This window comes from Daktulosphaira vitifoliae, unplaced genomic scaffold (genome assembly GCF_025091365.1).
Source record: "Daktulosphaira vitifoliae isolate Bord-2020 unplaced genomic scaffold, ASM2509136v1 Scaffold_1, whole genome shotgun sequence".
NCBI lineage: Eukaryota > Metazoa > Arthropoda > Insecta > Hemiptera > Phylloxeridae > Daktulosphaira > Daktulosphaira vitifoliae.
This window is the reverse complement of record NW_026099572.1, coordinates 38,776,723-38,840,086: the sequence shown is the minus strand read 5'-3', so window position 1 is coordinate 38,840,086 and position 63,364 is coordinate 38,776,723. Positions and strand designations below refer to the sequence as shown.

The 63,364-nt window shown below is 27.6% G+C and overlaps 3 protein-coding genes across 11 annotated transcripts in view; 1 reads left to right on the top strand and 2 right to left on the bottom strand.

Moving 5' to 3' along the window:
* Positions 1-3,666: 3,666 nt before the first annotated feature.
* On the bottom strand, positions 3,667-26,117 carry LOC126903708 (polypeptide N-acetylgalactosaminyltransferase 35A-like). The gene is made up of 11 exons (XM_050682114.1): positions 25,649-26,117; positions 25,446-25,587; positions 22,500-22,666; positions 17,122-17,255; positions 12,462-12,706; positions 8,319-8,436; positions 8,048-8,200; positions 7,734-7,976; positions 6,148-6,249; positions 5,956-6,087; positions 3,667-3,949 (listed from the first exon to the last, which is right to left on the bottom strand). Exons 1-11 carry the CDS (start codon positions 25,836-25,838, stop codon positions 3,812-3,814), a joined length of 1,764 nt encoding a protein of 587 aa, XP_050538071.1. The 5' UTR covers positions 25,839-26,117; the 3' UTR covers positions 3,667-3,811.
* A 17,688-nt stretch (positions 26,118-43,805) lies between these two features.
* Positions 43,806-53,128, bottom strand: LOC126903714 (uncharacterized). The gene is made up of 12 exons (XM_050682124.1): positions 52,660-53,128; positions 52,263-52,435; positions 52,086-52,180; positions 51,582-51,716; positions 50,982-51,140; positions 49,805-49,936; positions 48,920-49,001; positions 47,637-47,737; positions 47,465-47,559; positions 45,518-45,614; positions 44,103-44,228; positions 43,806-44,024 (listed from the first exon to the last, which is right to left on the bottom strand). Exons 1-12 carry the CDS (start codon positions 52,921-52,923, stop codon positions 43,891-43,893), a joined length of 1,593 nt encoding a protein of 530 aa, XP_050538081.1. The 5' UTR covers positions 52,924-53,128; the 3' UTR covers positions 43,806-43,890.
* A 2,244-nt stretch (positions 53,129-55,372) lies between these two features.
* Positions 55,373-63,364, top strand: part of LOC126903737 (serine/arginine-rich splicing factor 4) — a 14,047-nt gene continuing 6,055 nt past the window's right edge. The window contains exons 1-9 of one of the 9 annotated variants that reach the window (XM_050682219.1): positions 55,700-55,964; positions 56,024-56,075; positions 57,220-57,291; positions 57,370-57,481; positions 57,732-58,173; positions 58,230-58,390; positions 59,378-59,555; positions 59,630-59,877; positions 59,935-60,377. In XM_050682219.1, coding sequence (XP_050538176.1) covers positions 57,228-57,291; positions 57,370-57,481; positions 57,732-58,173; positions 58,230-58,390; positions 59,378-59,555; positions 59,630-59,877; positions 59,935-60,154 — 1,425 coding nt within the window. In that variant the 5' untranslated portion in view covers positions 55,700-55,964; positions 56,024-56,075; positions 57,220-57,227 and the 3' untranslated portion in view covers positions 60,155-60,377. Of the gene's footprint in view, positions 55,490-55,699; positions 55,965-55,990; positions 56,201-56,954; positions 57,108-57,219; positions 57,292-57,369; positions 57,482-57,731; positions 58,174-58,229; positions 58,391-59,377; positions 59,556-59,629; positions 59,878-59,934; positions 60,378-60,406; positions 60,768-63,364 lie in introns of those variants that run through there. The other 8 variants (XM_050682210.1, XR_007703576.1, XM_050682236.1 and 5 more) reach the window with 8 other exon arrangements.

Below are 63,364 nucleotides of genomic sequence, written 5' to 3'. Positions count from 1 at the left end.
AACAATAATGTGTAACTAAAGATAATCGGAAATAAAAATGTTTAGTTTATTATTATTCTGTAAGTAATTGAGTGGGTAATGATAAAAAAATCACTCTGTATACAATGTATTTTATGGTTGCATTTTTCAAGTGAATTTTATTAAATAATGTGATTTTTGTTTATATTACTCAATTATCTCAAAAAAGGTCTCGCTGCATTTAATGAGATCGTAAACAAATATTATGTATCATTGATGCGCTGTAAGTTGCATTGAAATAATTTGGAAACTATTAGATAATAGTTCTATTTAAAACAATTTTTAATATTTAACTAAAAATTTTTGTTTGTAAATTTCAATCATTTTTTTCAACTAATTTATGTTTTGTAGAACAACATAATTAATTGAAATAATATTTATTATAATAAATATATTTTTATTAATAAAAATATATATTAAATATTTTTTTTATGTTCATAAGTTAATAAGGAAATCTCACTCAAACATGAAGGAGCCTTAGCTCCCTATTTCCGATTATAGCTACTTCTACGAATAATTGATTTGTTTAATGAATTTATTTAATTAAAACGATTTTAATTCAAAATTATATTTTAGGTAAATATGTTTGTCTAAAAGGCAAGTGTAAGGGTCAAACCTTTCTTTTGTTATTTATGACCATCCGTTCGATCGACCGTTCGACCCACCGTTCGCTAACGGATGGTTTCTATTATCCGTTGTGACGAACGTTTTTTAATGTTTTGAACGGTCGTCCGTTCGATGTTTCATACGTTCCGAACGTGTTCACGGACAACGTTCGCCATATAAACCTATATAAAATAAAATTTGAACGTATACGTTCGTGAACGGACGATTGAAAAATAGACCCCCAGGTCTTTTCGGCGAAGCATCCAGACCATCGGGTGGGTCTCTTCGGAGACCGGGTATCGTTTTTTTTTCTTATATATTGTATTTATGTAATGAGCTATATTTTATTAATTATTTTATCGTAAATTAACTTAATTTTGTTTATGTGCGGAGAGCACGTGTTTCCCTTTTCTTCTAGCCAACGCTAAGGAGCGAGTGTTCAGAACGTTTTTCATTAATATTCGATTAACATTAACGGATGTGTTCCAATACCGTCCGTGATGTTAGTAATATTATTTGTTTAAATATTTTATTTTATTTTTGTTGCCTTTATTTGTAGACATGGTTTTTGATGCATTCGCATTTTTGTCCATGTTTAACTTAATTTTCTTTTTTTAACAATTAAATTAAATTTCCTTATTAATTTCAACTGTAATATTTATTTTATTGCGCCAGTAACTTAATTACTCGCGTGTATTTTATCCCTATTCCTTAATCTAGACACGGTATGTTTTACATATCAACCACATACAACTTTGATTGTCATAATTGTGTTTAATAAACAAGGAGGTATTATAATAATTTATACATATAACGACATATTAACTTAGATTATACTTATAATTAACTTAAAATTAAATTCCACCTATGGTCCGGTAATCATATCTGATATATGTGACACCTCTCCTAGGTGGTGGCGACCCTTGTTACTATAGCTAGTCGTTATGCAAGTGGCAAACCATGTTGTTGTTACAGGTCAATATATAAAAAAGCCCACTTGCAACTTGTGTGTAATATTTGCTTTATTGAATCCTTACAGTGGTCTGATTTAGAGACTGATTTTCAAAAAATTTATATCAATTGAAAGAAAAATATCTGTTTTCAATATAAAAAAAAATTATTTTAATTTGTTGATTTTTTAAAAAGTTATGGCACTTTTAAGTATTAAAATATTTCATGTTAAACAGTGATTTTTACATAAAAATTACATTTTTCGTTAATTTGACGGCCATTTTGTCATAGAAGAAAAGGTGCCAGAACAAATATTTTTTTTTTAACTTATAGTATTTATTATAAGCTTTAATTTGACATATATTTAAAGCTCGAAGTATTTCCGGAACATTTTCAAAAGTTAAATTGAAAAAGTATTACTTTTTATATGTATGTTTCAAGTTTTGAACGCCTCCCTGTATAAGGGAATATTGTCCAATTTAAATAAAAAGTATGTCAAATAAAATACGTATATATAATGTATTTAGAAAAAAAATTTGTGTTGATACATACATTATTCGAAAGGTATAACAAGTTAAAGTTGAAAATTTCAAAGTGAATAGCATTTTTTTTAACTTCGGCAACCGTTTGCACGTAGAAGTCAATGGCTATTTTCTCATAGAAGAAAAGGTGTCAGGACAAAATTTTTTTTTTTAATTTATATTACGTAACATTAGCTTCAATTTGACATATAATTAAAGCTGGGAGTATTTTTGGAACATTTTCAAAAATTAAGTTGAAAAAGTTAGTTTTTGTAAAAAAGTTGCTATTTTCCAATCCCACCTGCTCACAGCTTAAGTGTTAGATTTTCAAAAAAAATGATATCAAATAAAAGAAAAATATCTAACGTTTCAATATAAATTATTTTGATTTGTTCATTTTTAAAAAAGTTATGGTAGTTTTAAGAAAAAAAAAAGTGAAAAAAAATGTCAAAAATTACTAATTTTTAAAATTGTAATTTTTTTTTGGAGATTTACCCCATTTGTGGGGAACGAGGGAAAATTTTTGAGGGTAATGTGTTCAACTAGATACGATTTGTGATCTTTTGACGTATTGTTGAAAGAAATCGATTTAGTGAGAGCTGAGAAAACAGACATAAAAAAAAAACACATCATGGTAAAATTAATACCTTCGCATCGAAGCTAAAATTGATGTAATTTATTTCTGATGACTGAAATCAATTTTACCACCAGTCCCATGAATGTCAATTTTTTTTTAATCGATTTCTTTTTTTCTGGTTTTGAATATATCTTTTTGTGGTAACAATTTGTTAAAAAGTTTTCAAAGTTTGCAATTTAGTCAAAATTAATCCACATGTATAATTTAATCTATTATAAGAAATTTTAATTAAAAATGGATCGGTCAACAGCTTATCAATATTGTTGTATCTTCTCTGACCTTTTATATTATAAGATTGAGTTTCTTTAAAGGGGTCGAAATTTATGTCACTGAATTTAACGTTTGCACGCTGTTAAGTTGGATGACTTAATCGCGATAACAAAATAGTTTCGTAACATCAGTAAACTAAATAAATCAATGATATATTTGAAGTACAATTAGTAATAATCCAAATCGTGTATTTTTTTGCTATAAATTGCCATACAGTTGTGTACTTAACGCTTATAAATTCAACATTGCACTATTATCGAAATGAAAATTAACTTCACCTCACTTTTCGCTGCAATTCTTAAACTTAGCACATTTTTGATACTATGTTAAATATTAGAAGTAATGCACCTTAAGTTTACCTTTCTTACTAATAATTTTATATAATTTAAAATGATGATCTGTTTTTGAGATAAAACTCAATAATTACTCAAATGTTGATACTTTTTTTAGAGCATAAACATAATTGATTTCAATCTACATACCCTAGCACCTCTATAATCAAATGCTTATGTTTAATATAAAAAAATTCGAAAACTTTTATTAAATAAAGACCTAATATTTAAAAATTATATTTTATTATAGCAAAAAATATATAATTTTTAGCAATACCGTAATATGAAATTGACGTTTTAAATACTTTATAATAAAAGGTATTCACTGTGATATAGTTCATGAGCAGCATTTATTAAAATAATTTATAGAAAGTAATTTGTTCAAATTTACACTTAATACTGGAACATTATATGCATACTATTAAATCAAAAAAATATCTTATAAAAAAATGTGTACAATATGTATAATATTATAATTAGAAAATTTCAATTAAATTCCACTTATTCAAAGAACTTTCATTGGTACAAATGTCCATAACAATTTCAGCATTAACTTTTTTAATGTTAACACTTAAGCATGTACCAGCTGCTAAATTATATAATGCCGTTTCTGTCTGTAAATTAAAGTAATAATAAGAATTACTATACATACATCTTTTACCTAATATAAATTAGTAGCTTCATGCAAAAATAAGTCAACTCTATTTTCAAAACTTATCAGTAAACTAATAAAACTAGAATTTTTTAACACATACTTGTTTTTCTTTTTAACTTTTTTCTTGGATAGATGCATCTATCATTTTTACTTTAATTAGAAACAGTTTAAATCTAATTTTGTAAAATTTGAGTCATTTTATTTTTGCATAGAGCTCTTGAAATTAAAATAAGTAATTAAACTGGATTACGAATAATTGATATTTCTTTAAAAATCCTAAATGACACTTTTAATCATAATTCTTTTTTATGATTAATTTCATTTAAGTGTAACGATTAAAATAAAAAAAAAAAACGTTCCGATAACTTGTCGTCTTTGAGTAACATGTAATGTTTGGTGAATATGATATTTTTTGATTAATTTGTTATATTACAATAAACAAGCTTTAAATTGAAATAATTAAGAATGATGCAAATATTCTAAAGTTATACAAAAAAATTCAAAGTCGTTAAATTTTAACATATTTGTATGATTTTTGATTTTAATGCTTGACACAACTTCTAAAAATCAAGATTTCGAAGTTTTTATTTATCGTTTTAATGTACATTGTATTAGCTTAAATTTAATGTAGGTTTAAAGATTTCAGGGTTCATAAAATATAATCAAAAAGAAAATTGGTGATATGATTTTAAAATTAATTTTTTTGATTTTTAGTTAATGATTAGATTATCAAAAAAAAATAAAATGCAATCGGCAAGGCAAGTCCTATTATGATTACTCCTATTATCAACATAAAATAGCCATCACCTATAATTAATGTGTATACATATTATTTTTATTTCTAACCTGACCATATGATCCTAAAGAGAGGATGTAGGGCCGTCTTATAGGGGCATCACGCCCACTCACTTAGTAGAACTTAATAGTACTAGTCGATAATTTTAGTTAAAACTTAGGACATTAAGAACTTAATGTCTAAAATATTTTAGCGTTAGAAAGTATTTTTCTCTAATGCAGTCGTAATTTTAAGAGGTTTACGAATTTTTTTTTTTTTTTTAATTACTCTACGGTACTTTTTATTGAGACGATCATACATCTTAATCAATACAATTAAATGATTATCAAAATTATAAATATACAGTTTTACTAATTAATATATATACACTAATACAACATTAATGAGATTTACACTTCCAGTGAAGTGGTCCCCCTAACTTAGTCTTATAATAATGAATAATATTTAAAGTGTAAAATAAATATTTATAAATTTAAACCAAGTCATATGGCTTGACGCATTTTAAACGTCTTAAATATTTCTTAAGTGCTCTTTAAACCTGACCCCTATAATTCTTTTTGTTAGGACAAACCAAAAGAAATATAGGGGTCAGGTTTAAAGAGCACTTAAGAAATATTAAAAATCAAGAAGTTGAGAAATCTCCAGTGACTGAACATTTATTGACACATAATCACTCCATTAAAACCATAAAATTAATTAAAAACGTAAATACAAAGAACTCAATATTAGGGAGGCAATAGAAATGTTTAAAAATATAAACAATTTAATTAATTGGGATCTTGGTCAACTGAATATTTCATTATTAAACTTGTGTAAACTGACAAAATGTGATAATATTACTTAGTGATGACGTCACTAAGTGATAAGGTCACTAGGTATATAAGGGAGTTTTTTCTAGTCGGGATGTCAGTATGTGTTTAGCGTTGATAATGGTAACATTGTTTCCAAAATACGTATCCGCGACTTTTCAGTAATTTTTTGTGGCTTTTAAGTTTAATATTTTTTAGTTTTTTAATTAATAATATTTTTAATATAGTTTTAATATTACTTAATTATTAATATAATTTAAATTATAAAAAGTTATAATGAGTAAAAAAAATCAAGAATAACAGATTTTAATTAAATTTAAATAGAAAAGGGTTTAACATTAATAGTGTACATGAACTTACATTATCAGAATATTTCCATCGTTGTGTACTTCCAATTTCATTACACTTGCTTATTACAGGTTTTCCAGATGAACTATCCAAACATAAAAGTTTAGCTAATACTAATTCTTCTTTATCAGTTTTATACCATATCTACAAAAAAAATTATAAAAAAATATTTTATTGGCCAATATTTAACAGTGTATGATTTACCTGCTCCATGTTTTGGATACATGGCCTTAGTACAAGTTTGCTATTTTTAGTTTGGTAACCATTTAGAGGATGAACACACAGTTTTGAATTGCTCAAATTAATCTAAATTATAGTAATACAATTTAGATTTATTTTGAAAAAAAATTGATGTTAAATAATTAACCCACCACAGATCAAGAAAAAGCAAGCCTGTCATATTTCTTACTCACACATACAATTCAATGCGCCTTTGGCTATCCTATTCCCCCCCTACATGAAAATATTTAGTTATAATTATGATTTTAAAACCAAACAAACCTAGACATCTTGTAAATTCCTATCGTCCAATAAATTTGCTGCCTACATTTGGTACACTTTTTAAAAAAATCATATTATTTAAAATTATTTCAATTACAAATATTTACAATATAATATCAAAATCGAAGTTTGGTTTTTGATCTAAACATAATACAATCCATCAAATTCATAAAATAATATACAAATTTCATCCACTTTTAAGATTAATGAATTTAGCTGTAATTTTTTGGGTTTTTCTCAGGCTTTTGGCACTTTAAACTTTTATTTAAAATAAAGAATTTTCTTCCAACCTTTATTGCCTAAATATCACATCATTTCTTAAAACCCAAATAGTTCAATTAGTTCAATAAAAAAGTTTTAATTATACTATTTTTAAAGTTAAAATCTCTCAAGTGACCTTTTGCTTTTACTTTACAACATAAATACTTCTGATATACCAATCTCCAACAGCGCTGTGTTAGAAATATTTGCGATTTACTACCTTCAAACAAAGATCCATTCGTTGTTTTAAGTCATATCCAATAACATTTAAATCTAATTAAGTCCTGAGTATCCCAATAAAAAATTAAAATTAACGATCAAAGTCTGTATAGGTTAATTTCATTCTAAAACTTAAACCAAGTAATAAGTAAATTTCTCTTCAATCAGCAGTATAATACTAGGTATTGTGCATGATAAATAACTAACTTGGAATCATCATACAAGTCAAAAATATAAGCAACTAAATACTCGTCTTTATTAATTTCGACTAATATTAAAATACAATTTAAGACTAAAAAATAAAATTCTTATACATAAAACAATAATTGGACCAAACAGTGTGGTTCTATAGAACAGAAACTTGAGCATCTGCTAAATTAACAAGTATACGTTCTATTCCAATTCCAATCAATAACTTTAAAATTTATAACAGATACATAACAAATATTACTCTTCACAGTGATTTAAAAATACCATTTTTAAAGAATTCGCTAAAAACTACAACAAAAGATTAAATATTAACTTTTATATTATATTAAAAAGAAACTGGTATATAGTATAGATTTAATTTAGATCAAAGTTAAAATATTTATATATTAATTCTGAGTTTCCATTACTAGACGGTTTACTTATTTCAATATTCGTATCCTTATTATTAAATTTGTAATTATCATCATAATTTATTAACAGAATGCAATATTCTTTTATAATTAAAAACAACAATAATAATTTGAATCAATAATTGATTATTTTAAAATTAAAATAATTATTTTAGTAAAATATTAGACATAATAATTAATATACATTACCAAGAATTTTGCTGTGTAGTTACGAATTCGTTTGTTCCAAGGTTGAAAAGCAGGTCTATCTACAATTTTTAGTTTTTTATTTACATTTTCAATATTATCTGTAGGCAATAATATTTCTGGATAAACGTTTTCAAGATACCATTCAAAATTTTTACATCCTAATTTTTTTCGTAACTCTTTCCTTTCAGTTATGTCACCATATTTTATATTAATAAGATCTAAACGTTTACTTATAAAAAATTTCTGTAATGATTAATATATTTTAGTTTAAAATTGTCTCGCATATAATGCTAAATTTTAAGTTTGTTAATCACTTTAAAATCATCCAACCAAACATGAGCTAAACGTAAAGAATTTCTGGCCATGGTATCTTCATTATTAGGAGCCGAGTATGGTCTATGTTTTCGGAATACATGTCCAACTCTAGAACAAGGCTCAATGAAAAGAGAGCCACCACACATCCATACCTTTTTCATTTAAACCAAAAATAAAATTTAATTATTTTCGGGAATAAATACAAAATACAACTTTCTAATGTGTATTTTAAAAATGAAAAGATTCTTAGGGGTTTATATAATTTTTTACTCGAAATGATAGTTCCAAATTTTCACCACCCCAAATGTTCATTCCTGGATCATATTCTCCAATCTCACTAAAATATTCTCGATCCACAGCAAAAAGACCCCCAGCAATTGTAGGTGTTCTATAAAAATAAAGTCTTATAAAAATACTTTTTTCTTGTATTCAAAATAATAATTCGAATACATTTTTAAAAAGATATTTAGAATACATATTTGAATATTTAAATATACAGTGTTCCACCGTAATTTTCTTATTTGACTATATAAATAAATGTTGAAATTAGTAAATCAATGTGGGGCATCTATATGATATAGACTATATCTACAGACTGATTCTTTAACACTAGTCACTCAATTTTCAAAAAAAAAAAAAAGGTTCAAAAAGTATATCAGAAATCGTATGAAAAAAGAGGCATGGTACGGAATTAGTACCTGCAACCTAAGGCGTTGTAGAGACCAACCTTACCACTAGGTTACCGTGCACTTATGATTCAGATCCTGGTACACTTTCATATAGGTTGATAACGTAATGTATGGCTGAGGAAAACACTGTATCGTGACAATATTCATCCCTTATTTCTTATAGGTGTGTCAACTTATTTTTATTAAATGACGACATAAATATGTCATGCTTCACTCTACTTCACCCAAACTATAAGACTGTTATGGGACCAGCTATGGTTATATTATGTATAGTTTAGAGTGACAAGAGAATAGAGCAGAGATGAGAATACTTAGTTTAGTTTTAGTTATTATAAAGGTGGGGAAGAACTGCCCGTGCATTCAGACCTGTAGGTCTATTGTGCGCACCTCCTACCAAGTTATATTAATTCGGTTTCTTCACATAAATGTTTTCATCGAAGTGTTGTTGCCATTGTTGAATATCTAAGACTAAATATAAGCGTCCTACAAGGATGCTCCATATATATTCAAAGAGTCCTGTTTCTTTAGCGAATATAAATATCTCTTTAGGTTTTATGTTTTTCATATTTTCTTTTTCAGGAAGAGATTTCCTAAATGTTTAGGTCTTAATGTGGCCAGGGTATCACATTGAAACATAAGGTGAAATGAATCTTTCTTTTCTGTTCCACACTTCATGCATAGTGACGATTCTATCACTTCCATTATGTAATGTTTAAGCAAATGATCGTGTTCTGTCAGTAGTCCAGTTAAAGTACTTATTTGTTAACTAGTCATATTATTAAGATACCTCAGTAGTAGACTTTGGAGTCTTGATAAATTAAGTTCTTATGTAGAAGGATTTCTTTTAGAGGCACCTCTTTTATAACTTTTGTTTGAATTTTGGCTTTATAATCGGCTTACTGTTCAAATATACTTTTTTCGCTTTAAACTTTTTTTTATCTTATTAATCTCATATATGATATATAGTCCCCGCAGACTTAATTTTAAGTTACGATTTTGCATTTGCGCATAGTATTATATTTTGTACATTTTACCAAGGAATGTTAAATGTTATATAGATAAGTTATATATAAATTTCAGGACGGTCATATAAGTAAAGAAGTTTGTACATACATTATCAGAATAGTACAGTATTAATAATCCTATTAATTTATATATGATGTATTAGTCTATCGTAAAAATTGAGATTCATCAAAATTTAATTTTTAAATATTTCCAGGAATAACTTGCCCAATTGTTTTGTCGTTATTCTATAATATTAATACAACTATTATAACTAGAATATTAATAGTTATTGTGTATACTTAGGGTGTATTTAAGGGGGATATGGACGATTGCCTCCTTGAACCAGCACTATCAATATTTTTTAGGCGACATTATTAACAAACATCAACCTTATACCCAATACATTTTACTATTTCTTCTTTTTAAATTTTACTGATTTTAATAATTAAATTTTTAATATATTTTTGTTACACTTATTCTGATGTAATATTTTCTCAATAAACCACTTATAGTGGCAGGCGCAAACGTGTACTCCTACCGAATCAGTGGCCTACTTACTAGAAGAGGCTTACGCGAGCATGAGATATGCGGGTTTTCCAGCTAAACGAAACCTAGTTAATATAAAAATATTTAGCATTTTACATAAATATTATTTTTGTATATAAAAAAAAAACCCCCAGCACAGGGGGGTCGCGGCACAGTGGTGACGTGGTATAGATGGATCAAGTATAATGATATCTGACAGTGATTAAAATCACTATCAAAAATAAACGCTTCGATGCAAATCTTTAGATAGTGTTTAATTTTAAAAAAATTGGTGTTCTATTCCAAAAGCTACATTATCGGCTAGTTCATTATTAATAATAGCATTCGGTAGCCATTTTCACCGTGAAGATAAAATAAAGTCCGAAATTTTTTTTTCGCATAATAAAGTAAATTACATTAGCTTTAATTTAAGATATATATAAAAGTGTCAGACTTTCCGGAACACTTTCAAAATTTAAGTTGAAAAAGTTCTACTTTCTACATGCATTTTTTAGATTTGAACCCCCCTCGTATATAGGGAAATGGTCCGATTTAAAAAAACAGTATGTCAAATGAAAGATGTATATGAATACTACTCCTCATAAAAAAATTGTACTGATCCATACATTTTTCAAAAAGTTATAGCATAATAAAGTTAAAAATGTAAAATACAAAATCGAAAATTTTCATACAAAAATAGCATTTGGTAGCCATTTTCACCGTGAAGATAAAATAAAGTCCGAAATTTTTTTTTTGTATAATAAAGAACATTGCATTGGCTTCAATTTAAGATATATATAAAAGTGTCAGACCTTCCGGAACATTTTCAAAAGTTAATTTTTTTTGAAAAAGTTGTCATTTTAAACCCCCCCTTGTGGGCAGGTTAAGGGTTAAATTTATGAAAAAAATATACCAAACGAAAGGTAATGATATTACACATCTATATAAAAAAGAATTATATTGATATGTTCATTTTTGAAAAAGTTATGGCACTTTTNCGGATACGTTTATTTTTGAAAAAGTAATGGCACTTTTAAGTAAAAAATTTTTTAAAAATTTCAAAAATTAGCGATTTTTAAATTTGTAATTTTTTTGGAGGTTTCCCCCATTTACGGGGAACGAGGGCATTTTTTTCAATTTTTAAGGGTAATGTCTTCGACTAGATACAATTTGTGATCTTTTGACGTATCATTGAAAGAAATCGGTTCGGTGAGAGCTGAGAAAAAGTGGTAACAGACACAAAAAAAAAAAAAAAAAAACACATCTTAGTAAAACCAATACCTTCTCAGCTTCGCATCGAAGCTAAAAATTATTAATATTATATTATAATAAATTTATTAATATTATAGAACAATTACAAAAAAAAATTTCATATGAATATTGATTACTGTGATTTAACGTTGGACAACATAGTTGAATTAGATGGTTCCCAATTTTTACGATACACTCATAGATTTATACATCATATATGAGATTAATAAGATAATAAAAAAAAGTTCAAAGCGATAAAAGTACATTGGATCAGTAATCTGATTATAAAGCCAAAGTTCAAACAAAAATGTATATACAGGGTGTTCAGTAAGTTAGGAAACAGTTAAATTGTTACAAACAATGAGTACAATAGAAATTCGTTTCCTTATTTACTGAACACTCTGTATAACAATAAATTTTATTAAAATATCAACAACATTGTATTATAAATATATTTTTAAGAAATTGACAAAAATTACTTGAACACTTAAGAAAATAAACATAATATATAAAAATAACAAATATTTTAATATATAATGTTTTCACACTGTTTTTCTAAGTAAAAAAAAAATACAAATAATTGTGTAAACAAGAAGGTCGTTATTAATTTTTTCAATTCAATACAATTTGCTTTAATTTTATTTTTAATGGTAAAATGAAATTTTGAATATTTATATTATTTAATAATAACACAGGTTATTTTAAGGGATAGATTTTTATAATAACACCACGACCATTTATAAGTCCAATAAGTTGATTCGTCTTAAAATTATAGGTGGAACAAATCATTTTTTCTTAAGCACGCTTTTTAGCGTTTTATAATAGTAATTATAATTATTAATGGTCCCACTAAGCGGGATTTTTATTTTACTAAGTTATTTTTAAATACTCAGCTTAAAATTGAGATTTTTTTCAATTGTACCTATTTATAAAAACGATTTACTTGATTGGTTTGATAAAATCTTCATCTGTAATTAAAGAGCCTTTTGGTAAACTATCCCATTTGAAATGTAAACCCCAATTAAAACCACCTCTTACAAGTGGAGAAGATTTGTAATCAAATGTATCTGGCTGTATGATATCAATAATTGGAGCAATAATTTGAGTTCGATTATCTCTTACTCTTGTTAAAAGAGGTTGAATCCAGTCAATATTGACTTCTACATGACTGTCTAGAAATATCAATATCTAAAAAAATGTATATGATTATTTAAGGAAACAATAAATTTAAATTGATGTGATAACCAGGTCAGGATTTATTATTTGACTATAAGAAAATCACCAATGTAGTAAAAGTTATAAAATCGTCACACATCAGAACTATGCTTACTAGGGTGGATCAAAAAACTAATAAAAATTTATATAATAATAAAGTTAATATGGTTCTCATTAAAATTTTGAAAATCGACTTTTTTTGATCCACCTTAAAGCTTACTAACGATTCATACAAATTAATCAATCTTCAAAAACAGTCTCTATGGTAATTTCATAATAATATTTGTTTCAACTAATAATGTATTATCTCAGAAACTAGAAGCAACAAAAAAATCCAGTAAAATGCTTGAAATAGCGTAATAAATCCAAAAAGAGTTTTTTTAATACTTTATTCGATTTTTACGAGAAAAACCCGTGAAGTCAGGGCTCAGTATTATAGACACAAGTGTAGCTTAATATTTGACAGTAATTAACATCACTATCATAATACTCTGGCAAAAACAGTCGTTATTAATTCAAAAATTATAAAATATATAAATATACTTTATGATTTATTTATCAAAGACAACTAATTGTTTTTAAAATAATAAAAATCTTATGAATTTTTTTTTGTCTTGTTTAAGTAGTTTTTATTTCTTGAATTTTAAATCGTTAAATAATTTTTATGTCAACCCCTTGATCCTTATAAGTGTACCAACTTAATTTTTCTAAATGGTAACGTTCACATTTAAATAGTTTATAAAACAGAAAACTATCCAACTAAGAAAATAACTGATCGATAACAACTTTTGAAACAATAGTTCAATAGTTATGAAGATTTTTATATCCTAGTGGGAGAAGTAATATATTATAGAGGAATATTAATCTACATTTCACCTCCAGTTAACATTTAGAAGTGTTAATTACTTCCGGAATACTGGATTAAATGATGTTATTAACCAGTCATTTATATATATATATATATATATATATAAACAAATTTTTATTGTTTATTATTAGATATAAACATTTAAAGGTTCAATTTTTTTTGAGTTAATATACATGTATAATAAGGGAGTACAAATACAGGTAGCTAATTGGTTTTTTATGACTATATTCGCAGGTATATAGCCTTTATTATCAATGGTAGTAGGACTCATTGTTGTGAGTTTATAAATACACTAACTGTCAATATAGAAATTTTATCTATTGATAGTCATAACTTACAATAAACACTACGTGACTGTAACAGCAATGCAAAATAATATAAAAAATAAATATAGTTTAAAAAAACAGGCTTATTTATTTTAGTTGAATCATTTTTTATACTAAGAACTGAAAAAAATTAAGTTGGTACCCTTATAAGAGATAATAGATAGATCTAAAGAATATTTGAACACTTTAATCAAGAAATAAATAATACTTAACAAAATTAAAAATGTTTTTATATTAAGAGAAATTTTAAATAGGTCCATTAATTTTAGAAAAAGTTTAAAATAGTGAAAAAAAATAAAAATTGCCGTTTTCAACAAATGTAATTTGTTAAAATAATTTTGTAAAAAAAAAAAAAAAAAATTATGTACCCAGCTTACATGTATTTAAACAGTTTAAGATAAATTTATTTTAAAATATTAACTAGGAATAAGCGCAGGTAGACTATCACAATACTCAAACTCATTGTTCAATTCTGTCTACATATCTTCTTCTTCCTCGCCTTCATTCCAACTACATGGGGTCAGTCATCCTTTTTTTCCCCACGACTGGCATAAGTGTGGACCGCCCTGGAACTACCGTGAGGTATTACTTCAGGGCGGCCCACGCCGTCTCTAAAACTCACACCACCACGTTGTGAATCAGCTCTTGATTAATTTCGATCTGATTCAAAACGTGGTGTGGCCTCCCCCGTCTTAGGTCTTCCTGTACAGGGCGGCGCGGCTGCCTCTGCTTCAGGCGTTCCGCTTCCTCCTTCTTTTCTAAGATGGATTCGGCGAACGCGTGGACGACCTTCCACGCCTCCTCAACATCAGGTTCACCAAGGACCAGACTCGGATCGTGGACCCCAGAGAGTCCCGTTCCTGGGCCCACGCCTCGCACCGGAAGAGGGTGTGCAGAACGCTGTCAGCCTCTCCCAGGCGAACCGAACAGTGGTCACACGTCGGCGTGGCTGGTTTACGAATACGGTGTAAGTACTTGTCAAAGACATTATTTCCACTTGTCACGATCTCTGACATCATCTACGCTCACATCAGCTGTCCTCATTTCGCATTTAATAGCATCCCTTCATCTCTTTTTTGATCTTCCTCTACCTCTTTTTCCTTCAACATTAATTTCTATAACTGTTCTTACAGCTTCCAATTATCTTTCCTCATAACAAGACCAAACCCTCTAAATCTATTTTCTCTCATCTTATCCACGATTGACGCTACACCTATACTCGTTCTTTATCCTATCTTCTCTAGTCATTCTACTCCATCTAAGCATTCTCATCTCTGCTACACTCATTCTCTGCTCTACTTTCTTATCAACCGCCCAACACTCTGAACCATACATCATAGCTGGCCTCACTACAGTCTTGTAGAATCTACCTTTCAGCCTCATTGGAATTCTTTTATCGCATAACGCAACAGACGATTCTCTCTACTTTAACCACCCTCACTTAATCCTGTATCTAACATCCTCGTCAATACCATCGTTCTTTTACACAACTGATCCTAAATACTTAAAATTTTTAACCTCTCTTATTACGTCCTCGCCTATTGTCACTGACCTTCTCATTACACCTACCTTATGTTCTCCTTTGTCAACGTCGTACTCTATATACTCTGTCTTACTTCTACTTATTCTTAAACCCTTTTCTTCAAGAGCTGATCTCCACACCTCTAGCCTTTGATTAATTTCTTCCCTATTTTCTCCTATTAACACTATATCGTCAGCAAACAACATGCACCATGGCACCTCTCCTTGTATTTCTCTAGTAATTTCATCTATTACTATAGAGAATAAATAAGGGCTTAAAGCAGAACCATGGTGCACTCCTACTCTTATCCGAAAACCTTCTGTTTCTTCTCCTACACTTTTTACCCTGGTACAAGTGCCATCATACATACCTTCTATTATATTAATGTACTTTTTCGGGACTCCTTTTCTTATTAATGCCCACTTTAAAACCTCTCTCGATACTTTATCATACGCTTTCTCCAAATTTATAAATACCATACACAGCTTTTTCTTCTTTTCCCTAAACTTTTCTATTAGTTGCGTCACACAAAATACTGGCTCCATTGTTGACTTACCAGGCATAAATCCAAACTGGTTTTAGGTACCGATGTCTCATTTCTTATTCTCTTATCTATTACTTTTTCCCAAATTTTCATACATTCATGAGGCTTTATGCCTCAATAAAATTCCGCCTACATATAAAAATTTTAATTACTTTCAATGTATTAGTCCAAAAACTGTTATAAACTAATCATTTTTGGTTTTACAAATTAGTTAAATATGTATTTTGACATATAAAAAATTCAACTATAATTCTTTTTATATTACATATAAAAAGAATTATAGTTGAAACTATACAATCTTCTATCAATACAATTTAGGATATGTATAGAGGAAAAAATTGGAAAGGAGTAATAAGTTTTAGAATAAGAGTAGGAGTGCACCAAGGTTCTGCATTAAGCTCTTACTTATATTCTATAGTGATGGATGAAATAACTAGAGAAATACAAGGAGAGGTGCCGTGGTGCACGTTGCTCGCTGACGATACAATGTTAATAGGAGAAAATAGGGAGGAAATTAATCAAAAGCTAGAAGTGTGGAGATCATCTCTCGAAAGAAAGGGATTAAGAATAAGTAGGAGTAAGATAGAGTACGAGTTTGGCAAAGCAGAAAACGAAGTAGATGAATTGAGGAGATTAGTGACATTAAGCGAGGACATAATAAGAGAGGTTAAAAGTTTTAAGTATTTAGGAACAGTTGTGTAAAAGAATGATGGTATTGACGAGGATGTTAGAGACAGGATTAAGTGAGGGTGGGTAAAGTAGAGAGAAGCGTCTGTTGCGTTATGCGATAAAAGAATTCCAATGAGGCTGAAAGATAGAATCTACAAGACTGTAGTGAGGCCAGCTATGATGTATGGTTTAAAGTGTTGGATATTCGACAAGAGAATAGAGCAGAGAATGAGTGTAGTAGAGATGAGAATGTTGAGATGGATGTGTGGAGTGACTAGAGCAGATAGAATAAGGAATGAATATATAAGAGGGAGTATAGGTGTAGCGTCAATCGTGAGATTTAGAGGGTTTGGTCATGTTATGAAGAGAGAGGAATTGAAAGTTGCGAGAACAATAATAGAAATTAATGTTGAAGGAAGAAGTAAAGGAAGTATTACAAAATCATAATCATTGTAATACCTGGCTTGTAGCTAATTTAGCACCAAACAGCCTTGCTCGAATCAGTCCTTCTCTTTTATTTGTTTTTTTCAAATGAATTATATTTTGTAAATTCTGAGATACAATGTATGAATTAACAGTTTCATGTAAATTATCTGAACAACGAAGAAGCATTTCATATATATTTAAAAAAAAATTCTAACTAAAATCCTTGGTTTGTTGTAAAAACTCACTAACAGTTTTTTTTTCGAGTTTTTCATCATCACCGCAACTTTATATACTAATTAGCCTTGTAGCAAAGGGAGATAATGTAGTGTAATAGGAGGGTCCTGTTAGATTTCTATATAACATATTAAGTGAACTCCGCTATCCTAATTCTACGCCTATAAAGTCGTATTCGCAATATAAAATATTCCTTATTAATGATAAATTAAGTTTTATAATATTTATATGATAGGAGAATTAGAAATTTCTTTAAATTTGTCTTCTATAGGGAACGAACACTTTTACTTACTAAAATATTATCAAAACTTATTTCATATTGAGGACATGAATTTCATTTGAAGCATATTCCATTTGTTAATAGACCTATGCTATACGAGCTTTCTTATCTGTTTTCTGAGGACACTCCGCAGGAGCACAAAATTATTTGACAATCCTTTCTGGTTACCATTAAGGTTTTGAATAGAAGTCTTGAGAAAGACACCATAAAAATTCTACGGAATATCTAATAAATGATTAACATTTTATTTTATTTTCCATTTCAAATTTATTCTAAAAGAAATCATATGAGATCCAAGGGAGTACTTCAGCAAAAAACAGAATTCTGTTTTATATGTCTTCTGTTTTAAATTCAATATAATTTTTGAAACTTAAAAATTTATTGTCTACAAAAATAAATCAAATTACAACCAACCAGAATTAAATGTTTAAATTACTCTGTCATTTTTTAAGTAAGTAAGTATAATATAATTTATTTTTTGTGTTGGAAGCCAAAAAAATTATATTATTTTGTACAGGCGCCAAAAAACTCTGATTCAAATTGCAGACCTTGGTCGGCCGTTCAACTGTTCGGAATCCCAAAACGTGAGAATCATTGGTTGTCAAGGGCCAAGACGATGGTATGTGTAGACATGTTGTTAAACGGCTGTGCCTTTGGTCATTGAGTAAAATGGTCCACGCACGTTACTAAATATGTGTTATCGACTGTTAGAGGTAGAATATGAACGAATTTGCGTTTTTTTAATAGAAAGGTGTAATTTGCAATACGCTGTGTCTGAACAATTTCGAATGCTGCCATTTCAAACAGCATTTGGTCCATTTAACGATTTCATAATTCATATTCAACTAACAATAGCGTGCTTTGATTTGGCATAAAGTTGATTTTCGAACACCGTATAACGTGTCTCGCACAACGTATATCGAGGATATATAAGTATATTCTGTACCAGAAGTAAAATCTACAAAAAAGACCCGTCAGATATATCATGATTTTATAACCGTAAAACGGTTATATTGTCGCGCCTTGAAAAATACGACGGTATGAATAAATTACAATTAAAATGACACGTGATGCACCTGTCGATCAATATATTTTTCACTTTTATGTGTGAACAATGTATACGAGAAGGTTGTAGTTTGTATACAAAACCGTTGAGTACCCTTCGATTATCTAGATGAAGTAGCGGGTACAGAGGAATGCATCAAATAATTTTCTGGAGTGACCGAGAATTTTTTGGAAAAAAATTCGAATGGTTGCCATGTTTCTGTTTTAACACACCACTTATCGAGTCATTGCTAGCTTCCATGATGAGTTGTAACCGTGTGTTGGGCGCTATGTGAGATCGAGTTGTCGTAGCGGCGAGTGTTCCTCGGCACGCATTGAAGGCGATGCAGGCGTCATACATCTACAACAAAGGTCCGTCTTGTTTTTTATACTTGCAGATGATACAGTGAGGCTTGTAGTGCGCGTTGCGTTTGGTATGAATCTGTGATAAAAATTAACGGATCCTAATAAACGGTGAAGTTTGTTTTTTGTTGTGGGACATCCCATTGCTGAATAGTCATGACAAGTTCCGAATTAGAGTATTATACTTTTTCATCAAATACGTGACCGAAATTTATTGGTCACGTGGATGACTGAGGTTGATGTTTTCAATCGAAAAAACGTCTATTCAATTTTTAGACGTCATTAAAAACGGAACAATAATTTATTTTAATTCTACTAAATGTAGCAGCATAATTTTAAATAAAATACTTATTTTACCCAAAATAGCTTTGATTTTATAAAATGGACAATTTAATATTAAAATTATTTGTATATTACATATTACATAATACATAAGCTAAACTTATTTTAACTTTTATTAAATATTTATATTGTTAATTTTTTTTTAATAATTGAAAAGAACTAGTTAGTTTTTATAATTACTAGAGGTAACATTAATTTTCTTGGAAACAATTGAAAATGTTTAATTTTTGGAAAGAAGATTATTATTTGATTCAAAAAACTGTACAATAATGTATAATTAAATATTTAACTGAAAAAGTATATGCTTAACATTATTCCTGAAATACATATGCTCGATTTTTTAGTCATTTTATTGTGGTTTTTTGAGTTAATTATTTTTAATATTTTTTTAGTTTTAAATTAATATATTTAATCTTTCATAATATTATAGAAAAAGTTTTACACATAATTTCACATAAATCAACCATACATCTTTTTAAATTATTTATAGATTTGATTTAAAAATAGAATTTTATCATTAGAAATTTGGTTTTTGTAATACTGGACGCAACAATAATCTGTTTCAATGGACCATAAATTATTTTTATAGTAGTTATCAAAAATTTTTCCATACTGGTCATTCAACAATTTATGATATAAAATTTGTATTGAATATGATAGTATGTGTCTACTAGTCATCAATGACTTCTACATACAAAAAAGTAAAATAACAATAAAAATTTGGTTTGAAATCACTTAACTTTCAATAATTAACTAATTAACTTTCACAAGAGATAAACGGTGGATTGGATAAAAAAAATTCTAAAAACAAAATTTTTTGTAAATTTTTTTTCATCATATTATTAAGGTAAAATTAGGGGTTTTCATTAAAAAATAAATGTTAAGGTTGTTATTACGTCTGAAAAAAAGAAAAAAAATGATGTAACTACATATTATTGTAGAATTTTTTGAATCAAAAAATACTTTTCTTTACAAAAATTAAAAATTTTCAATAGTTTCTGAGAAAATGAGGGTTTATCCTTATTGAATCATTCTGTATATGATCTAAAACTAATGACAAAAACTTTAATATTTCAAATTGTAAAATACATAATTAAATAGATTATTTATTAAATAATGATATAATTAAGAAAATGACTGGTCAATAACAACTTTTAAAAACGTATAACAGTTGTTATCAACATTTTAATAATAGGTGTGAGGCAGATTGGTTGAGAAATGTCTCACAATAAAAATAGTAGCAACCGTGCCTTATTCCCAGTCTATAATTTAAAATTTTTAATAGTTATTATAAGTTATACTCATTGAGTAAAATATTCCTAATATTAATCCAAAAGTTTTTTAAATTAACAACATTTTTTATTTATTATGTGGTTTATAATTTAAAAAAATTACTCTGTATATAAATATGAAAGAAAAATTATTCAAACGATAAATAAATTTCTATTAAAATAGCTAATGGTTAATGTCACAGGCCATTTAATATATAATTACAAAATACACACACTTTTATGAACAATTGTAAATGAAAAACACAGCACAGGGGGATTGCGGCACAGTGGTAACACAGCATAGTTGGGTCAAGTATAATGATATCTTACAGTGATTAAAATCACTATCATAAAAAAACGCTTTGATGCAAAACTTTAGATAGTGTTTAATTTAAAAAAACTGGTGGATTATTCCAAAAGCTACATGATCTCCTATTTTCTTATTTATATCCTGATTACAAGTTTTATGATTTATAAGTATAATATATAAATAAATAAATAAATATCTATATATATTTATAATATATAAAGAGAAATGGTATTATTTCTCATAAAAAAAATTGAAAAAAATTCGAAAATTAGCGATTTTCAAATTTGTAATTTTTTTTAAAGATTTCTGCCATTTACGGGAAACGAGTGAAATGTTTTTTATTTTTGAGGGTAATGTCTTCAACTAGATACGATTTGTGATCTTTTGAGGTATCTTTGAAAGAAACCTGTTCTGTGAGAGCTGAGAAATGTAGTAACAGACACACACAAAAAAAAAAAACACATCATAGTAAAATTAATACTTTCTCAGCTTTGCATCAAAGCTAAAATTTAATAATTTAAGGTACAGATAGACAGATGTCGTATATAAGACATTTTAATTTAATGGACTACATAAAATATCAATGATAAAGGTTTTGGTAAGGCTGTTTAAGAAACTTATATATGTTATTGATATTTTTAACTCTATTGGTAATATACATAGAAGGCTATATTAGGAATTTTAAGGAACATATTAAGTTCTTTTTTTAATACTTTTTAAATTAATTGAGAAGTTACAATGAAATACTATTTTTAAATGTATAATTTTTCAGTAGATGCAATTTTCTAAAATCAAAAATATACATTTTTCACAAGATTGTTATTTTTAAATCAATTTTTTAATAGAAAAAAATGCAATTAAACTAAAAATAATCACAAAATTTGATGCCGCATTCAAATTACAATAAAAATTGATTTAAAAAATTTTAATTTAAGGTTACCCATCATAGATAATGATGCTTGAAATATCTGTCATTATTGTAAATTATCTATAAATTATAATGCTTGTAAAATCTATGGTATTCATTTGAACCATCTAAAGTTGGGTAAGTCAATGTCCATGCATATAAAAAACATTTAAAAAAAATAAAAATAAAATTGATTCTATCATGTTTTTTTGTAGGTTTAAACTAAGTAATTCTGAGTAAAAACAATATATTTTTAATTATCCGCTAACTACTCAATAAAACAAAACTGATTTTTTTTGTTTTTATCATTAACTATAAGTCATAAATTAAGTTTACAAAAAAATTGAAATTGATTAAATCTTATATTAAATAAGAATTTTTAATTTATTATAGATGTGTTTCTTTAACTTTTTTTAATTAAATTAATCATAATAAAATAGTAGACGTAAAAAAAAAAATTATATTTTATTTATTTAGGTCTAAGGAAAATGTCATAAAAATGCTGTCATTTTTTGAAGTTTTTGTGCAATTAAATATCGATGATATGGTATGAATTGACTCTATAGTAAAATTTACATAAATTCAGATTTGTATCAAAGCAAAAAAACTGTTAGTGAATTTTTACACTTAACTATTATAATTTTGATATATAATACTTACTGTGATCACTGTAATCATCTATTAATATAACTTCATGCAATAAATTATAAGGTGTTCGTCTAATTACAGATTGTATTGTTCTAAAAAGAGCTTGAGGGTGTTCATTATAAAAGCAAATAATTATGCTTGCTTCTGGTAAGTTTTGGTCATATTTTAAATAAGAGCATCTAAAATATAAAAAACAAATATAAAGAAATAATGCTACTTGTATCAAGATCAAGTTTTATAGCTCATATTGTATATTTATCATTTATTTATTTGAATATCAAACACCAAAAAAAGGCAATTTACAAAAATAATATACAGTAGAACCTCATTAATCCGGACTTCGCTTAATCCGGACAGCTGTCTAATATTATGAAAAATACACAGTTTATGCCGTAGACTAAAATAAACATAAAGGCAAGTTCCTCGAATTTCCCATAAGTACATATATTCTTATCTACCGTCATTAAAGTTATCATAAACTATGTATTAGTAATTTATATTTTGGTCATTATTATATATATATACATAATTCTATCCACATTAAATATATAATATTTTTGCTGGACCTAATATCATGTTTGCAATATATATAATATATATTATATCATATATAGTATTTAGTATAATATAATATTCTTAAATCTATAATACGGACATGTTTTTTGGTTATTTTGTTTAATCCGGACTTTCATTAAATCGGACAACCTAGAGCCCTTATTAGTCCGGATTAATGAGGTTCTACTGTACATGATAATCTATATCACAGAACAAAAAATAAAATATTAATATGTATTAAGTGTGAAGAAAAATGTACAACAGAATAATTTATAGAATCGGGTTTAAATATTTAAAAGAGAAATTATTATATAAAAAGTAGATGTGACTAAAACTATGAATTGTTAAGGAAGCGGAGCATTCTGTGTAGAAGAGTGATGAGAGGGAAAACATGAAAGAGAAAGTAATTTCTAGTAGGATAGAATGGAACACGAAAAAATATAGAGAACAAAAGTCTGGTACATCAATTAAACCATTAAGGAGAGCATTGATAAAATAATGGTTAGCATCAACTTGCCTGGAAGCAAGAGTAGGGATACTAAGGGTGGACCGAATAATCGAGTAATCAAGCGGGTGTGTGTAATTTTAAGGAAATAAGCAACATAAGATAGGAAATTTATTTATCTAATTATTATTACAGTTCATTAGCCACTAACAATGACTGGTTAGATATTTTTAAAAGACAAAAGCAAAACAAAAATATGAAATCAAAATAAATTTTTTTTTATTTATTTGGTGCAAGTATATTTTAAACTACTTTTTACTCCTTATATGAATATTTGCTTTTTCTCTTAATTAAAATACTTAAAATCTTAACTTTGCAATAGAATTCTTTGGAATATTAACTAAATATGTTCACTATATAATAATGATCAGTTTTATATCCTTCTAAATATCAAACTTAAAGTGCTACAGATGGTGATAGCTCTCTTTTTTTTGTTAGTGAGTCAAAGACGGTTCTTGGCTAGGCCAATGATGAACGGGATAGATACTATATCTGGCTTGCACAAGAGATACCACCATTGAGAAAATCACAAAAAAAATCTCATTGGCACCCAGGGAATCGAACCTATGACTCCGTGTGCCAAAACATATGATTCTACAAACTAGGCCAGGCCCTTTTAACTAGATATATCCATTATTTAATAAAAAAAGGTTGAAAATTATTTTATTCATTAGAAACAGCTTAATGCATATGTGCAAAATACAGACATGTTTAAAAATTTACTGCTGAGTTGGATTGGACTAAAACTGTCAAAGGAAACTTTAATGTAATGAAAAATTAAAAAAAAACCCAGGATAGGGGGTCGTGGCACAGTGGTGACGTGGCATAGTTGGATCAAGTATAATGATATTTGACAGTGATTAAAATCACTATCAAAAAAAAACATTTTGATGCAAATCTTTAGAGTGATTAATTTTAAAAAATTGGTGGATTATTCTAAAAGCTAGATGATCTGCTATTTCCTTATTAATATCCTGATTAAAATAAAGTATGTTGAATGAAAAAAACTTTTCAATAAGTTATAGCATTATAAAGTTAAAAATGTAAAAAATAAAATCGAGAATTTTCACACGAAAATAGCATTTGGTATTCATTTTCATTGTAAAGACAAAATGAAGTCCGAAATTTTTTTTTTTTATAATAAAGTACATTAGATTATTTTTAATTTAAGATATATATAAAAGTGTCAGACTTTCCGGAACACTTTCAAAAGTTAAGTGTAAAAGTAAACTTTTTGTGAAAAAGTTGTCATTTTAAATCCTATCCTGTGGTCAGATAAAGGTTTAAATTTATAAAAAAAATATACCAAATGATAAGTAAAGACATCAAGCATCTATAAAAAAAAAAAATTATATTGATTTGTTCATTATTGAAAAAGTTATGGCAGTTTTAAGAAAAAAAAATTGAACAATTTCGAATATTAGCAATTTTTAAATTTGTAACTTTTTTTTGGAAGTTTCCCTCATTTACGAGGAACGAGGGAAATTTTTGAGGGTAATGTCTTTGACTAGATATGAATTGTGATCTTTTGACGTATCGTGAGACGTATCAGTGAGAGCTGAGAAAAAGTGGTAACAGACTCAAAAAAACACATCATAGTAAAACCAATACCTTCTCAGCTTCGCTTCGAAGCTAAAATTAAATAGAAATAATAGTCATATTAAATTTAATAAGTACTTAACTGTAATCTTTACCAATAATATGGAAGTGGCTTATTAAACTTTTGACTAATAAGTTTCAGTTTAGTAATTACTGTTAAATAAAAATACTAGTCATATTGTAATAATGAAATCATTAAACCAACACTAATTCAATTTATTTATAATACTTAGTTACATAGGGTTCAAGTTAAAATTATTAAATTTTAAACATCAGTTTATCGATGCACTTTTACTTACAATTTATGTCTTGTATCAGGTAGATGTTCTCTGTAATCTCCAAGTCTCAGACTAATCAAAGCGTTAAAACCATGATCTTTGTAACCTTTATCCCTAATATAAATATCATTATCTGTTTTGATAACTCCTAATTCTTCTAACCCTAAAATATAATTTGAACATTATCAAACATAACTAAAGCTTAATTTATACAGCAATTTTACTAATATGGGATTTCAGATACTTCAGTTCTTGTTTATTTGTGTAATCATATGTACTTCTGGGATATAAAATCTGTTTTTGTGAATAGAGATCAATATGCTTAGAATTAAGTTTCCAATACATGAACAAGCTTATAGACCACGTTAACGAAGTAAATATACAACCAAAAATAAAAAACTTATAATTATGCATTTTCTGAATTATTTTTTCTTTAATGAAATATCATTAAAAATTGATAAAAAGATATGAATTAATTGTAAAAGAAATTAAAATGTACATAAATGTAACAACAAATTATAAACTAGAAAATTTAAAACGGTTTTATTAAAAGCACAATTGTTACAAAATAAATTATTTTTTTGTAAATAATAATAAATAATAATAGTAAATCTTATTAAATTCATTTTGATCTAATTATCCATCTACCTATGATACTTCATTGAAGAAAAAAGGCTTTTGATGTGATAAACTTATGAGTGTGAATCTGCCAATTTTTTATCCACCAACTTCTTATCATTATTATATTTCGGTTACCAATTAATTATACAGTATAACGCTTTTTCTTACCGCTAGATGTAACCACATAATACCAAGAAACATACGTTAAACCAATGCAGTGGTCGTATACACAACAAAGAATTGACGTATGGTGGGAGCATATTTACACTTACTATTAGAGATGGGATTTTTGACTCATTGATATGAATCAGTTCACTCAAATGAGTTAACACAGTGAGCCAACTCCAAATCCCAACTCCCAAATCGTCGAAACTAAAGGCGCGATTCTGACTCGTGAGTTGTAGAAGTTTGTGGAACGCGAATTACAACTCGCAAGGCATACTCGTTAAGTGCCTTCTAAATGCGCTTTAATAGTTATCTTAGCTAGATAAATATCAATGAACTATTGTTTTACACAAATGTGAATAATAATTCATTTTACTCATTGTAAATTATTATTATTTATTAACTATTATTGTAAAATGAAATGTAATATTGCTATCAATAATTTTTTATTCATTATTTGTTTATATATATTGAATTAAATAAAACCGCGAAAGAAATGAGAATCAAATTCAAATTGTATGTACATTATGGAAAAAGTAGTTGGTAATTACTAAATAGTAATTATATGAGATGATGTGCCTCAAACCCTGATTTTTACCTATAAGATGGTTGAGCTAATTTTAAGTTAAAACTTCTAATCATTCAATAGTTTGATTCCTTTTTTCTTCTGTTAAAATTTTAGATTCTTAATACATACCCACAATAGTTCCACAAAAAGTAATGTATTTTGTTATTTGATATTTATAAAATATTTTTCTATTAAATTGTTTAATATTTTTACTAATTATACTTAAATTTGTTAATTTTTATTGAAATAAAGAGTAAATTTAAAATCTAAAAAAAACAATTTTTTATTATTAACATCAACACATAGATTTACTTATGTGTTAAATTAAGTATAAAAATACAATGTAGGTATTATCAATGTTTAATGTTTAGTGCATGCTGGGAGAAAAATAGGTCTCTTCTCTCATATATTTCAAAATTTTCGTTCGTGCAATTACAGGTCTATTCTTGAACGAATATTCTTCTAAAAACTGACATATTATGTATAATCTAGTATCATTTATTTAAAAATTTTATCATTGTGTCAACGCTGTTTCCTGTGATCACAGTTAATCTCGTGCACAAAATCGAAAATTGTGAAACACTTTATTTAATTTACAAAGGTATTTTATTTCATTTTAAAATGAGTAAATGGGTTGCGGGGTGTTCACGTTTTGAACTAGAAATGCAGCAGCACTAATATCATAAAACATGTTTTCTATTTCAACGGTCACCGGCGAAACGATACTATCGAACTGTTCGACGCGATAGAGTTCTATTAACGCGCTTACAATAGCCTCTTGATGTTCGCGAAACTGTTTTTCAAAAAACGCTTAATTGACGAACGCGTACTTCAAGCTGTCCTTTAAGGTTAATGTCTGACTTAACCTTAATGACGAATTTATGAATTTCAGTAATTGACTTAAGGGAACCAGGGCCGCCTTTAAGGCAGGGACACCGGGCCCGGGCCCAGGGCCTCCTGCAAAAGGGGGGCCTCTTTGTAGACAATCGTTAAGTTTTTTTAATATATTTTTTTTAAAAAGAATACTTGAACAAAATGAAATCAATTTATTTTAAACATAAAACTTTATATTAAACATAATACACATATATATATAGATATTCCTTCTAAAATTGATTATATACTCCGATTAAACAGTTTTTTACGACATTTTTTAGTCGCAAAGTCGTTAATCAAATCATTAAAATCTATTTCATTTAATAAATTAGATTCCATGCACATGATAGATAAATAGTTTAGCCTGGACTGGGTCATCGAATTTCTTACATCGCTTTTTAAAAATTTCAAATAAGAGAATAAACGCTCGCCAGTACAATTAGTTATCATCAAACTTAAATATATGCGTAAACAAATTTCAATATTAGGAAAAGTAGAACTAATACAATCTTTTTTAATTGTATCAAACAAATCAGGAATTAGTAATACCTCATCATCGTTATAAGTTTCGTTTAAATAATGTTTAAAATGTAAACATTCAGAAATTAAATTTTCCGCTGTGATATCTTTATCATAGATATTTGCCAAGTTTTCACAAGCGTCCTCGATTTGTTTGCTATTGATTTTTTGGAGCGTCGTAAAAAATGTGATATTTTCATTTAATTTATCGTAAACTTCTTGTCTTTTCTTCAAATCAGAGTCAATAATAGGTAAAAAAATTTTGATTCTTAATTTATCATCGGAATTAAAAAGTTATTCATTGGAAGGTCCATCAAAATAAGTTAGTCTGGTATTAATTTTTTTTATTCTCTGATTGCACGAATCTCCACTTAATACCGTAATATTTTTAGCTTTTACTAAAAAATTATTAAACTTATCTCTAGTATCATTCAAATACGAATTTAAAGATGTTAATAGGTGAGTAGCTACTTGTAAATTCATGTTTTTTTTTTGAAAAGTTACATTAACATCGTTTATACGACTCAAAAGATCGTTCCACACAATAGTTAAAAATATATTTTCAATTTTTTTAAATTTTTTAAACAATGACTGCGCTTCGTATTTCGTATCTTTAGCTGTGTTTTGATCTTGTGTTATTTTTTCGAGAACTGTACATATTTTATCATAACCGTTATGCAAGGCAGTTATGGCATCGCAACGAGCTGACCATCGAGTAGTCGAAAGACTTTTTAAGGTTTTGTTTTCCGGTCCTAAAGCTGACAAAAGTTGTTGCCATCTATTAGTCGATAATGAAAAAAATGTATACAATTTTTGCACTAAATAAAAATAAGCTACGACTTCCGGAACACACTCAGCTGCTTTAGTTCTGACTAAATTTAAAGAATGCCCCGCAAGGAATGTAAATAGCATATTTATTAATTTCTCTGATTCTCGCTTGCAAGCCTGAGTATTGTCCTGACATATTCGAGGCATTATCATATGACTGTCCTCTGCAGTCTTGAATATCGACGTTATGTTCATGTAAAAAACTAATTACAACTTCACTTAAATATTCAGACTTGTGTTGCTCAATTGGGATAAATAATAAAAAGCGCTCGATGGGACCTTTATCAGTTGTATAGCGAACTACAAAAACTAACTGATCTGTGTGCGAAACATCGGGCGTAGAATCAACACAAATCGAGTAATATTTCGATTTTTTTAATTCTTTGATAATATAAAAAAATATTTGTTTCCCCATTAATTCAATAAATTCTTCGCAAATATTCACAGATAAATATGATGTCACTCCGTGCTCTTTATTTCCGTAAGTCTTAATATGATCTTTTAAAAAACTATCGTATTTGCTTAAAAGTTCTAAAATTCCTAAGTAATTTCCATTTTGTGTTGACCTAAATATTTGATTACTGCCTCGAAAAGCTAGACCTCTAGAAGCAAGAAACTTAATAACATCAGTGATTCTACGAAGAACTTGTGTCCAGTAATTTTTTATTATTTAATTGAAGCGTCATTTGTGTATTTATCAAATTTAAGTTTTTTCTTCTTTTAGAGTACGTTATCAAAGATGCCTTATGAGATCGACTCTCTTCGTGGTCTACAATTCGCTCTGGATGCTTCCAGTCACGAAATCCAAAAAACGCGAATTGATTTCGTTCATTTGAAAATAAGTGGCAAATAAAACAATAAATATTACCGGTCGATGGAGAATAAGAAAGCCAGTCTCGTTCTACTGTTTCTCCGTTGTGCAAATTGCGATAAAAAAGAGATCTTATTTTCTGTTTCTCATTTTTGTCATAAATTCTAGCTAATTTTGTATATTCATAATTCTTAATATGAAAAAAAGATGGATCTTTTTGCAAGCAATAGTTTCGTAAATCTTCGTTGATATCTTTCCAGGATGCTAAGTCTGTTGAATATTTTGTAATTGTACTGAGATTTTCAGACTCATCTATTGGTATGAAACAACAAATTTTTAATAATAAATAAATTAATAATAAACATTTTAATAAAAATTTAAATTTAAATAATAATATTATATATAATAGTCGAAAAGATGAAATAAATAATTTAAAAAATAAATACATATTGAGTAAGTTCAAAATTTTTTAACAAAAAGCTTTTTTTTATCCATTTTAATCAATGTTTAGTGTACGATCCTTACGATCCTCACTGCACGCGTGAAAATAAAAGAGAGAAGTCCGTGACACCTTTTTTCTTATTTATCTTTCTGTTGTGAAAATTTAATACGTTGAATGCACATAACAGTCAATTTGAACATGCGAGAGTCTGGACATGATTTGTTGTTCGGACCTCTTTTTATTACACTTACACGCTTGCATACCGCATGCATGTCAATTCATGCTTCACTCGAGCAATAAAACCCCGGTCGAATCGTCCTGATTCCATACCCTTATACGAGTACATTTTTTTTCTTCAATTTTTGTAAATAAAATAGATTTTTTATATTATCACTTAAAAATCTCATGTAAATAATAATTTAGTAAAAACAAAATGTACCTGTACACTTATGATTTAAAATCTCCGAATTCTCGGGCAAAGGAAGCAATGTTTTATCATTGGATTCCGAATGTTCTGTCTCGTCAATTGGCCCAAGCTCATTAGATAAGCTTGCAGCAATATCTATGAAGAAATTCCGGCAATAATTATATCAATATATTTAAAAAAACTTTCCACTTATCAGTTTTACCTGCTTCTTGAACACTTTGAACATTAATAAAATTAGTTATCTTCGGCAACTTTGAAATTTGAATTTTACCTTCTTTAGNGCCTCATCAAGAAATTGATTATGTATTTGACGAGCCACAAGAAGAAGGGTCAGAAAAACAAAAAAAAGTTGAAGCTGGTCATTAAGTTATTCATTTGTTAGTTACATTGTAATTTTACACAATTTTCAAAAAAAAATGTTGGAATAAATATTTATATAAAAGGAAAATATATTGTATTATTATTATTATAAATTGTTTAATTTCATAAAGTGTGATCACAGTAAATCTTGTGCACGGAATCGATTATTGTGAAACACTTTATTTAATTTACAGAGGTATTTTATTTCATTTTAAAATGAGTAAATGGGTTGCGGGGTGTTCACGTTTTGAATATAGTAATGCAGCAGCACTAATATCATAAAACATGTTTTCTATTTCAACGGTCACCGGCGAAACGATACTATCGAACTGTTCGACGCGATAGAGTTCTATTAACGCGCTTACAATAGCCTCTTGATGTTCGCGAAACTGTTTTTCAAAAAACGCTTAATTGACGAACGCGTACTTCAAGCTGTCCTTTAAGGTTAACGTCTGACTTAACCTTAATGACGAAATTATGAATTTCAGTAATTGACTTAAGGGAACTATCCCATAAAGTATGTACTCCAATGATAGTCTTTTCTTCCAGGTTTACTTTAAAATGCCTCTAATACATTATATTCTAATGATTAAGACAATTAAATATCCATGCTCGAAGGACCAACGAATGAACGCAGCGCCCGGTAGTATTCACGTGGGTTCCGTTAACGATCGTTGTTTTATTTTGTCTTAAGTCTGACTATGTCGAGTAAAAGGAATAGGGTGAGTGGACTGTATGAATAAATGTAGAATGAATTAACAATATATAATTATTAAATGTATAATACTTGAATCATAAAATCTTATATACACCANTACTTTAATCATAAAATCTTATATACACCAATGTGGATATGTAGGGCACTTAATACTAATGCCACAATGGCGATGATATGAACAAATAATAAATTATAAATGTGAGTAAGTCTTAAAAAGAAGATGAACAAGCATTATACTTATCGTCTAGTTGAAACGGTAGATGATAATGTTGTATATTGAGGGGATCAATTGAAATCAAATGTAAGTAGTTGACCAACGTGTACAATATGTTGTGAACAGTATTTTGATGTATCTCAGAAAATATATAGACCCAACGGCGATATACTGAGCGCACAATGGTGCGACGATCGCAAAGGTGATATTTTACTTTTACAACAAAACGAATAATATTGCAATTATATTTATCCCAAAAACTATTCTAAGGTGTTAAAAATGACTTTTTCAAACGACATATCAATATTGTTGTATTAAAATGTATTATTAAGAGCACAAGACTCTTAATCTCGGGGTCGTGGGTTCGAGCCTCCACGTTGGGCGCCACTTTGTTGTATTTAAATACGTAATAACCTTTTTGTTCTAACTTATAGTAATAATAGATCAATAATAACGCAAATGTAATTATTAAAGATATAATCAAACTATGTAAAACATACTGTAACGTCACAAATTCGAAGGTGGACCGTTTATGATTTTTTGTTATGTCTACTTATTTATTTTATCGCGTGAAAAAAACTTTTTCTGGGACAGCGGTGTCAACCACTCATTATTTTGCCGTTGACCGCTAGATAAGGCGATAAAAGAGAATATAATTAAAATCGAATTGTTTATCAGTATTGATCCCTTCCAAAAAGACTGGCCGTTATCGATTTGAAATTGCCGTTAGATCGGTGTTGACTCTTCTCTATTCTTTCTTCTGTCATTGACCGTGCTAGGGTGCACACATTTATTGTTTTATTAACATTTTTTTTTCAATGATGGAGTAGAGCCGCCAACGGCGAACGGCCAGGTCTTTTCGGCGAAGCATCCAGACCATCGGGTGGGTCTCTTCGGAGACTGGGTATCGTTTTTTTTTTCTTATATATTATATTTATGTAATGAGCTATATTTTATTAATTATTTTATCGTAAATTAACTTAATTTTGTTTATGTGCGGAGAGCACGTGTTTCCCTTTTCTTCTAGCCAACGCTAAGGAGCGAGTGTTCAGAACGTTTTTCATTAATATTCGATTAACATTAACGGATGTGTTCCAATACCGTCCGTGATGTTAGTAATATTATTTGTTTAAATATTTTATTTTATTTTTGTTGCCTTTATTTGTAGACATGGTTTTTGATGCATTCGCATTTTTGTCCATGTTTAACTTAATTTTCTTTTTTTAACAATTAAATTAAATTTCCTTATTAGTTTCAACTGTAATATTTATTTTATTGCGCGAGTAACTTAATTACTCGCGTGTATTTTATCCCTATTCCTTAATCTAGACACGGTATGTTTTACATATCAACCACATACAACTTTGATTGTCATAATTGTGTTTAATAAACAAGGAGGTATTATAATAATTTATACATATAACGACATATTAACTTAGATTATACTTTTAATTAACTTAAAATTAAATTCCACCTATGGTCCGGTAATCATATCTGATATATGTGACACCTCGCCTAGGTGGTGGCGACCCTTGTTACTATAGCTAGTCGTTATGCAAGTGGCAAACCATGTTGTTGTTACAGGCCAATATATAAAAAAGCCCACTTGCAATACAAAATAAAGATACACTTAAAACAGAATAAATAAGTAATTCACAAAATGAAAACTTAATGTCATAAACGTACTACGCGAAAAAAGATTACATCGGTACTCCCGAGGTCTTCTCTTTTTTCAATTCATTCCATTTCGTCTTGTATACTAAAATATTTTCTTTTTCTTTTTTTTACAATATTCATAATACAATCATTTTCAAAATTGTTTATATATATTTACTTCCTGGTCGTGTAACAATAATTTAGGGAATTACTTTTTTTTCTTGACATTGAGCCCAATCCTTCAATTACTGATATATATAAAATAACTTCATTGTGCTACACTAAAATCAAAATTGAACCCCCACATCCAAAAAAAGAAATTCCGCAGTGTCACCGATGTCAGGCTTATGGTCACACACGTAGCTATTGTAACCACACACCACGATGTGTTCGGTGCGGTGAGCAGCATGATACAACTCTTTGTATCAAAAGTCGCACTTCTCCTGCCAAATGTGCATTGTGTAATGGTGATCATCCGGCAAATTATAAAGGCTGTCAAATCCATCTAGACATGAAAAAATATTTAACCAAATCACAAAAAAACCCATGGAACAATAATCGCCCACTTCAAACCAATAATTTAACTAATCAGGACCAACCATTCTCCCCATCATCTCAAAACTTTCCTCCTTTAAATAAAGACTCTCAAACTCAAAATAAAATTACTGACTATAACCATGATCTAACAGCTCAACTAACAACATTTATAAATGACCTAAAAGCGCTAATTAACCCTCTTGTATCTCTTCTTACAACAGTCATTGATAAACTTCTTAAAAATGTCAATTAGTAGTAAAAAAACATTATCAATATTCTTGTGGAATGCAAATGGTGTTCTACAACACTTAAATGAGCTGACAGCTGTTCTTTATGAAAAAAATATATCAATTTCATTAATATGTGAAACTCATCTTACTGAAAAATCATCACTCAAAATATTTGGTTATGAAATTATCAGAGCTGATTACCCTGATGGCACAGCACATGGTGGAGCTGCACTCTTAATATCTAACAATATTGGGCACATACCTCATGCACCCTACCAAAGTACAAATTTGCAGGAAGCAAGTTCAACAATTACAATAGATTTAGTACCCATCTCTATATCTGCTTGTTATTTTCCACCTGGACGACCATTTCCTACCTCTGAGCTGTCACTTCAATTACAATCTCTTAACCACAATTTTATAATAGGTGCAGATTTTAATGCCAAGCACCATACTTGGAGTCGATCCACTAATACTAGGGGTCGTTCCCTCTATAATTTAATCACACTAAAAAATTACAGAGCAATTGTAACAGACTTGCCAACTTATTGGTTTTCTCATGTTAATCGTCATCCTGATACTATCAATTTTTTCGTTTTTCATATTCCCAATCGCTTTGTAACTGAAATTATTAATCTAAATGATCCAGCTTCTGACCATACACCAGCTCTATTACATATTGGAGGACAGCCGAGCCTAAAACATAGCAGGCCAACAATCGCTCAAGGTACAATGAATTGGTGCAAATTTAGGACCATACTTTCAAAAAAAACTGCATTAAATATTAAACTAAAAACTACTATGGATTTAGATAATGAAATTCACAAACTTACCATGAACATACAAGAAGCAGCAAAAGAGTCAGTGTTGGGAAAGTTCCTTTTTAAATGGAACTCGTTCCGTTCCCCGTTCATTTTCTAAAATATGAACTCGTTCCAGATCCTAGTTCTTTATATTAAGAAGGAACTTGTTCCAGATCCAGTTCCTCCAAAATAAGAACTCGTTCCACTCTTCGTTCCTTTTATGTAACCAAGTTATTTAAAAAATTGTGGCAATGAGATCATGATAACGGTCATCAATGATTTTCATCAGCAGTCGAATACAAAACAAATTTGTAGTATTCCTTATCTAAAAGTATTCGAAAATTATATTTATAAACAGGTAGTAAATGCTAACGACTTGTGTCAACGCGACCAATGTCTATTGTCTACATATAAGTTAGAAATAATAAATCAGAAAACCCAAAACCTTTAACATATATTAGTTAACAAGAAACGACGATAATATTCGGTGCATTATTTAATATATGTACACATATATTAAATATTTACTGTATACCTACATGTGATAATAACTCTATATATAGTCAATTGATTCATTTAAACAGCCTACGATCTCGGCTGGGTATATAGGGGACTTCCATTGTCAAAAGTCAACTAAAAATACCTTGATATTTTAATGTCTAGATACGAAGAAAACTACACTAAAACATGTTTATAAAAATTTTTAGGAACTGTAATTTCCGTTCACGTTCCTTAAAAAATGGAATTTGTTCATTTTCCTCGTTCCTTTATTTTAAAAGGAAGCAGTTCCTAGCTTCGTTCCTTCAAAAAGAACTCGTTCCAGGAATCCGTTCCTTTTGGAACCAGTTCCTTCTCAACACTGAAAAGAGTCTTCATCCCACATCTCTTATAAAAAACCAACATTAAACTTAACCCCTGAGTTAAAACAACTAATAGCTGAGAAACGTAGAGCTAGATCAAGATGGCAACATACGCGCTATCCAGATGACAAAAAACTATACAATTTTTTAACCAATAAACTCAAATTATTACTCAAGACTCACAAAAATAATTCTTATAAAACATACCTTCAAAATTTTTCAGTAAGGAACGGATCGTTATGGAGAAAAACAAAATCGATTCTTCGAATGAAAGAATCAACACCGCCCCTCCGGCGTAATGACAATACACTAGCTATAACAGATCAGGATAAAGCAGATACCCTCGCCGTAGAATTGTCCAATGTCTTTAAACCACATTCTATTTCTCCACCAGCGCATCATATCAAAACAGTAACAGATTTCATTCAGTCACCACTGCCTTTATCTTTACCAGCCAAACCAACTACTCATAATGAAGTTTATACTATTATAAAAAAACTTGTGAACGGAAAATCACCTGGAAATGATCTAATAACCAATAAAATAATAAAAAATCTTCCTAGGAAATCGGTCATTTTGTTAGTTTACATCTATAACGCAGCTCTTAGATTATCTTATTTTCCAGCATCCTGGAAATCATCGGTAGTTGTTACAATTCTCAAACCTGGGAAACCTCCCGAAGATCCCTCCTCGTACAGACCAATAAGTCTTCTACCTGTCTTAGGTAAAATATTAGAAAAAATTATATTAAAACGTCTTTTATTTATCACTCAAAAAAATAATAACATTCCTGAATTTCAATTCGGATTTAGAGCAAAACATTCAACTATTCATCAACTGCACCGTGTTGCTGATACAATTTCAACAGCACTAGAAACAAAGCAATACTGTGCTGGAGTCTTTCTAGATGTGGCAAAAGCCTTTGACTCTGTTTGGCATGAAGGACTTCTATTCAAATTAAAAAACATTTTCCCAGCTCCTTATTACCTCATACTCAAATCATACCTGCAAAACCGTTATTTTAAAGTCCGTCATAATCTCCAACACTCCCCATTATATCCAATATATGCTGGTGTGCCTCAAGGTAGCGATATTGCGCCATTCTTGTACACAATATATACATCTGATCTACCTTTATCGGATACAACAGTACTTGGTACCTATGCTGATGACACGGCCTTAATATCATCTTCATTAGATCATAAAGTTGCCAGTCAACAGTTACAAGTACATCTAAATATGCTTTCGCTTTGGTTCAAGACCTGGCGTGTCAAAATAAATGAGTCAAAATCTTCTTTCATTACATTCACTCTTAAAAAACATGACTGCCCATTAGTTACTATTAATAACATTATTATTCCTCATTCAACCGAGGTTAAATACCTAGGGTTAATTTTTGACCGAAGGTTAACCTGGGGTCCTCATTTAAAAGAAAAAAGGAAAAAACTGAACTCGAGACTTCATTTACTAAGACCTTTGCTTAAGTCAAATATTTCTTTGTCAAATAAAATTATATTGTACAAAACATTACTCCAACCACTATGGTCTTATGGCATAATAATTTGGGGACCAGCAAAAAGTTCTAACCAGAGAACAATCCAAAGTTTCCAAAACATCTGCTTAAGAATCATAACCGGGGCGCCCTGGTACGTCACAAACATGGCCCTACATTCAGACCTCCATCTCAACACAATTAAAGAAATGGCAAGATTATATTATAAAAGTTTCTGGATGAAACTTGAATCCAACCCCAACAGATTAATACAAATGCTGAGCGCAAACGCCTTGCCTGACAATCCAGTAAGGCGTCTTAAGAGAGAATGGTGCAGAGACCTATTATCTTTATAAATGGTTTAATCTTGTTAACATTACGTAATTAAAACTCCTAATTATTGTACAAACTACTATACCATTATATACTATTATTATTATTGTTAATATTATGTAATAAAACTAAATATAAATTTTCAATAGCAGGCGACTCCAATGGGAGCGACCTCACAGGCTACTAATGTTAAGTATTTTATATATTTATATTTTCTAAACTATTTACTTATTATAAAATTTTTTTTTTTACAGATTGTAAATTTTATAAATAAAAGAAAAAAAAAAAGGAAATTACACTTAATCCAAACATTATAAAAATATTTTACTTCTAGCTATACAAATAAAAGACAATATTATATTTAGTAACAATAGATCATGAAATTACAATTAAACCAAACATTACAAAAATGTTTTATTTCAGTTTTACAAAATAATGACCTATATTACAATATTTATGTTAATTTTATTGGAAGTTTAGGAGTAAAGTCCTTTTTTTTTTTTTTTTAGTATTAAACGAGCAAATGGGGAATATTTATTTAAAAAAATTATAAATGTGGAAGATGCGTTCAATTTCAGCGTTTTTTCCTTAGTCACTCAATACTGAGTAAAATAAAATCAAGTGTCACCTCAATTTATAAGATAATTCTGTGAATTATGTATGATTTGACTTATTTTTGTTTTTAATGAAATCCTAGGGTTAAATATTCGTAATTTTAGATTTAGAAAAAAAATATAAAAAATGCTTTTAAGTACATTACCACTTCGTATAGAATTACATACATAGTTAAAAACTATCAGTATAAAATAGATTTGTTTTGTTTTTAGTATTGGATTTATGAAATAACACTGTACTTATGAATAACAAAAATACATGTCGTAGAGAATTCATAATGTTAGTTAACTAAAAGGGTATATGTTGTGTTAAAAATAAACTAGTGAACAATAGAAGAATTTCCGTCCTTTTGGTTTCTTTCAGTTATTTTTCCTTCGAAAATGTTGATAATAAAATCATTGTCCGATTAACTTTATTTTTCTTGATTGAGTCACCTTCATCAGCTGTCTTTTTCTCGTACTTCTTCTAGCACTTGCTCATTTCTTTTCTTGTCTATACATTTTGTCTTTGTCATTTTTCTCCATATCCATAACTATAATGCTTCTGTCCTTCTTGTTAATTTTCCATGTTTCTCTATCATATGAAAGCACACTCCAGACATATGTTTTAACGAATCATTTACGTATGCCAATGCTCAGATGTTTATTGGTGAGAAACTGATACTTGTTTTGGAATGCTTGCTTTGCCAATGCTATTCTTCTTCTGATGTCTGAAGTTGATTTGTTATTGGAAACTATGATATTTCCAAGGTAGCAAAATTCTAGGACTTGTAATCTTAGATTGTTTATTTGTATATTAAGGTTTATATCTGAGTGCATTTTAATTATAAGCATTGTTTTCGTTTTCATGGAATTTATTTTCATTTTAAATTTATCAAGTGCATTTGATAGAATTTTTAGCATATTATTCATGTCATATTCAGAAAATGTTAAGATAACAATGTGTAGCGTTATGCTACAGCTTTATTGCCGTTATTCAGTTGCAAGATAGTCGTTGGACAGCGCTGTTTGCTAACTTTTATTCAAAAAAATATAATATAATGTACTTTTTATTTAATAAGATAGATAGTAATGCTTGTAAACCTTTTTTACATATCAGTCCAAACGGGATCTCGCAATTTAAATAAGATATAAAAATGCACATTTATTGATTACAAAATATTGAAAAATAAAACGATCAGTAAACGAATAATCTACATTATCCAAGTGGTGGCAGGCGGTATAAGGTATGCCCTCATTTATTAATTTTCTCTATCAAGTTCAAAATTAAGCAAACCATTGCGATTTTTATAGCCAACTAGATAAATTTTGCGTATACTCCGCTCCGCAGAGTAAGTGTCTTGTTAGTTCATTCCTAAAAATTTAATCTTATAATTTATAGAATTTTCAACAGTGCTCGTAACTACATTGATTTACCGTTAATAACCGAGATCAAAATTTTATATATTAAAATTCTTTTCTAAAAAAATTAGATAATCTTCAACAGTGATCATTACTTTCGTTATCAACAGTAAAAACTAGCTTCTCTTAAAATCCTTTTAATCCTTTGCAACGCTGGTAGTAACAAAGCGTTACCAACCGTGATCCAAAGAGTTATACTTCTCGCTTTACTTAAATTAATTAGTTCTTAAAGTAAGACTGATATAATAGGTAATTATTTAGTACAGAAATATTTGTTTCTTTTAACATAAACAAAAATAAGTTGAATATTTGAGCAAAATTGTGTTGTGATTTCGTATTTAAGTTAAGTAATATAAACTCAAAAGTGTACAAACGTAGAATCATTTCAAATGTCATCCGCAAAGCGAAAACGGTGTAGATGTTGATCATCTATTTTCACTCCATTGAACTTGGTTTTCATTATATCTAAGATCATTTCAATAAAAAGATTGTATTGAATGGGCGACAAGGGGCATCCTTGTCTCACTCCTCTCCTTGTTATTGCTTCTTTTACCAAACCATTTACATTTATTTCTGTTGTTTGATCTTTATATAAGTTTAAGATGAGCCGTCTATCTATCCAATCAATTCCTTTTTTCTCTTAATATCTTAAATAAGATTTTACAATCCACTTTATCGAAAGTCTTCTCTAGATCTATGAATGTTGCTATAGTATTTTTATTCAGTGCTAATATCGCTTCTCTTGTTGCTCGCCCTTTCCTAAATCCAAACTGATCTTCCGATATATTTTGATCTATGTTCTCTCTCAATGTGTTTTTGATATTGTTTAGAAGTATTTTAAAGTGTGAAAAAGTAGCGCTATAGTTTTATAGTTTCCACATTCTGTTGCATTACTTTTCTTCGGAACTGTTATAGTTCTACTTTTGACAAAATCCAGTGGTAGACTTCCACTATTATAGCTATCTTTAATGATTTTAAACAATTGATATTTTGTCTTTTCTCCTATATTTTTCAGTAGTTCAACCGGAATATCGTCAATTTCTGTTGCTTTTTTGTCACTTAGTTCTCCTAAAGACTTTTCGAATTCACTTATCAGTATTTCGAGTCCTTTTCTATGTTCATTTACATCTATTTCATTTTCTCTCCTCTTTCCCTTCATATAATTCTTCCCTATACATTTTCACCTCTCTACTATCTTTTCATTTTCAAACAGAATTTTGCTATGTTTATCTTTAACTATGTTTTTGGATGTCTTGGGTTTATATTGCAGTTTTTTAGTTTTATTATAGGCTTTCCCTGTATTATTGCCTGGTAGATCACGTTCTATTTTTTATATATTTAATTTAGCCAATATTATTTTGCTAGACGGCACTTTGCTGTCACTTCATTTTTCATCCGTTTATATAAATTGTAATCTCTGTTCCTTTTTTCAATTAATTCAAGAATTTGTTCTATTTTATTTTTACCAATTATTTTATCCGCAACTGTAATTATGTCCAATTTTATACTATACCAGATTTTTTCTCCAATTTCAGGTTCATCTAAATTTCTTTGAATTCTTCTGTTATATTTTGATATTTTAGTTTTCCAATGCATCATTTGTTTTTTTTTGTTACTTTAGTTCTTTTCTTAAATTTAATGTTCCGTATACCCATAGTCAATTTAAACTATGTACTCCCCTGAGGGATTATGATGATTGTAATTCATTATCTATGGAAAAATTAAAAGAAGAATAATTTACTCAAATAGGTATTTCTATTTTTATATAGTCTAATGATATTTCAAAATGGCCTACTTGAAATCTCGCACACCCAAAAAAAAAAAACGACATGACGCTCTTACTTTTAATGTTGATAAGAACTATTAAAGGTAAGCGAAATTTTTATTATTTAAATTTGAGTTTATCCAGTAAAATTTAATTGTGAGAAAACGATAGTTCTTTGGTTACTTTTAAAATAATTGTTGGTAATTTTTACTCTTGCCATTAAGTATGAAAAAAAAAAATCTATTTTATAAAGTCAAATGTTTCATTATTGTACATCAACATGATATTGTTAGTAATAATTTATATTACTTTAACTGATATCAAATATATTTTTAACTAATACTGTTTACAGTAATTTAAAAATAGTTTCTCTTAATCAAGATCCCATAAATATGAATAATTACCAGTGGCGGCTCGTGATTTAGACGACGGGACGATCGCACCCCCTACTAAATTTAATTGTATACTCTTAATTCTACTTTTTTATTAGAAATACAAATTTTTTAATAGTAAAATAGTTATTATAATAGTTATAATATATTTCTCGTGTGAAAACATATGTTGTTTCCTCAGTATATGTGGGTACGAATGCACACAAAAGCAATGTTTGGACGATCGGCACACAATGATCTGAAAGCGAATTTTGGACGCTCATAAATCCCATTTTAAATGTACTTATAATATAAAATAATTATGAAAACTCAATTCTAGTATATTCATTAGATAAAATATAAAATTTCAAGGTCACGGTTGTTATTTATAGCCATTTGAAGTTCAAATATTTAAAAGTCCATATGAAAGTTGAAATTTTACGGAATAATTTAAAAAGTTTACACAGATTATCATTATGATACTATAATTTGATATCATACATTTTTTTTTAGAGTCGATGTGAAGCTAAGAAGCTATTAATTTTACTATGGGTTTTTTTTATCTGTCGCCACTTTTTTCAGCTCTCACCGGAACGATTTCTTTCAACGATACGTTAAAAGATCACAAATTGTATCTAGTCAAAGACATTACCCTAAAAATTAAAAAAATTTCCCTCGTTCGTCATAAATGGGGGAAATATCCAAAAAAATTACGATTTTTAAAATCGGTAAATTACGACTTCTTTTAAACTTTTTGATGATGATATCACTGAACTAAAAAGGTATTGGGTTTGTGATACTGTGTTTTTTTTTATATCTGTCCATAAAAATTTTTAGCTCTCACTGGACCAATTTTTTATTGGTATTTATTCATTTTTTACAAATTAGTAATTAACTCAAAAATTAGATGATAGAAAAAATCTAATTGCAGATTTGGAATCGGCTCAAAAATGAGTTTAAAAAAGTTTATTATATTAGAAATAAATATATTCACAAGTAACTAACAATTTTTATTATATACGTTTACCATAAAATTAGTAACTACCTTCTAATTTTTTTTAAATTCTCCGTAAAAATTACAATACTGAAATATTAAATATCAATTTCATACTCTACTAAGTATAGTATATTAAGTACTATACTATATTATATTTTAATTATTATAATAATTTTTTTAATTTTATGCGACATACTTTTTTTTTAAATCGGACCATTTCTTTTTATACTCCCCCTATATAAAGAGAAATGGTTCAAAACTTAAAAATATATATAAAAAGTAGAACATTTTTAACTTAATTTTTGAAAAATTCTGTAAATACTAACACTCTTATATATATCTTAAATTAAAGCTTATGTAATATACTTTAATATCAAAAAAAAAAAAATGTCGGACTTTATTTTTGTTTTCATGGTGAAAACGGACATCAAAGTTAATAAAAAAATACGGTTTTTGTAAAAATTTACAATATTAAATATCTTTTTATATTAAATTACTATAATAAATATTTATTCATTTATTACACTTATAAATCATAAAACTTGTAATTAGCATATAATTAGGAAATAGAAGATCATGTTGCTTTTGGAATAATCCATCAAATTTTTTAAATTAAACACTATCTACAGATTTGCATCGAAGCGTTTTTTATGATAGTGATTTTAATCACCATCAGTTTAAATCTATACTGGACCCAAATATACCACGTCCCTACCATGTAAGGTTTTTTTTAAATAAATTTACTTTAAATTATGATTGTTATTAATAATTAATACTGACAAAATAATATTTTATTAATAAGTACAATTTTATTAAAAATAACAATTTTCAATCTACAGATCAATTAAATCAAATATATTATAAGTACATGCCATTAATCAAAAAATCCGCGTCATGTGCATAGGAATGTTTAATACCTTTCCTGGATCGGTTTCTGAGAAGTCGGAGACGACAAGTAACAACAATTATCATAATACTGGTAGCTGTAATACCTGGAATAACATTAATTACACATAAAAAATTATTGGCTTTTTCTTCAACATACCAAATTAATTTTACTATAGCATTACCAAGTATTAAAGAAATAAAAGCTCCATTGGGTATTATAGCATAACCATCATCATTGCTTTTAAAGTAAGTTTCATGTATATTGAAATTTGTTTTTAAAGATTCTATTTTTTCCTGTGAATTTGAAACTGTATAACAAATTAAAATTTGGGTAAAAATAAATAGTATTATTTATTTATAATATGATAATATAATATGGCACATGTAGACATGCTACAGATGCTAATAAGAGGAGCAAAAGAAACAATTTTAATTTAAATTAAAATTATTTTCTAAAATAACTTTCACTTTAACAGAAATAGTGAAATGCATCTCCAAAATGTTTTTTGGATCCATGTATGGTGTTCCCCTTAGCAGTATTTCGACCTATTCAGAAAGGCAATTATCAAGGGCTTAAAATTTTAGGGGACCATCTTGATAATATCGAGATATATTATTGACATACGAAAATTTGTTTCGATTAATAAAAGTGTTATAGTTAATAATTTAAGTGTTACAGTGGCGTATTTACAAGACCCCTCTCAATAGAAATAAAATTGTCAGAGGGGTGATAGATTTTATTATATATCGGTGAACTAAACCAATTGAAATTGATGGTATATATATTTTTGACTATCAAATGTAATTTAAGTTAAAAACCCAATGAACTAATTAATTATTTATTATTATTTATCAATTAATGAGTTTTTGAGTTATTATAGATTTGCCGTATACAGAGTGTTTATAAAGTAAGGAAACAGGTTAATTGTTATAAACAATGAGAATAATAGAAACCCCTTTCCTTACTTCTGAACAACCTGTACAGCAACTGAATATACTAATTATTGCCTAATTTTGACAATGTATGCAAAATGCAAATTTATTTTTATTTATCAAAATTAAATACTAACATTTTATTTTTAAAAGTAATCTCTTAAGTTTAACATTTATATATTAGTTATATATTTTAATAAGAAAAACTAAAATTTATCTAAAAAATATATCTTCATTATTTACCCTAAGGCAGAACTTAATACTTTCATTTGACATGTTCATCCATGACCATGAAAAAGGTTCATTTTATATCAATAATTTGTATTATAAAAGAAAGTGCTATATTATTAATACGAGACCCATTTGTCGGTGGTCGTAGTCCCGTCTATGTATACACCTGTATCGTACAATAGGAGGGTTCAATTAGAAATACAGACAGTTTAAATTAGTTAACCGGTTGCTTAATTTCGACTACTTTAAATAAATATTTTAATATTTTAGAATAATATTTTTCGAAGAGTGGGCTTAGCCCCCTAGAACCCCCCAAATGGCGTCTTTGATTTGATGTAAAACTAATATGAATGTTTACTGTAAGTTTATGATTTCAATATAATTAACAGTAATATGATAAATGCATAAAATCAGGACTTCAAAAACATCTCACCTATTTTTGATATCTTAGTAGTTGAACCATTGAAAAAAGAATTTGAACTCGCCGTAGATTTTTCTGTCACTTTATATTTCTTTTCATTGGTTTGATCCTAATAGAAATAATTTTTTTTTATAAAACAACATATAATATTAAAAAGATAAGGATGACCTCACATAGTAGTAGACCAGTATACATTGATTTCTAACAGTGATTAAAAAAACGATCACAAAATATTTCCATGTGAATGTACTTTAAGAAAGCTTAGTAAAAGAGAGGAATTTTTTTTTTACTAGAATAATAATCACGTCCTTATAGTATAGTGCCAACACTATAAACACTACTTATGAAAAAGATTACATAAAAAATATTTAATAACATAAAAACTAGCAAATTTTACCCAAAGTTGAAAAGAAAAAAGGATTTTTTTTACAAGCAATTTTTTATAGTAAATTATTCATCGAAATGTTTTTAAAAATCCTTTAATTTTTTAATAATAACGAAGTGACTATGGGAACAAGATGACAATTGCCCCTGAGAAAAATTTTGTTTTTATGACATTTTCTCAAAAAGTACTTTAGGTATACTGGGAATTCATTTATCGTTTACCATTTAATATATAGAAAAATAAAAATAGTGTAAAGAAATTTTTTTGGTTTCTTTTAGTAACACATTTTTTTAAATTTATCAATCATATAGTATTTTTCATATTTATTTCTTATAGCCTATAAGGATGTCAATTTATTTTTTCAAATAAAAACATGCATAATTAACTACATTATTTATTAATTAAGCTATATAGCTATATATATAGCTTCAATATTATTTGGTAACAGTAACGAACATGATGTTCTCTTAATTAAAATATTCCAAATATTAAGTAGTTACCCATTCGGATCTTTGTATAAGGACTACTAGAGAAAAAAAAATGGTTAAAGGAGATAGAAGAATAGCAACCTAGAATTTGCAAACCCAACTACAATGTGGTAGGACACATCTAGGAATAATGATAAATGTGTACAGAATAAACATACTGAGTTTTGTTGGCTACATAATGATAACAGCAGAGAATGAAAAGAATCTAAAAAAGATTTTAGGAACTATAAAATAGGCGATGGAAAAGGATTTAAATATGAAAATTAACACAAAGAAGATGAAAGCATGTAATTGTTCAAGCCGGGTAATGTGTTCACGTGTCAGCTGGCTCTGAGGCGAACGAATAGCAGGATGGATTGTGTCAATTGTTTTTGTATATTTGAATAGTTGTTTATACGAAGCCCAGCATAAGTACGCCTTCGCCCATAAGAATTTCTGTTGATTAATTATTATAGTTTGATATCAGTCTCAGTCGAATATTGGCTATGATTTGATTAATTTTGTTGTTCTTTAATAATATTTTGAAGAATGATTATCATCAGATCACCCCACTACATTTGACACAGAGGCTATGCAGATGATTAAGTCATATTTTCAATAAATGAAAACCTCCATGTTACCTCTACAAACTTGCAAGATCATCTAAACCGTATGTTTGAATGGTATAATAAATAGTATATTAAACTTTAACAGTAAAAATCGTTTCACACAACTTTTACTTTTACTTATAGGATTAATTTTCGAATTTTCTGCCAACAAATATGACAATTACAATAAAATTAATTATAATATAAACAATAAAATAACTAACCATATAAAAAGACTCTAACTAGTTTCATTATAAATAATTTTTTTACAGTAAAAATATAAAATTTATATTTTTAATTGTTAACGGAAAATTGTCATATTTATTAAAATATATTTATATAATACTAAGCAAACACATATATTTTTCAACCTGTTCATTGTACAATAAGTTATATTGATAATTTTTTTATATACATAACATATAATAATAAAGTTATAACATAATATTTTTTATGTATTACTTCCCAGTTGGAAATTTAGAATAAAATGGTAACTTACAATTGAATTAATGGGAATATTATTACTCTGCTCCAATTTTGTCTTCTGTTCTTCATAGTAATAATCTGGATTATTTTGAAATGTATTTTTTCTCCCTAAAAATTAAAATTTTTAATTTATCAAACAAATATTTATTAGAAAATGTTTCTATTTGAATAAAAATAGTTATTACCCATATTAAAATTATGAAATTCATGATTTACACTGTTCATTTGATTAAAGTTGGTATCCGGATTAGATATCATCTCAGAATTGTAAACTTTATTAGGTACACTGAAATAAAGAATGTTTTGGCTTTAATTTAGACTGTTTTGATTATATAATGTTATAAATTATAAATGAATTAAAAAAATGTTTACTTAGGATATCTTTTTTTTAAATTTAACAATTTTTATTGCTGTTATGAATATAATGAATATCAATTATTTATGAAATTTACAATAAATTTAATTATTAGATTAATGATTAAACTTGTTTTATAAACTGTTTGTTTAAAATACTCTAATGAAATAGGGTTCTAAACAGTGTTTGGAAAGAATGTTTTTCACGATCTCGCATTCATTTGTAGTGAACACCACACAATGTTATTGGTTTTTCAAATAGAGCATAAGTGTTCACCTATATTTTTTATAAATTTGAAATATTTCAAGAGTATTTAAGCAATTAACAATACTATGAATTTTAAAGCTCACATAAATTGATATAATGAAAATGAAAAAAAAATCTAATTAGCTAATAAAAATAAATTTGTAATTTGATAAGATAGTGTAAAAACTAAAGGATCTTGCTTGGTTTTGATTTAATAACTAAAAATTCCATAAATATGAGGATGGGTAGAACAACAATCACAGAATTAGTACATTGTTTACTTGCTATGACTTATAAAACTAAGTAGTGTAGGTTTTTTTTTAGTAATATTGCCCTTTGCTTGAACAAAACCTCAAGTAGACCATAATCTGAGTTGACCATGTCAATGGATAATTAAAAAACATAAGAAGAGGGAATAAATTAAAATTATCAATTTATAGAGATGCAAAAAAATCATTTTTTCTAATAAAGAACTCTACTAATAAAGAAGATTTTAATTTTTTCTGTAATTAAAACGGTTCAATTTACAACTTATAATAAAATTATTTAATCTTAGAAAATTATTTGATATTGTTCAATAAACAAAAAATCCTATTTTACATGTTAGAATAAATATTTTTTGTAATTTATCCCATTTTACACCATGTAATTTTAGGTTTTATAATCATAATAGACATATCTTTTTTAAACTATAGATATTTGACGTTTTGAAGATAAATTGACTTATCTACCATTTTAACACACAACCATAAATTATAAATACAATAATTGTATATAATTATAAGTAATTACTAAAATTATTTAGTAAATGTTTCAAATACTGATTCTTAAGTTATAATTGTCATCAATAATAGATATCTAACTTACTTGCTAGGAGGCATATTACTCTGTGGTCGATTATAATCAGATATAACTCCTCCATTAATATGAGAAAATATTCTACTGTTACCTGAAATGAAGATAATATTACAAATTTAAAATTTTTTAATTTTAAATAATGAAATTACTTTAAAATTTGAGAAAATAAAAAAAAGGCCTTCTCTCTTTATAAAGACTAACTAAAATAAAGTATAAGATTCCATTAATAAATTAAAATAATTCAATTTTTGTAGCTTGACAAATTAATCCATAACATTTTTAATAAATTAAGTTAAAAAATAATAACTTAACTTGTTCAATTAAAGCAAGTATCAAAATTTCTATATTTAAATATCACAGGAATAGTGGGAAAATTTTTGGGAAGCTAAATGTAATTTTCCCCTTTATAATTTGTTTTTAATATAAGAAAACAAATATTTTTGGAAATAATTTTTATAAAAAAAAGTTTTTATCTTATCTAGAATTTTATTTATAAAATGAGGTAATCAACAAAAAATGCCAAAAATATACATAAATTAATTAGTCCTTTAATGAACAAAAGAGAAATTAAATTAACATAAAATCTGAATACTTCTGTTAACTTAAAAAGTTTAATGTATATTAACTTATTAACTTGTTTATATTTGCCTTGGTTTACTAATTAACTAATAAAATTGTTTTAATAAAAATAATAAAAATTAACAATAATAATAAATTTAATAAATATAAAAATATTTGTGTACTCATTAAAATTTTTGGATATTTAAATGTTCAAATTAAAAACTTGATTTAGAAGTTCAAATCTATACTTAGATTTGACCTTCTCTAATAAGTAAAATCTTTAACTGCTCTAGTTCAAATAAAAAATTAGTAAAAATAATTTATTGTTTATACCATAGTTTTGGTTTGCTGATTCTTGACTTGACCATTTTAAGCCCTCTCCTTCTCTTCCGTATTGTGATGGAATAAAGTTGGTACTATAGGCTGTTTGATCCTTTCCATTATTATAATTAACAATATTCGAACCTTTATATAAGAATATTGGCTTTTAATATAAGAATTATATATAATAAGTCAAATATAAAAATTATATATTATAGGAATTTTTTTTTTTTTTTGTATATTAAAAAAAGTTAAAAAAACTCTTAATTTAATATAAATAAATTATAATTACAATAAAAATAATTAAATCACACACGATAAAAAATATTTAGATATTTAAAAAGTTTTTCATAACAATGATGTATTTTAACATCAGATAATATACAACAAACATAAACTTAAAAATAAATGTGTTTATTATAATAAAAAGAAACCATTTTTATAAAGGAAAATAAATTACATTGATTAGAAAGGTATTTTAACATGATTTTAAAATAAACAATTTAACAATGCTGCTTTCAAATCTGTAATTGGAACAATTTCAACACTACTTTTATTTTTAATAATTAATACTCGAGAAAAATGCAATGTTCTAGTAGCAATGAAGCTCTATGTGTAATAATTGTAAAATAATAATTGATATATAATTGTAAAATTTTATATTTTTTCTAATAGCGAAAAGACGTTGACAATAATTATTTTGAAAAAACATACAACACATAAAAAATGAACAAAATAGTTATTTATTAATCTCTCCTAAAATAATTATAATTTTGAATTTTTTTTTTTAGTTAGTTTAGTATTATTTATTTGTTGATTTTCTTGTGATTAAATATTTTTTTAACTGTAATATATATATTTAACTAGTTGATATAATAGAAAATGATCCAACTTATGATCATATTAATCTATTAGTTCTATATTTATTTATTTTTTAAATGTAACCTTATGTTAGCCTAGTGCTGAAACTAGTAATTGCCGTTATTAATTATTATATTGTAGGTACTTGTAAATTTTATTTAAAATTTTACAATATACATTTTATTTATAATAATTGAGTATTAAACTAAACTATATATATTTAAAGTAACTTAACTTTTGAATTTTTTATCACATTTAAGTCCAGTATTCAGTACAGATACTAAATTTTATTTTATTATAAAATGAAATCTTTGGTTTCAATTCTTACCATAAAGTGGTTGTTGATTTCTCCATTGGTTTTGCTGTTGTAAATTCATAGGTGAATTTAGTAGGTGGGCAGATGTTTCAACTGGTTTATTTGGAAATGATTGGACATAATTGTTATTTGATATAGCATAATTTGTTTCTTTTGGAACCATTTGTTTACCTAAAATATATTCTTTTCAATTTCAAAAATATATTCATATATTATATAAGGTTAAAAATACTTTTGTAATTTTAACTTGTTTTACTTAGTATTAAAATGTTCCGATTTTCATATTTGGTTAAACCCAAACTAGACCTCTATAATATCAGTGGCTCAGGAAGCACAATTTCTTCAGCTGATAATTTTAGGGTTGATTTTTCAGACAAAATTACCTTTTATATTAATGTGAAGCTAAGAAGCTATTAATTTTATTAATAATTAAGGAAACGGGTTTCTATTGTTCTCATTGTATGTAACAACTGACCTGTTTCCTTACTTACTGAATACCCCTTAATATCTTTACCATATATCTATTTTTGATATGGGATCTGTTTTATCACCCATATACATAACATTGAAAACAACAATACTTTAAAAAAATAGGACTTCACTATAACTTACTAGTGGTTGGACATGCCAGTTCAATAGCTTCATCACTACCATCACTACACTGAGGAATTCCATCACAAGCATTATATATTGCAATACATTCTCCAGAATTTTTACATTCAAATTGATATCTACTGCAATGAGGCCCTAGATATTATCAAATATTTTATAAAAAATTTAATAAGAAAACATAGAATGAAAATAATAATGTACAACATTAAACACTTTTTGTATAGAGACTAATAAAGGAAATAAAATGAAAAATAACTCATTTAAACATGTTTCCACTACTTTTTATAGAATTTGCCATTAAAAGCTAATGCATACAGAAGATGTATAATCATGTAAATTATTAATTTTTATTTAGCTATAAAATAAATAATTAATTATATATATTAATAAAGTAAAAAATTCATACTTCTAATATGGCTTTTATTTTTATTTGAAGAAAATTTATTTTAATGTGAGTTTATAATATTTTTGAAATACTATACTTCCTTATAAATAGATATTTACTTTGAGAATGCTTATCCAATGGTATAGTCATTTCTGTTTCTTTATTTAAGGGTAGCACAACTGGTAATGTTGTTGATGAAAGAATGATAGGTTTTCTATAGTTAAAAATATTATATTTGCAATAATTAAAAAGAAAGGATCTTTAAAATATTAAAACATAATTCATAATTTGTTTACTTTAATTGGGTAAGTTCATGTTCATGTTCATTTTGAGTGAGTTTTATTTGATTTTCTAATTCAGTTGCAGGTCTAAATGCCATGACTGCGCTACTGTAGTTGGTGTGAGTAGTGAACTTACATTTGAAATCATCTGATAAACCACATTCAAAAAGGTAGCATGTTCCTGGTGACTAAACANAATCATCTGATAAACCACATTCAAAAAGGTAGCATGTTCCTGGTGACTAAACATTATTTTTTTTAATTTTATGGTTTTTTTTTAAAAAACTTTTTCATTTTTAAGATTATTTATAATTATAGTTTCAAAAAAATACATTTAATTTTTAAAAATGGACTAACATTTCTAGTTAAAATTTTATTTAAATTAATTTATAAATTATATAATAAGCTTTACTTTTTGTTCGAATACAAAAACATCGCATTTTACTGTTCTACAGCATAATTCTAAACATTCAAGTTGATTATGCTGTTCAATGGCATCAATGAACTTTGCACCCAGCTTTAAAGAGTCTTTTGTCCTTATAATTTTATCGTTATGTACATCAAACCTATCTGCACAATTAGCACCCACAATTTTTGTTGTCGCGGTTAGATGTACTAAAATTAATATTAAGTACACCGTCGATCTTTTTTTAAAAATAAATTCCATTTGAAGCATTTGAACACAATTATGGCACTAGATGCTCTCAGTCATAGTAGAATGAATTCATTTTACTATGTTCTCAGTTGCAACTTGACTTTCAAAATCGATATGTTATCCATAGTAATCATGATTCGGCTGCGCTCTTGTGGTATACCCATTGTTAGTTGTAAAACTTAGATTCACATAATTTTTAAACCATATTAAATTTAAATCCGCCTTACTTAAAACATTAAACGTCTACTTAAATTTCATAAATGAATATTTCCTTTTACGTTATGTAAACGTCTGAGAAAATTGACACACACACAACTATAATTTTATCTTTTTATCTAAAGTTTTGGATTATAAACAAAACCCCATTTATGAAAAATGACACACAGTGGCACGAGGGTTTTGTATTAGGATGATATGCATAAGACATCTTTTTATTACCCCTCCTCTGATCAATGATAGCTTTATATTTTATAATGCTGAAGAACCAAAACATAACAAGTTCTTTAAAAAAATTCGTTTGCTTTTATGAAGTGAATACATAATCCCAATTTTTAACGATGCACAAAGAATTATAAATATATTAATAATTATGAGAGATGAACTATATTGTTTACAAAAATTATTTGTGAAAAGTAACCATACATTGGAACATAAATATGTGAACATTTATTTAAATATGTGCTCCATAAAAAAATATATATATTACCTTTGATCACACAATATAATTTGAGTCATTAGATATTTCTAAAGTGTCCCGAAATTACAATTTTGCAACCTTTAGATTTTGTTAGGGGTTGCAAGTGTAACTTATTGTGGCCCGTAATTACGCTACGGAGATTTCGTTTCCCATATCGTCACAGGAACGTCTATGGTGCTTCTCTGGGTACTAGATTCTATCGCCCTATCAAATTTTGAATAATTAGCAAAAAAAAACAAATTCTTCATTGCATGAAATGTATGTTTTTATAATAATAATAATACTAATATATGGCAATAAAATTTTAAAGACCAATTAATTTTTTTAATATTAATCCCCTAATTCAGGGATAAATACTCAAATTCCCAAATTATTGGAATTGACAATATATATTTTTATAAATGTACTTAATTTAAATATCACTCTTAACTCTTCAATATTAGTTAATATGCTGACGCTTACAGTAAAATGGGTGTAAAATTTACACCTTTTTTATATGTCATTTATACTGTAAATGACATTTCGAATAGAAAATGAATTTAGAATATTTTGGGGTACACCGAGCTACGATTATCTAACTATAGTGCTGAACTATGTATATTTTATTAATAGATTTTTTCATAATGGCACCTAATGTCCTTCTATGCTTGAAAGTAGATATCCGGGAATACATGAAAAATGATTAACCTCCCAATAATATTTTACATCTAAAATGTGTTTCTATTAGAACTAGAAATCAAAATGATTTTTCGTTTTCGGTTAATGACGATTTTTAAGTAAATTTTTTATTATTATTTTTTGTAAAATAGGATTATTAAGAGAATTATTTAATTAAACAACGTTTAATACGACTAATAGAGGGCAAGTAGAAAACTCATAGAAATAACATCGATTGTTTTAAGAATTCAGTTTTCAACCGTAGCATATTTTTAGTTTTTTAGATAAAAAAAAAATCTTTGTGTTCATAAATTATTTTAAACATTTAAAGATTGATATAAAATTTTTTAAATTATTTTTTATTAATAAAATATTAATGGGAAATATAAATATATATATTGATTCACAAGTTATTCATTATTAGTAAACAAATCAATATTGAATTTTCATATTTTATTTAATATATTTATTTTAATTTTAGATAAAAGTTATTTTTACTATACTACATACTTTGTAAACAAATATATTTTTGCGGGACTTTACGGAATGCTATCCGTTTACTAAAATGTTGTGAACAAATTAACAAGGGGGCGTATGTTCTTCTTTACACTAGTGGCGTAATAAGGGTGTAAGCACTTTGAGACAGTTTGTATTTGATGTCCCCCAAATACTTGTTGAGCAAAATAAAATTTTTTTACTCCAAAAAAATATTATTAGCTTAAAACCGTAGAATATGCATTAACGTAAGAATGTAAATTATAAATAACAATACATACATACATAAATACATTTTTATCCGAGTTGTATTGGATTTGTTGGTAATGACGCGCCCAATTGATTCAGGGGTGTCTTTTTGATTGTATCATGGGGCAGCTGCTTAGTTACCCTATATTGAGATTACCACTAGAGCTTTTTATAAGTCAACATTTTAGAAAGTTCCATAATAAAAACCTTTCTATATTATAAAGAAGCGAAACTTGTATAAATTATGTCAGTTTAAAAAATATCACTTTATTTTTTTAAATTGTATGTTGGTAATATTGAACAATCTATCTCTATGACCAAATTTAAGTATTATCACTAGCAAGTTGGATTAGTAACATTTATCCCAACAAAGTTATCCATCTTGATCACTAGCATAAAATGTAAACAACAAATTTTGTTGTTTTTATATATAACTATGAATAATTTAAATGGAGGATTAAAATTATAAAACACAATTATTTTACTTTGGTAAGTAATAAAAAAAAATAATAACTTGCTTAAATTACTTATAGTAATATTTTATGTGAAAATAAATACTTAACGCAAAAATATTTGTGTTAAAATTATTAAATTTTAGCTTGTAACTCGTCTAAAATACGTAATCGCATTGCAATATTGTTTTTTCCATGATTGCCAACATACCGCTTACCCTCTAATTTTTTTTTTTGTGATATAGATTGGGAATGTCGAAAGTGTTGCCTTTATGATACTCTTCGTAGGGTTATGACATTTGAACTGCACAGGCCTACTGACCTGCGCAGCGACTTAAACGTAAAAATTTTTAGTTCTTAAAAATCGAAAATCGTTTATGAACGTCTACTTAATTGTTTCTACTACTTTTTTTTTTAAGTTTAAAGTCGTTATTAAACAATGTAGATTTAGTCTTACTCTATAACGTATTAATTTCAACCTTTAAACTCGGCCAGCAGTTTCTGATAGATTTGTGAGTGTTTTCAACTACTTATAATTGTTCATATTCTAAGTGTTTTTTCTTGTTCGTAGTGAAATAATTTACGAATAAATTTTTTAAGTAGCACAGTTGCAGTTCTCATAAGTATGTATTAAAATGGCAATTTGGAATCACTGAAATTATGTGCTAATAATGACGTATTACATGTCGATTGTCGTTTTAACATAGAGTACTTAAAATAATAAAATTTTATGAAGAGTGTATATTTAGTGAGTAATAAATTATTCCGTCTAAAGCATTACGTATCGTTTCCGTCGTGTCGATTAAATCGGTTGAAAATCGTCGCTTCGTATTTATATTGTTCGTATAGACGGTGCCGTGTAAGAAATAACATAGTTTATTTTGTTCGTCGTGTGTTATTGGTGAATCTACTGTTTCACTTTTGTAATTGAGGGATTTATAATATGTACAAAATACTTGCATATTTTTCAATATAGCCTAATAATTATTAGCTGTGATAATTATATATATATATATGTTTAGAATTATAGTATGCTTAACTGTTTTTTAAGTGTATACAAATAAGTTGTCGTGTTCTTCATGCATACCGTTGTATTTTAAATAGTAGCCATGTGCTGTAAATTGATGTTTACAAATTTGCAAGTGCTTCTTTACAAATCTTGTAACCTTAATTTATTAGATCATAATTTGGCATATTTTTAATTGAACAAAATGTAATACTGTAATATGTAAATTAAAATATGATTACATATTAACGTTAATACCCTAATATTTTAACATAATTGCCATTTTTAATTAAATTATAAATTTGATTTATTTTATAATTATATGTTTATGAAAATTTGGAAGAGTAATAAAAATAAAAATAATTATTTTTATTATATTAAAATAATAAAAAAATGCTGTATTATGTGAATGAAAAATAATTGTAGTAGATATAAACATTGATGAATACTATTATAATTTTTCAATTAATTTAAGTATATATTTTATTATACTTAGTACTCTTGAATTATTGTTTTATTTGCCAAATTATGACTGATCTATTTGTTTCCTTATTCTTTTTCGTTCGGTGTGATCGTTATTTGAGTCACGGTTCTCCATCTGGACATAAAAGAATTCAAGTAATTCTGACAGCTTGGCTGATGGTATGAAGTACGTCAAAAATTGTCAATTACAAATAATATTTTTAATTTACTAACTATATAATATTTTTTTGTATTATTGGGTTGTATCATAGTTACATAGAACATAAAATATTTTTCAGATCAGAAAATGTCTAGAAATGAACGACTTAAAGTTGACAAAAGAGCTTCAACTAGTCGAGCTAGATCTAAAGGTATTATCATTTTATAATTTTACCTTAATTGAAGTATAAAACATGAACAATTTATTATAATTTTGGTTTATTCAATAGATTCCCCTAGGAGGGAGTTAGAAAATGTTGTTAAAAGAGCCCGAAGAGATAGAGATCAAAGTCAATACTGGATTAATAAAGTTTTAGAAGCTGAAGAAAAAGATCCAAATAGGTAAGTATTTGTCATAATATTATTTTACTACCTCTTTCATTAAATAAAATATATTAGAGTGGTCCACAGTTAAACTTAATCTTAAATCTGGTAAATTTTTATGATAGTTGACTTATTTTGACTTCAATTTTCCTTGTTATTTTTATTTTTTTATAAACAAAATGAATTGAGAGAAACATTAAATAACTATTGTCTTAACTTCAAATTAATGTAATTAATATTAAATCTAATATGGATAATATTTTTATAGATGGAAACATTCTGGTTTTAAGGAATTGTACACTGAGAGACGATCTAGATCTATAAGTAAACGTTCATCTAGTAGTTTCTCTTCAAGTTGTACTCGTTCATCAATGCATAGATCATTATCTCGTAGAAGACGAAGGCTACTTTCACCTGATATTAGACGTTCACAACGTTCATTATCTGTACGACGTGCTTCTCCATTATCCAGACGGCGCTCACCATTTCGTTCTAAAAAATCCCCTTTGTCTCTTCGTTCTAGAAGGAGACGTAAATCTTCTTCTGAATCCCCAATTACTAATAGTTCACGGTTAAGGCGCTCTAGATCATTAAGCAGAAAAAAGCGCTCTCCATTATTTAGTCGCAACCATAGAATTATATCACCATCACATAAAAAAAGAGGAAATAAAAAACATGGTCGAAAACATATAAGGCACTCATCAGAAGATGTATGTTATAGATACTAAAAAAGTAGACACTAAAATTAAAAAAATTTTTGATCTAGCAGGTTCGTTCATCTAGTGTAAGCACTTGCTCAGACTCACATTGTTCTGTTTGTGAAGCTAGAATACCTATGAATAGACGTGAGCCTCCTCCAGAACCTCTAGCTCGACCTAAGTCTCCAAAAATAGCTAGAGCTATTATTCCTATTCATGAACGTTCAAGGTAACAATAAATATATCAAATAATTTTGTCCCGTAAGTTGCCACAGGTTTACAACAAATAACTACCAATATTTTTTACTCTAATTTAATGTAAAACAAATATTTCATTGGGTGTCCTAAAAAATTGTTCAGAGTAGACATATCACCAGGGATAATAAAATTACTAATCATGACTAGACTAGTAAAATTCAGGATGGGCCATTTAAGTTAGTAGGTTTTGGGATGTTTGGACCCTTTAGTCCATGTTTTGGATTATAGGTTTCAGCGTGTTTCCCTTAATCTATGCCCCAGAAATAGTTCTATAATCGCAATAAAAAAAAAATTGGAGAGGAATATAATGTTTCTTCTACTGTAAAAAATATATTAATAAAATTGCAAATATTAATTTCTTAATTTTTGAAGGAGCTATTTATCATTTGTGAGGCTAGATCCCCTAGCATACATTATCAATATTGCTCCTTGAATTTCTTAGCCAGTTTCTGAATGATGCATAAAACAGATTTTATCACAATATCCATTGAAACAGAAAAGGGGATCTAAACATTTTTTCTTTTCTTATGAGTTCTGTCTTTCCCATTTACTATCTTAGTTCTAAATGAGTAGTGTTTCAGTACTTTAGAAAAACAGATATACGGTGTTTAGAAATTAGGGCAAAAGTTTCATTTACTAGGATTTGACCTAGTGCACTACCTTGCATTTACATAAACTTTGTTAAAGTATTGTCACAGGTACTGTTGTCATTTTTTATAACTGTACCGGTTTCCCCCTCACTTGTATAGCCATACTTTCTCATAATTTATATATTTTTTGAGTCTATCAATTAACCTGTACTGTATTGGAAATACAGTGAGATTAGTGTTTTGAAAACTGTAACTAAGCTTAAATGGTTATTTTCATATGAACCGTATAATATCTATTATATGGTTCATATAGAAACTATTAGTAACTATTCATATAATAACTATTAGTAATGAGTATAATTTTTTAGGTCGAGATCATTTTCAGTCCCAAGATATACACCAGTTGTAGAAGTAAGTTCTACCACTGGTTTGCCAAAAAGTAGTGGACCGCCAGAACCAGCACCTACAAAAACCAAACGCACAAAAAAAATTAAATCACATAAAAAGAAAAAATCTCATAAAGTGAAATCTTCTCACATTGAAACTGTAAAATAATCTTAAATACTTGTTTTAAATAAGTATAGCTTTTTTATAACTTGGTTTTGTATAATTTTTGTAAGGCAATATTACACCAGCCTACTATTAAGGTGGAATCTATGTCTGACGAAGATTCGAGTGTTGGTGGTTCGGATATGCCTATGAGTTCATCATCTGGGGGTCATCTGACATTATCTGAACGTTTTAGTAAAATGGCTCAAATGGGTCGTGCTCATGAATTACCACAAAGAAGTCTTCGTGTTACAGCTGGTGATGACTATAGAGTTGAAATTGGCTCCCCACCTCATCCATTCCCTACTCCAGCAATAGGGTAAGTTGATTATGCCATTTATTTTTTAAATATATTAATTTATATTAATTGTACTAGATCTTTGCCAGAGGGAACATCTATTGAAGATGTTAAAGGACGGTATGCTTATTATAAAGAACAAGGATATTTAGGTGACCTTTCATTAACTGATTATGTAAAATGGGAAGAATGGTGGTATAAATATCAGGACTGGTTAGAAGCTGAACGAGCTTATGATGCACATTTAGATAGGTATACTCGTGACAGAAGATACAGAGATGAACCACCAATATTTTGACTTTTTTTTTTTAATTTGGTTTTTTCTTGGATTAAAATGAAAAAATCACTATACATCGACTTAAAGAGAGGTATGGTAAATGATTAAATAGTGCATTGATAAATAACATATGTACATGAGCGTGTATATATTATATATAAATATATATATAAATGTATAATTATTGTGTAAAATTTGAAGTTAACAATATCTGTTTAAAAATATATGTTAACTAACAAATTAAATATTATTCTTAATGTATGTTAAAATTAGATAGTGGAATAAAACAATGCCCCAAACTTGAAAATTATCTTGGTATAATGTTCAAACATTTAAGATGATAATGATTATAAGTCATTGAGTTATTGTTATTTTTTTAAATTCCTTTTTCAAATTTTAATTATTTTTGGTTGTAACGAAAATTATCTTTTATATAACTTTTATAATATTTATTTGTATAAAACCATTTGTCAGTGCAGTGTTAACTTAGTTGAACTTATATAATATTTATAATTTGTGCATAATACTAGAAAAAATACAAATAGTATATATTTACTATTTTTTAGAAATAATAATTATTTTAATTGTTAAAGTGTAAACTAAACAAATTGTTTTTCTATAGTGTGACTAATATTCAGAAAAATAATTGTTATTATAAAAATATTTACTAATATATACCAAAATCGAAATCATCAGTTACTATTTACGGCAAATTTTTTTCTTATTTATATATTTTATGTCCTTCAATATGATTTTCAACAATGATTTATCTTTTTTCAAATAGAATATTTTTTTTTCTTTGAATTTTTTAGAATGGTTTAACAATACCTTGTATCAAATCATTAAGCTGTCAATAACCAAATAAATTGTATATATTAAGTATTATTTTAAGCGTTAGATGAATCAAGAGGATATGTTCTCCAAAATTAACTTTATTTTGTAAGCCTAATTTTTGGTCTACATTTTAATGTACAAATTAGATGGATCATTAGCAATCCTTATTGTTTTTGGAATTTCATAGTTTAATTTTATCAGGTTTAATGGATTTCTTTATAAAAAGTATTCTTATTATTTTGAATTATTTAACTCATAGAAATACACTTAAGTGTATTATTTTTAATAGTTATGATAAAAAAAATATATAATATGTATATATATTATATCAATATTTCTACACAGTACTAAACTCTGCTAAAATGATATCAATTGAAAATGTAGTAACTAAAAAATTGGATTTGGCATTTTAAAATCGTTAGCTCAAATCAAAACAAGAATAATTACACAGCTTAACAGCTATTTTACTGTCTTTAATATTATGATGAATTCTATCTTTAGAAAACTTTCTAAAATTTTAGTGATAATAACTTAATATTGAATTTTCATATCATAAATTTAAGTAACATTTAAAGTTTTGATGTGCAAATCCTGAGGTTCTATTCCATTGCGCTAGGCTAAATATGTTTTCTTGTCCTCTGGCATAAACTATAACTTTAAGATAGAATATTAAAAACGAATAAAATATAATAATTAAAAAAAAATTAAATTAATTATATATATCCTTATAATTATAAAATTATGAGGGTGTAACTTCATACCCAACAGTTGTGTCACAAATCTATATTATGTTATAGCAGCAGAAAGAGTGCTACTACTGCCTTCTTGAATTATTGTTGCCTACTAGAAAAAAAGTTTTGGTTCTAATTTTTTTTAGAAAAAATATTGAATAACAAATTGGCAAAAATTATTTACATTTTCACCTAAGAGTTTCTGGAATTGACTTGTTATGTTAGATTTTTCTTTTATAAATAAATGACTAGGATTGTTCTGAAAAGAGTAACACACTCAATCTTGACTTAAGGGGTAATATCCACCAAATTTTTTTTTTTTTTCATGTTTTTTTTTATTGGCTTAAATCATGCTAAAACTATCCTAGAATCAAAATCTTCAACGCCCAAGTACTGATCTAAACTCAAAATTCGTTTAAATCAATTTTTTCGGAAAAACTTTTATTCCCTAAAATCACATTTTTCACTTATTTTAGCGATGCTCGTTTTTTTTTTAATTTCGCTGCTTTGTAAATTAGTAGAAGTTACCCATGATCGATATCTTTTTTTGAATTTGAAGTATAGAATTTCGATCGTTACAGTGTCTGTACAGCACGTGTTTACTCACAATTTCTCTTTGTTTAGTCGATCAGCCGTTCTAGTTGTGTACGTTCTTAGTTTGAGTTTTGCTATACTTTTTAACTGTGAATTATATTCAAAAGTACTTAATTATGAGTAACAAGTTGTACAGTGGCCACAAAGGCAGTAAAACAAGAAGTACCAGAACAACCCGGAGTAAAATTAGTAACCGACACCCGCCTAACCGCCATGCGTTCGAAGGCTATTCAGAGTACGTTAGTACCTCGGCGAAAAAATTAAAAACTTCTGATTTAAATCGTGATTGCAATGTTGATAGGGATTTCGGCTACTGTTTCATACATTTTTTTGCTGTATTTACTGCTCTTTCTGAATTATTAGTATGTAAAAAATGTAATAGTGATGTGCGGTTTTCACAGTCGAACTGCTGCTTGTTCGAACTGCGGTGATGCCGATATTTTTAACTGTCCTCTAATACATGATCGTGCTTATGAGATCAATTGCCGTATTATTTTTGCTATGCACGTCATTGGCATAGGCATCAACGATATAAAAAAGTTCTGTGCGATGATGGATCTCGCAAAGCCTGTCAAGCGCAGTAAAGCGCTTGATACTCTTGCAACATACGAGCACAAGAGTCCAATGCATGAGGATGTTTTCAAGGCGATACAACCCATTTTTAAAGAACTCAGCTCCGACGACCTTCAGTCACGCTGCTTGTGTGTGTATTCTCAAAATAGTATCAAGTATTTCAATGCTGTAGTGTGGTTAATTGCTCCAAAATCGATATCTAGCGATAAGACTATAGTTGATATTGCGACTGATATTACCGTTATTACCTTCAACGAAGGTTTATCGGGTATGTTTGCGTTTATGATGCTCTTGGGTTAACCGTTGGACCGAATATGTACGAGTTTTGCGTGGGATCGGACGTCAATCGCGTCAAAGTCGCTGATCATCGTATGTCCGATATCGCGAAAGAGGCTAGGAGCAGCCTTACATCAGACAAAAATAATGAAGAAGAGGAAAATAAGGACCAGGAAGGACAACTTTACGGCGCAGGGATAGCTGACTGAAGGTAAAAAAATTA

Bases quoted from the DNA above. Each gene is read 5' to 3' on its own strand.
- LOC126903708 (XM_050682114.1), bottom strand. From the start codon at position 25,838: ATGCATAATTATAAGTTTTTTATTTTTGGTTGTATATTTACTTCGTTA. The intron at 22,667-25,445 runs GTAAGTAAAAGT...TTTATATTTTAG, and splicing joins CCTGATACAAGACATAAATT to ATGCTCTTATTTAAAATATG. The intron at 8,437-12,461 runs GTAAATCGTTTT...TTATTTTTATAG, and splicing joins GATTTTATCAAACCAATCAA to AACACCTACAATTGCTGGGG.
- LOC126903714 (XM_050682124.1), bottom strand. From the start codon at position 52,923: ATGCTTCAAATGGAATTTATTTTTAAAAAAAGATCGACGGTGTACTTA. The intron at 47,560-47,636 runs GTAATAACTATT...TTTAATTTTTAG, and splicing joins ATTTCATAATTTTAATATGG to GGAGAAAAAATACATTTCAA. The intron at 44,229-45,517 runs GTGAGATGTTTT...TTTGTTATACAG, and splicing joins TACTAAGATATCAAAAATAG to TTTCAAATTCACAGGAAAAA.